Raw genomic sequence first — 72,089 nt, 5'->3', positions numbered from 1 at the left:
GCTTAACATGCTGAGTCCCTCCAGCATTTTGTGTGTTCCTCTAAACTTTACATCTCCTATATTGCTTATAGCATGGGAAATATGCAAATGTATTATTCTAATTTAATTCAGTAGCTACCTAAATGTCAATAAATTCAATGGCAAAATTGGTCCCTTAAAATCCTTCCACCAAACTATTGCCTTCCAGGAAAGGGCTGTGCAATATCTTACTTCATATTTTTGCTCAGGGACCTCCCCATTAAAAACTCCCGAGTCTGTGTTGCAGTGGGGATTATCTACATCTACCACTTGAACTGTGAATGAGGCCTCCTGCCAGTGGTGGGACCACAGCACTGCCAGATACACCTTCTACTTCCCTACTCCAACCCGATCCACATCTCAAATGGATACTTTGGACTGCTATTTAACTATGTTAATAATGCAAAACCTTAAATATAGTTAATGGTTGAGTTTGATTTAAAGTGAGAACTGAATTACAATTATTTCTGTCCTTTGTGATTTTATTCTTGGAATACGAAAGCTACAGCTAATTAATTATCCATTCCAAGCTTCCATTAAGAATGAGCTGACCCATGTGCATTTAAGTGTTGTAGAGACTTTCTCAGTGCTGCTAAGGATGTTATAGAATATAAGACATAGAACAGGACGTAGACCAGTAGAGCACAGTCCCTTCAGCCCATAATGGCTGTGTTGAGCGTAGAACATAGAAAAGTACAAGCTCTTCAGTTCATGAGGTTGTGCTGACCGTTTAACCAAATCTAAGACCAATCTAACCCTTCTTTCCTATACAGCCCTCCACTTATTTTTTTATCACCCATCTGCCTATCTAGTGTTCTACTAGTGACAGGACTGGGAGACACAATCAAGATTTTGTAGTGTTTCATGAGAACATCTACTGAAAGTCCACACCATGGCCAGAATAAACCATTAGTGGAGTAAATGGGTGTCACAGCTCAAGGCTTGTAGAAGTAAATTTAAAGCCTAACCTGAACCAGCTCTGACCACAGCCATTCCCACCTTGACCAAAGCTTGATGACATAGCATCATTAAGACCTGACCAAATTCAATCCTCATTTTAACTGTTACCATGCAATTCATACGTTGGTAATATTAAATAAATCATATTGGATTGGATAAAATACTGAGTGGCGAGACATCGTCTGAATCCAATTGTTTCATTTGGATATACACTAAACCTGGAGTTAAGCAGGATGGGGTGGAAGGGGGAGAATCTCATTGAAATCTACAAATATGAAAGGCCTGGATAGAGTGGACTGAAGAGGATGTTTCCATTAGTCGGAGGGTCAAGGTTCTAAGTAAAAGGGTGTCTCTTCAGAACTGAGATAACAAGGAATTTTCTTCAGACATAGTGCGGTGAGCCTGTGGAATTCGCTGTAACAGAAGGTCATGGAGGCTATCATTGGGTACTTAAAGCAGAGACTGATAGGTTCTTAATTGTTAACGGGATTAAGAGTTAGGGAAGAAGGAAGAATGGGTTTCAGAAAAAAATATCAGCCATTATTGAATGATAGGAGAAGACTGAACAAACCAAATTACCTATTCCTGCTCCAGTATGTTATGACCTAAACCTATCCCAACATCCCTTTGTCAGGAAGCCAGGTGCCAAGTTTCATCCTGGTACTGGGATCCTGATCAAGTGAACTGATTTAGACTGCAAGTTTGAAAATTAACAAAAGTACAGGATACAAAAAACCAACCTGAAATGTGAATTGCGTTTTTCCTTCCACTGATGCTGCCTGACCACTTGAGTGTTTTGTGTATTGTGTTGCTTTCATTTACAGCCAGCCGGATCACTGAGTATTGTAACAGCAATTGTCGTTAGGGGAAGCCAAGAGTTGTTTTCTTCTAACATCGCCTCAGCTAAGTCTTACGTATGGTTCTGACTCAATGGTAAGCTGGTGCCAGATTACTGAAGTTAAGTCTCTGTCCCTATTTCATCGTCTTACCTAAGCATTTTTAAACAGGACAGTGTCTTACAGAATGCCATTCCATTTATACTTCACAATCTAATTGACTCTTCCCTTAGGTATTCTCCTGGTCCTGCAGAAATTGCTACAGAAAATAAAGGAAGCCCTCTGAGCCTGGTAAGACCTATTTCAGGCAGTTGTTGTTAGACCATACAAATATTTTGTGATTAATAATTGAAACGAAATAAGTTGTGATTTTTCTGTGCAGTGAATGAGAAGCTATCAGCACTATTTGACAGCTCATGTGATGAGTTATTACCAGTTTACCAGGATACAAAGGACGATGATATGAAATGAGAAAATGTTGGAAGGACTCAACAGGTCAGGCGGCTAGTGTAGAAAGAGAAACAGGGCTAACATTTCAGGTCAAATCGAACTTCTTCAGAAAGGTTCAATCTGAACTTTCTGCCAATGATACCTGACCTGACTGTTTACAATAATTTCTGCTTTTATTTCAGGATTCCAGAATGTGTTTTCATAATCTTTATAAAGATAACAGAAGCTATATTTAAATATACTAAGTCCTTGTTATTCACAAGAGCTCGGGGTAAACACCTCTAAAGGGAGTTAAAATTGAAGGTTCAAGATTCGAGATTGTTTATCGTCATTCTTCACTATATGCTTAAAGGACAAAACGATTGTTGCTAAGGATCCGATGCAGCATAAAAAACACTTTAGGCATGAAGAACGCAGTAAATGTAAATATAAAAGCAACTATTATATACACTGAGTGATTTATGTTCATAAACCAGTGCAAGGTGATGTGCATGTCGTGATGATGAGGAATGCTGAGGAGAGTTAATGGGTGGCGGTGTTGGTCAGCCTGACGGTTTGGTGGAAGTAACTGTGTTTGAGTCCAGTGGTCCTGGCTTAAACTCTTTCCTGATAGGAGTGGGACAGTCTGGAAGTGGGATTCTTTATAATATTGCTGGCCTTTTCCCAGCACCGTTCTGTATTTATGACCTTGGTGGTGGGTAGGTAGGTGCCAGTGATGGATGTCTCAAAGTTGTTGATGATGAGCCCCACCACTCTCATGTCATTGGTGAACTTGACAATGTAATTCCTAGGGTGCGGTCGTATGTGAGCCGACTATATAGAAGCGCGCTCAGCATGCAGCCAAGGGTTGTGGGTGCCCTGTGTTGAGGATGATGGAGACGGAGGAGCAGTTGTGCATCCTGACTCTCTGAGGTCTGTTGGTTAGCAAGTCCAACACCCAGTTACACAGTGGTGTACTCACATTCAGGAGCAGTAGTTTGTTCACCAAGGTCTGTGGGACAGTGGTGTTGAATGCCGAACTGAAATCCAGGAACAGCATTCTGACATACACACACAGTAGCCACTTTATTAGGTACACCTGTACACCCGCTTGTTAATGCAAATATCTACTCCACCAATCAAATGGTAGCAAATCCATGTATAAAAGCACGCAGATATTGATAAGGCATTCAGTTGTTGTTCTGACCAAACATGAGAACGCAGATTAAGTGTGATCCAAGAGACATTGACTGTGGAATGATTGTTGATTCCAGAAAAGGTGGTTTGAGAATCTCAGAAACTGCTGATCTCCAGGAATTTTCATGCACAACAGTCTCTAAAATTTACAGAGAGTGGTGAGAAAAACAAACAAAAAAAATCCAGTGAGCGGTAGTTCTGTGGGTGAAAACACCTTGTTAATGAAAGAGGTCAGAGGAGAATGGCCAAACTGAGTCAAGCTGAGAGGGCACGCGAATCCTGGCAAATGGGGCCAGCCATGCCTCTCTGAGGGAACAACCTCAATTCTACCCAGAACTGTGGAGGGTATGGGGGTCTGGCCTCATTCAGGCTGGGTGCTCCTGCACCATTGGACAGTGCTCTGGCTGCTGGGGAGGACTGGTCCTGATCCTATTACGGTGGGTGTTGAGAGAGGGAGAGTACGGGTAAGTGGAGGACTTCTGGCTGCACCACCAGCCAATGTGTGCGCGTTGGACCCAGGCCTCGGGAGACCACATGGGGCACAGTCCCACATGATGTGACTGTCTTGCGGAGATGCCCACCGTACCGTTCCGCGATGCACCAACGCGTTTCTTGTATGTGCTGCACTCTTTGAGTTTCCTATGGGGCTGATGCTGAGGTTCTGGCTGCACTTTAGTCCCGCTCTCCTCATCTATGGGCACTCAGTTCAGAGGGGGGCGGAGTGTGAGGAGGATCTCCTGGTGGGCTTGCTCCTGGGCCTGGCCAAGAGGGCCATTCATGGGTCGAGGCAGCGGAAAATGGAAGGCGCTGCCTACTGCCTGCTCCTTTTCCGAGCATACGTTTGTGCCCGGCTGTCCTTGGAGAGGGAGCAAGCAGTTGCAATGGGTACAGTGAGGGACTTCCGGGAGCCGTGGGCCCCCTGGGGGTACTGACTGTTTTAAAGACGGTTCTAACCATATTTTAATTTGAGTATACTTCCTGTCTTCTAAATATTGAAACTCTGTACCTTGTGTATATGTGATGCAAATAAACTTTAATAGTTTTGTTAAAAAAAAGCTGAAAGGAGGGTGACTGTAACTCAAACAACCATACATTACAACAGTGGTGTGCAGAAGAGCATTTCTGAATACACAACAGTCGAAGTGGTTGGACTACAGCAACAGGAGACCACAAACATACACTCAGAAGACACTTTATCAGGTACAGAAGATATCGAATAATGTGGCCCCAGAGTGTAAAAGTCCTTGTTTTCTATGTGTTGGAGCCAGTGCAAGAGGTACACCGCAGCATCTGCTGTTGAGTGGATCTGTCAGTAAACATAGGTGACGCAGTGTCTTGAAAAGTCAAGTACCCATTTCCCTCGACCGATGCTGCTTGGCCTTCTGAGTTCCTTCAGCAGCCTGCTCTGGATTCCAGTACCCGCAGTGCTATCTGTCTCCAAATTCAGAACTTTCAGAAGCAAATCAGATTGCTATTTGAAGTTGAGAAACCTTGGAGAAGAATGGAAAGTGTGACCAATTTGCAACCTTAGCATTGAATAATTTCGCCCACTACTGTTTGAAGCACATTTATTATCAAAGCATGTATATGTAATACAACCTTGAGATTCTTCCCTAACAGGCAGCTACGAAACAAAGAAAACCAAAAGAATCGATATAAAAGAAAAGAAGACCGTCGAACTCCCAATGTGCAGAGAGAAAAAAAAACACATCCTGCAGATAAACGCAAGCAAATAGCATTCTGATCTGGTCCACAAAGACAGCCCCATAGATCAGCATAGTTCAGCACTGAGTCCTTGATCTATAACATTACTGGCATGATCAGATTTATCCATTGTGGATAAGTAACTTACATTATGACACTGCCCCGTAGTATTCTGCATTGTCACTCCTGATTATTCTGTCTTCTAGATACTGAACACATGATTCAGTGACATTAAAAATAATAAACAATGACACTTGATCAATTATACATATTTACTGGCTTCTAATCCTGTATGAAGATGATCCCACTGCATTTTCTATTCTCCATTTTTTTCCAGTTTTGTTGACTTTGAAACTCGAGTGACAACTGTATTTATAAATAATTGAACCTTAAATATACAAGATGAGATAATTAGATGAGTCACTACATAGCATCAGCTCTCATACACTGAAATGGTTATTTTTAGATCCTTTAATCTGTTCAGAGTGTTTGCTGCATTTCAGGACTCTTAAGTGGTCACTAGTAATATATATACTGAAAAGTTCACACATCTACTGGTAACCCCATGTCTTAGTTTGGAAACGACATCATCCAGCAACAAATCTACTGCAAAATCTATTGGACTTACAGGATGAAGTCATGTATACTTGAAGTATTTGCTGTGGTTCTTGGTTGGTATTATCCTTTCTGGCTTAGAAGGGTTTACATTCAAATCTCAGTCCAGAGCCTCTGTTGATGTCCCCAAGCTCCACGGCAGCAAGAAAGTGTTACATTGTTGGAGGTGCCCTCTTTCAGATGATTAACGAAATGTGTCCTGAAATAGATCATAAGGACCCATAAGCACTACTTTTGAGCTCCTTTCTAGAACGACAGTAAGGAAATTCTTTATTGTCAAGGGCTTTCAGTCTTTGGACACCTTAACCCAGAGACCGAAGGTGGAAAAGTCGTGTTCAAGACTGAGAAAAACACATCTTTGATTTATGGGTGGGATATTCTATAGTTATGGGAACTGGCAAGGAAATGTGTAAGTCAAGATTAGAGGAGCCATAATTTTATGGAATGATGGAGTAGGATCAGTTCTTTCCCTCCTTTCCTTTGATTTTATCAAAGTAGATGTATGTTACCGTATAGAACCCTGAGATTCATTGTCTTACCGGTATACTCGATAAATCCATAGAATAATACAGTAACTGTAGCAAATTCAATGGAAGACCACACCGACTTGGGCATTCCACCAGTGTGTAAAAGAAAACAATCTGTGCAAACACAAAAAGAAATAAATAGTAATAATAAATAAATAAGCAATAAATATCGAGAACATGAGATGAAGAGTCCTTCAAAGAGAGTCCATAAATTGTGGGAACATTTCAGTAATGGGGCAAGTGAAGTTGAGTGAAGTTATCCCCCCTGGTTCAAGAGCCTGATGGTCGAAGGGTGATAACTGTTCCTGAACTTGGTAGTGTGAGTTCTGAGGTTCCTGTACCTTCTTCCTCATGGCAACAGCGAGAAGAAGGCATGTCCTGTGTGGTGGGGGTCCCTGATGATGGATGCTGCTTTATGGTGACAGTATTTTGTGTAGATATGCTCTGTGGTGGAGAGGATTTCAACCATGATGGACTGGGCAGTATCCACTACTTTTTGTAGGATTTTTCTTTCAAGGGCATTGGTGTTTCCATACCAGGCTGTGTTGTTGCCAGTCAATTAGGTCACATTTTGCCCCATGCTGAGATAATAACTGAACCTCTTCACCATGTCTGTATGCTTTTATGTATTGAGCTGCTGCCATGTGATTGGCTAACTCAACATGAGCAGCTGTACAGGTGTAGTAAGTAATGTGGCCACTGAGTTTAAGTGTCTCAGCAAGAAAATACATTGACTTCTATTCTGAATGAATCTCTAAAAAGCTTGTCTTGCATATCATTCATACAGATTAATTCATTACACTTTGCATTGAGGTACAGTGGTGCTAGAAAATTTGTGAGCCCTGTTCAATTTTCTCTATTTCTCTATTTCTGCATAAGTATGACTGAAAATGAGAACAGATCTGCACATAAGTCCTAGAACTAGATAAAGAGAACCCAATTAAATAAATAACAGAAAACATAAGATTTGTTAAAATATTTATTGAGAAAAATTATCCTATATTATATGTATGTGCTGGAAAGAGTATGTGAACCTCTGGGGTAATGCTTTCTACAAAAGCTATTTGGAGTCAGGTGTTCCAATCAATGAGATGAGATTGAAGGTGTGGGTTTTAGAGGTGCCCTACCCTATAAAAAGGACACACAAAATCAGGTTACTGACAAAGCCTGCTGTTCTCAAGAAAGATCTATTTATATCCACTATGCCTCGATCAATTGTAAGAATTGTAGAGCTGCATGAAGCTGGAAAAGGCTACAAAAGCTTTTCCAAAGACCTAAGGGTTCATAAGTCCACAGTAAGAGAAATTGAGAATAAATGGAGGAAACTCAGTACTGTTGCTACTCTCCCTAAGAGTGGGCATCCTGCAAAGATCACACCAAGAGCTCAATGTTCAATGCTGAAGGAGGTGAAAAAGAATCTAAGGGTAACAGCAAAAGACCTGCAGAAATCTCTAGAACTTCCTAAAATTTCTGTTCATGTGTCCACTATAAGAAAAACACTGAACAAGAATGGTGTTCACGGAAGGACAACATGGAGGAATCCGCTGCTCTCCAATAAAACATTACTGCATGTCTCCAGTTTGCTAATGACCACCTAGATGGTTTAGAACACTTCTGGGACAATGTTCTGTGGACAGATGAGACAAAAGTTGAACTTTTTGGCAGAAATGCTCATTGCTATGTTTGGAGGAAAAGGGACACTTCAGACCAACACCAAAATCTCATCCCAACTATGAAGCATGGTGGAAGGAGCATCATGGTTTGGGGCTGCTTTCCTGTCTCAAGTCCTGGACAGCTTACAATCGTTGAGGAAACAATAAATTCAAATTGTATCAAGGTATTTTATAGGAGAGTGTCAGGATAGCAGTCCATCACCTGAAGCTTAATAGAAGTTGGATAATACAACAAGATAATGATCTGAAAGGCAAGAGTAAATCAACAACAGAACAGTTTAAAAAGGAGAAAATTTGGGATTTGGAATGGCCGACTCAAAGTCCTGACCTTAGTCCTGTAGAAATGTTGTAGAAGGACCTGAAGTAAGCAGTTCATGCAAGGAAACCCATAAACATCCCAGAGCTGAAGCAGTTTTGTAAGGCGGAATGGCCTAAAATTCCCCCAAGCCGACATGCAGGACTGCTCAGCAGTTACCGGAAACATTTGGTTGAAGTTATTACTGTACAAGGGGGTCACACCAATTACTGAAAGCAAAGGTTCACATACTTTTTCCAACAAATACATGTAATACTGGATAGTTTTTCTCAATAAATAAATGAACCAGTATAAAGATTTTTTGTGTTATTTATTTAATTAGGTTCTCTTTATCTAGTTTGAGGACACGTGAAGATGTGATCACATTTTAGATCATATTTATGTAGAAATAGAGAAAATTCTACAGGGTTCACAACTTTCTGCACTACTGTAGTACAAGCTAAAACAATAACAGAATGCAGAATGAACTGTAATGGCTACAAAATGTGTAGTGTGGGTAAACAATAAGGTGCAAGGTTATACTGAAGTGAATGTGAAGTCAAGAATCCATCAATTGTTCCAAGGAACCATAGAATAGTCTTATAATAGCAGAGTAGAAGCTGTCTTTGAGCCTGGTGCTACATGCTTTAGGATTTTGTTTCTTCTGCCCAATGGAATAGGGAAGAAGTGAGAGTGTCCAGGGCAGGTGTGGTCTTTGATTATGCTGGGCCTTACCAGGCAGCGAGAAGTATAAACAGAAGCTATGGAGGGGAGGCTGGTGTCTATGAAATGCTGAGCAGTGTCCACAACTCTCTGCAGTTTCTTGAAGTCACAGAGAGAGCAGTCACCATACCAAGCCTTTATACATCCAGATATGATGCTTTCTATGGATATACGAACCAAAAAGTTATTGGATTTTTGAGACAAATGAAGACTTGATAAATAGCCAAATGGGACTAGCTTTGATAGGCACCTTTGTCGACATGGATGAGTTGGTTTGAAGGGCCTGTTCAATTTTGTGTGATTCTGTCTGCATCGCCTATCCTTATTCAGTGGAGGAAATCAGCTACTCTCATCTGGTGTGGACCAGAGGTGTGATTCCAGACCCACAGCAGCATTGATGCTTCTGAAATGACCCAGCAAGCAACTCAGTTCAGGAGCATTTATGGACTTAGGGATGGGTAATAATTGCTTATCTTTCCAGTACTGCTAATTAGGTGCCTTCAAAGATTAAAGGAAAGTTTGCAAGAAATTGAAAATAGAATCCGAAATTTTTGGAAATACTCGACAGGTTAAGCTGCATTTATGAGAAGAGAAGGAGAGTTAGCAGACCTGAAGTGTATAGCAGTGCATGCAATATCACGTATCCCATGAGGCCTTAGGAGGATACTCTGTTGCTTAGGAAGGGATGGTGGAAACAACAGAACAAAGGTACACAGTGAAGGAAGCTCATTCAGTCAACACCTGATCAGTCTGAACTGAGATGATGGCTAGGTCGGCTTTACAGTTAATTGAAAGAGAGATTCAGATTCAGATTTATTTATTACGTGAAAACCAAAACATACAATGAAATGATTCAATTGTATTAGCGACTAACACACATGAGGATATGCTGGGGGCAGCCCACAGGTGTCAGCACCCACTCCGGCACCAACAGAGCATGCCAACGTGCTCGACAGAACAGCACAAAACAGAACATAGCAAGCAACAAAACAGCAAAAGCAAAAATAACAGCCAGAAAAAGAGAAGGCAATCAGATTGGAGTGCATGGAAGTTGACATCTTCTAGAAAAGAACACCTGGCAGAATACAAATTTCAAACAAACTTTTTGATCATCTAGGAAACAAATGGTTAAAATAATGTAGTCGAGTGGTACCAAAAGCAATTTGAACAAGTTAAGGAGACATGCTGGGGTGGATAGGGATCAGAATTAGTGATGTTTAAATGCAATAAAGAATGAAGCAATGTTGAAGAAATGTTTTTAAAAAGGGGCCTTAGGGGGTGACCCACAGCAATAATTCTAGAGACAAAGAACTGGTTAAGTCCTTGAGTCAGAGACTCGGAGAAGAACTCGCCAAGGTCAAATCCCACTCAGGTTCACTGTGAGTGGGTAAAATCCGAATAAAGATACTGGATTTCTGAAGTTGTAAGAGTAACCAAAATAGTTTGAAACTAAAGAATTAGCTATTTGTTTAAAACTACTTGGTGAATCTTTGTGCTGTGTAAAGAAATCACAATTAATAAAGAAGTATACTCATTAGACAAAGCCATTGTGTGGTGTGTTTTATAGCATAATCTATTGGAATGGTAAAAATAATGTCAATCCTATTTCCCTTTCCACAGATGCATTTTGACCTGATGAGTATTTCCAGAAACTTATGTTTTTATTTTAAATAAATGCCTCTCTCCTTTTATAGACATGTGTTTTTGCAGCATTCTCTTTAACCCAAGGGTCCTCAAACTCTTTATTCCATGGATCAATACCATTAAGGAAGAGGTCTGTGGACCCCAAGTTTGGAGTCCTGTTTTAATCCATTATTTACTGTTCCATGTTCTAATTACAGTTTTACAGTTTGGGTTATTCAATGAATAAAGCCAATACATTCTATATTCTTTATGTAAAGGAGTTTATCCAGGTTTATACTGGTAGTTGTCATACTGTATGTTGATCCATTCTCATTTTGGATTCCTTAGGATCAGAGATATTTTCTCCAAATCTACCTCAGCAATCCATTTTATTACCCTAAGATTTCACCATGGCTTCCCCTTGGCTTTCTCAACTTTTTCTGTTTTCTGGGTTTGATACCAGAAGGGCAGTTAACTTGCATTCAAACAATTCTATCTAGATTCTTCTTGGCTTGATATGACAACTGCTCTTCCCAATACTTCAAGAAACTCTAGAGAGTGGTAGACACTGCTCAGAGCATCACGAAAAGCAATCTTCACTCCATGGACTCTGTCTACACTTCTCAGTGTCTCAAATAATTAGTGCCTTTATAATTATCATGGAAAAGGATAGAATCAAAGTGGACAGGAACATTTTTAATTGGGGAAAGGCAAATTATGAGGCTATAAGTCTAGAACTTGCGGGTGTGAATTGGGATGATGTTTTTGCAGGGAAATGTACTATGGACATGTGGTCGATGTTTAGACATCTCTTGCGGGATGTTAGGGATAAATTTGTCCCGGTGAGGAAGATAAAGAATGGTAGGGTGAAGGAACCATGGGTGACAAGTGAGGTGGAAAATCTAGTCAGGAGGAAGAAGGCAGCATACATGAGGTTTAGGAAGCAAGGATCAGATGGGTCTATTGAGGAATATAGGGAAGCAAGAAAGGAGCTTAAGAAGGGTCTGAGAAGAGCAAGAAGGGGGCATGAGAAGGCCTTGGCAAGTCGGGTAAAGGAAAACACCAAGGCATTCTTCAATTATGTGAAGAAAAAAAGGATGACAGGAGTGAAGGTAGGACCAATTAGAGATAAAGGTGGGAAGATGTTCCTGGAGGCTGTGGAAGTGAGCGAGGTCCTCAATGAATACTTCTCTTCGGTATTCACCAATGAGAGGGAACTTGATGATGGTGAGGACAATATGAGTGAGGTTGATGCTCTGGAGCATGCTGATATTAAGGGAGAGGAGGTGTTGGAGTTGTTAAAATACATTAGAACAGATAAGTCCCCGGGGCCTGACGGAATATTCCCCAGGCTGCTCCACGAGGCGAGAGAAGAGATTGCTGAACCTCTGGCTAGGATCTTTATGTCCTCGTTGTCCACAGGAATGGTACCGGAGGATTGGAGGGAGGCAAATGTTGTTCCCTTGTTCAAAAAAGGTAGTAGGGATAGTCCGGGTAATCATAGACCAGTGAGCCTTACGTCTGTGCTGGGAAAGCTGTTGGAAAAGATTCTTAGAGATAGGATCTATAGGCATTTAGAGAATCATGGTCTGATCAGGGACAGTCAGCATGGCTTTGTGAAGGGCAGATTGTGTCTAACAAGCCTGATAGAGTTCTTTGAGGAGGTGACCAGGCATATAGATGAGGGTAGTGCAGTGGATGTGATCTATATGGATTTTAGTAAGGCATTTGACAAGGTTCCACACAGTAGTCTTATTCAGAAAGTTAGAAGGCATGGGATCCAGGGAAGTTTGGCCAGGTGGATTCAGATTTGGCTTGCCTGCAGAAGGCAGAGGGTGGTGGTGGAGGGAGTACATTCAGATTGGAGGATTGTGACTAGTGGTGTCCCACAAGGATCTGTTCTGGGACCTCTACTTTTCGTGATTTTTATTAACAACCTGGATGCGGGGGTAGAAGGGTGGGTTGGCAAGTTTGCAGACGACTCAAAGATTGGTGGTGTTGTAGATAGTGTAGAGGATTGTCAAAGATTGCAGAGAGACATTGATAGGATGCAGAAGAGGGCTGAGAAGTGGCAGATGGAGTTCAACCCGGAGAAGTGTGAGGTGGTACACTTTGGAAGGACAAACTCCAAGGCAGAGTACAAAGTAAATGGCAGGATACTTGATAGTGTGGAGGAGCAGAGGGATCTCGGGGTACATGTCCACAGATCCCTGAAAGTTGCCTCACAGGTGGATAGGGTAGTTAAGAAAGCTTATGGGGTGTTAGCTTTCATAAGTTGAGGGATAGAGTTTAAGAGTCGCGATGTAATGATGCAGCTCTATAAAACTCTGGTTAGGCCACACTTGGAGTATTGTGTCCAGTTCTTGTCACCTCACTATAGGAAGGATGTGGAAGCATTCGAAAGGGTACAGAGGAGATTTACCAGGATGCTGCCTGGTTTAGAAAGTATGCATTATGATCAGAGATTAAGGGAGCTAGGGCTTTACTCTTTGGAGAGAAGAAGGATGAGAGGAGACATGATAGAGGTGTACAAGATAATAAGAGGAATAGATAGAGTGTACAGCCAGCGCCTCTTCCCCAGGGCACCACTGCTCAATACAAGAGGACATGGCTTTAAGGTAAGGGGTGGGAAGTCCAAGGGGGATATTAGAGGAAGGTTTTTTACTCAGAGAGTGGTTGGTGCGTGGAATGCACTGCCTGAGTCAGTGGTGGAGGCAGATACACTAGTGAAGTTTAAGAGACTACTAGACAGGTATATGGAGGAATTTAAGGTGGGGGCTTATATGGGAGGCAGGGTTTGAGGGTCGGCACAACATTGTGGGCCAAAGGGCCTGTACTGTGCTGTACTATTCTATGTTCTATGTTATATGTTCTAATAAGAGCCAATGTAATCAAAGATCTCACCCTCCTTGAACATTCTTTCTTCTCCCCCTCCCACTCATTGAGCAGAAGTTACAAAAACCTGAAAGTACTGTTACGTACCCCGTAACTGGGTTGCCAAACCAGCAGAAATGGATCACTCAGTTGGAGTCTGGATTACTAGAACTAAGAAAGTTTTATTAAAGAAACAAGCAACACAGTAATCGAAAGGATAATAAATGCAACAGTTCAGCAATGATAAACACACATGTGCACAGAATTAAGATAACAGGATCAATCAAGCTCTATCGTTGTCTAGGGGTAAATGACCAATTTCAAAGTGACACAAAGTCCAGTTCAATTTAATTCAGTTCGCATTAATCATTGCCATGGCGATGGACAATGTGGGGGGAAGGAGAGAGAGAACGAGAACGACTGATCATTCAGAACGGCTTCCACTCACAGACCTGCGATATTGCTCACAAGCAGCTTTCGGGCGGGTCCGTTGTGATGTCACCTGAGGTCACCGACTGTGACCCCTCCTCCAGATGCGTTCGATCCTCTGCAGTGAACCCGGCACCCAAGCGAGGGTGGACACACACCGGGTTCCCGCTGATCGTACCTTTCCACCCTGTGCGTTTATGGCCCGATACTTCCCACCGACTTGTGAGAGGCACACCACTTCCAGGGTCTCGTTACCTCGGGTGTCGTGTGTGTCCTGCCTTAGCGAACCTGTCCCTTTTTATCCCCCTGCTGTGGTATCGCCTGTCCATCACTTCAAACAGTTCAGGGTTCAAAGGGGGAGCCGATCTTGACAATACCCAGACTGATGGCTCCTTCATTAACATCTCCAAATGCTGCTTCATTGTTCCTTATCTCTCCCTCCCCTGAGGACAGGTGGCAGACCAACTGCTGATCACACAGGACAGCTAACATCTATGTGTATTCTTGTCACAGTACATACCACCATTTTCTATCCCATTATTATAACACTATTTAATAGACATTTTGTATGATAGGATGTCTCTTGACCTCACAACCTACCTCCTCGTGGCCTTGCACCTTAGTGTCTGCCAGCACTGTACTTTCTTTGTTACCATAACACCATATTTACATTTCTGTTATTGCATTTCCCTTGTACTACCTCATTGTACCGATGTGATGAAATGATCTGTATAGATGGCATATAGTTTTTTACTTTACCTCAATAGGTGTAAAATAGGAACATAATTGCCAATTACGAAACAGTCCCAATCACCTCTTCAACACCTTCTCACAAACCCTTGACTTCTACCTTAAGGGAACAAGGACAAAGGTGCATGAGAATGTAGCAGTCTGAAAGTTCCTATCCAAATTTAGAACTATATTAACTATTCCTCAATCATTTAAATCCTAGAATGTCCTCCACAGTTGCACTGCAGGAATACCTTCATCAGTAAGACAGCAGCAGTTCAATGGCACCACCTTGCCATCATCCTTGCCTTCCCACATCCCATTTATGAGCAATTAAAAGCAATATCAAGCCCTGTTCTGCAAACCTATTTCATTCATCCACCTATCAGATTTAATCATGAACATTGAAATAATTCCCTTCATTTCGCTTGTATGAAACAACAGCGATCAAAGGCTTTTCTCTTTGGAGCGAAGTGACTTGATAGAGGTGTACAAGAGCTGCTTAGGTAGAATGGATAGCCAGAATCTTTTTCCCCATGGCTGGAAATGGCTAACATGATTTCAATGTATTCGGAGGAAAGTATGGAGGGGATCTCAGAGGTAAGTTCTTCACACAGAGAGTGTTGGGTGCATAGCACGCTCTGCCAGGGTGGTGGTAAAGGCAGATACATTAGGAGCATTTATGAAGCTTTTAGACAGGCACATGGATGATAGAAAACTGTAGGGCTATGCAGGAGGGAATGGTTAAATTGATCTTAGAGTAGGTTAAAAGTTTGGCACAACATTGTGGGCACAAGAGCCTGTACTGTGCTGTAACATTCTATGATTAGTATTCTGTGACCTGTGTTCTATTTTCTACATTCCATATTCAACATTTGACAACAGGTACCCTTTTATCCCACAGTTTCCTTTTCTCATTTTTGCCAATGTTGTTAATTACAGAGTTTAGTCCAAAGGTTTCAGATCATGTCCATGTAACCTCAAACTTACATCAGCTTTCAACTCATGGATATATTTCCAGTTTGACTTCATTAACTCCCCTGAAGAATTTTTCTGGTCTGGCTGGAAGTGTTTCTCATCCCGGACTTTAATATCGACTTTGATCTGTTCAATATTTTTTCAAGTCACTGAAAAATTTTAAGTGCAGAAGCATTTCGAATCTGGAACTCTGTTTATATTGCATGACAGTTACAAATGTTAGTTTCTATTGTTTCTGTCAGTTATCTGAAACGAGTGCAGTGATTCAGTTCCAGGCTATCTGAATCCTGGCACTTAGTTTTCTAACTATAATTTAAAAATAGGCCAATCCTATCATTGATTCAAAGAATTCCCATTAGTTGTTCATTTCTTTTACTGAGCTGAAATACGATTTCCAAATCATCTATAGGTTTCTATTAGCCGGGTAAGATGTAGTAAAATATAGAAGAAACACAAACATGCCTTGGCTTGAATTTAAAAGAGTCTCAAGTAGTGATATTGAGTTTTTAGAAAATAAGACTCTTATTGACCAGTTCAAAGGCACCATCTGTCGGAATATTAATAACCATTTTTATGTTTTCATTGTTAACTTTGAACTAAAGGCCACTTTAACTCTACTTTCAGTTTCATGATCAAATGCAGTCAGAATATACAAGTTGGAAATTATTTTGCTATCTTTGCCCTGCCCTCAGCACTGCATATTAAAAAAAAATGCGGGGAACACTAAACAAGTCAAGTGGAAAGAAAAATAGAGTTAGTGCTCAAGGTTGAAGGCGGAATTGGGGTCGAAGAAAATAGTTTTGTTTTTCTTATAGCGAGGGCAAAGAGGGAAAGTGTTGGGAAGAGGTCTGGTGACGAGCAATTGATGAAGTCAGGTTGGGGTTAGCTTATTGTCATATGTGCCGTGCTGCAATGAAATGCTTGATTGCATAAAGCTCACAGAGTAAACAGTCTGTCTGGTAGTAATAAACACAACAGTAAATGAGCACAAAAGAACGGAATGGTGCTTAGTGGCGCAAACCGCAGACGTGAAGAAAAGAAATGCAAAAGTGACAATGATGGAAGAGGAAGAATTCTCTCCAATGAAAAGGGGATGTGAAAGAAGTGATTGGCTGATAACAGTAGGGGAGAAGCTGTTCTTCAGTCTGTTCGCCGGGCTTTCAATCTCCTGTACCTTCTCATAGAGCGTGGGAGAGAGAAAGGGAACGGCCAGAGTGGCAGGTCATCTGACTGGTAGATTGATGAAGGCTGTTAGAGAGCGAGGGTAAACAATCAGCAGAATATGTAAAAACTGTGAAGGGTGGGTCAGAAGTGTGAGAAATACCAAACAAGCCAGACCATGTTAGTGGAGAGAGAAAAAATCAGTTAATATAGGTTGCTGAAGAGAACATAGAAGGGTAGTTCTCAGCCTGAAACATTGACTGTTTTTCCCTCTCCACAGATGATGCCTGGCTGCTGAGTTCCTCCAGCATTTTGTGTGTGTTGCTTAGGATTTATGCACATTTGAAAATACATGGCCTACTTAAATGATAATCAAAAGTCAAAGTAAATTTATTACCTAAGTACATACAGTATATGTTAGCACTTACTACCGTGACAATAATTTTCTGCTGATGTTTACAGGAATATACAGAAATACTATAGAACTTATGAAAAACTCTACAAAAACACTGACTGACAAAAGAACCAGTGTGCAAAAGAAGACAAATAGTGAAAATAAGAAAATAAGTAATACTGAGAACATGAGTTGAAAGTGAGTCTGTAGATTGTGGAGTCAGTTCAGGGTTGTGGTGAGTGATGTTATCCATGCTGGTTCAGGAGCCTGATGGTTGTAAAGTCTTTGCATGGCTTTGTGCAGGACAAGTCATGCCTGACAACTTTGATTCAGTGCTTTATGGAGGCAACAAAGAAGATTGAAGAAAGTAAGTCTCTGGACGTAATCAAAATGGATGTTGGTAGGCCATTTGATAAGTCCCTTGTAGTTGGTTGATAAAGATGCAAGAGATCCACAGTGAACTGCAAGTCTGCTTTCAGAACTGGCTTGCCCATAGAAGGCAGAGAGTAGGAGAAGTGTTCTTATATAGATAAAGCCAGTGATCTGCCATTATTCCACTTGATGTGGTGTCCGGAAGTCTGCAGTGTGTCCAGATGGAAAGGAGGTCTTGTTTCTCAAGCCTACCATGAGCCTTATTTGCACGTCTGTATAAAAGAAATTAATTTAAATTGACATCAAATGAAACCTCAGGGCATTCCATAAAGCAGTCATCTAATCCGTCTTCAGTTTCTGCAGTGGAGGGGAGACCACTTTATGAGCACATAATGCTGTAAACTAGTTTGGAATAAATGCCTGTGGACCACAGATAGCTGTTTGTTGCATCTGCTCCAGTCACATGGAAACGTACTGTAAGGAAGGGAAGTGGTTAGTGGAAATGGAAGAGCAGACCAAAGAGTTATCAAGGGAAGACCAATCAACTTCCCAGCTCTTTACTTCACCCCTCCTCCTCCCAGTTTCACCTATCACCCCTCTCCCCACCTTTTAAATCTACTCATTTTCTTTTTCTCCAGTCCTGCTGAAGGGCTCAACCCACAATGTCAACTGTACTCTTTTCCATAGATTCTGCCTGGCCTGCTGAGTTCCTCCAGCATTTTGTGAGGGGATAGAGTGACTGCTTACATTGGTGATAGCTGTGAGGAAGGGTTAATGTGTCTGGTTCTATAACTCCATTGAAAGTGTAGAAATTGTGAAGAGCGATCTGTTCAATGGGGCTTGCTAAAGTGAAAGGTGAGGACTAAGGGACTTCCATTGTTACTTTGCCTGTGGGGAAAGAGAATGAGGACAGAGGTGATTGAAAGAGATAAGCTGCACTCAAGAACCCTGTCAAAGATGGTAGAAGCTATGGTCCAGGGCATTGGAAATCCTTCCAGAGACACCTGCATGAAAAATCTCATCATCAGAAGTGATCAAACAGAGTGCTTGAATCTATAGGCAGTTGGTGGGAAAATGAGAGAATAAAACAGGATTAGCATAATCAATAGTGAGCGCACACTTGGTGACAGAATAGCCTGACTACCTGGAAACAATGGCTTAATGATGCTGCTAATGTCAAATGTCCCCCTCACTTCATTTCCTTCCATCAGTTGTTCAGAGTATTTTCACACTGCTGGAATAAATTAGGAGAAAAAAAATACATGTCAAACTGATTTTCAGATGGTGACAATCTTGCAGAGAGTTATCTCCCATCCTTTTAATTAGGAATGAAGCAAGCAGTCAAGTTTTCTGTCACTTAATTTAATATTGATCACAAATAGACATGCTGGTCCGACTGGAATGAGTATCCAGTGCTACTATTAAACCCAGCCAGAGTAGATAAAGCACCCTGAGAGAAACTTAATCCAACAAACTCAGCTGCAATCTCAATCTCAGGATATTATCTCGACAATCATATGATAATTTACCATTGTAAATTTACCTGAAGTTTCCCCTGCCACATGTCAAAATTAAGGATCAGAAAATTCCATGTATCCATGCATTTTGGAACATGAAACTTCATGTTTCCAAACCTAATGACATTGCTACATTAGACACAGTGACCACTTTGTTAGGTGCATCTGTGCAACTGCTTGTTAATGCAAATATCTAATCAGCCAATCATGTGGCAGCAGTTCAATGCACAAAAGCATGCAGACATGGTCAAGAGGCTTAAGTGCTGTTCAGCCCAAATATCCAAATGGGGGAGAAATCTGATCCAAGTGACTTTGATACTGACATGATTGTTGCTGCCAGACAGGGTGGTCTGAGTATCTCAGAAAATGATGGTCTTCTGGGATTTTCACACACAATAGTCCTTACAGTTTGTAGAGAATGATGCAGGAAGCAACAAGAACATTCAGTAGGCCTGTGGTGAAAATGCCTTGCTAGTGAGAGAGGTCAGAGGAGGATGGCCAGACTGGTTCAAGCTGACCAAAAAGCAACAGTAGCTCAGATAACTACGCATTCCAGCAGTGGCATGCAGAAGATCATCTCTGAATGAACAACACATCAAACCTTAAAGTGGATAGGCTGCAACAGCAGAAGACCATAAATGTACATTCACTGGCCTCTGTATTAGGTATCGGAGGTACTTAATAAAGTGGTAACAGAGTATATAAAAAGGATATATAATGCAGACAACAGAATTAATAACTTAAATAACTAATAGCTATTAATAGTTTAAAAGTATTGTGTATATTGATAAGATATTTAAACAAAATGTACTGCCATGAATCTTTCTCCATTGTAATTCAACTCAATGCTAACTACTAAATCATCAGAGAAGATTGCTGGTTTCTGATGTATGACAGTATTAGGAATTTTTGAGTAAGTATTTAATGGTTTTAACAACCTTGACTATGGTGGCACACTACATGATTCACTGACCTCATCCAATTAGTAAATAAATCACGCATGTCACAATTAAAAGGTTACTTGTATTTCTACACTGGCCTTCCCAACATCCCAAACCTCTTAGGAACACAAGACATCTAATTAGCCCCTCAGCTGTTTGGCTGTTCAATAAGATTGTTATTGATCACCTACCTTAACTCCAGTTTCCCATATTAATCCCATATCCCTCAGTACCCTTAATATCAAACAATCTATCTGTCTTTATTTCAAATATATTTATTGACAGCTCCCACAACCATCCACAGATTTCCAAAGATTTACAGGTGAAGTGAAGAGATTCCTTCGCTCCTCGGTCCTGAATGGCTGGCTCCTTATACTGACTCTGTTAAACCAAGACAGAGTGATCCAGAAAGTGGAATTATTGCAAAGTAGTGTAGCAGTTTATGCAATGCTTGACAGAGCTAGCAACTGAAAGAACATGGCTCAATTCCCACTGTTGTCCGGTAAGAAGTTTGCAGGTTCTCCCCGTGACCACATACACTTCTTCCAGTTTCCCCTCTTATTCCAAAAACAGACAGATTAGGGTTAGTAAATTGTGGGTGTGCTATGTTTGTGACAGAAACTGGCTACCCCTCAGTGCATTCTCTGTCTGTGTTGGCTGTTGATGTAAGCAACTCCATTTACTGTAAGTTTTGATGTACTTGAGATAAATAAAACTAATCTTATCTTACCTGCATGGACACTGTCAAGAATGGTGAGTTTTAATGGTGAATTTTCTATATTTCTATTAAGATTCTGAACACTAGTCCAGGATGGCAAACCATTTTGAGAGCATGTTCCTAAATTGGTAATAATCTTCTAAAAAGTTCATAACCAGCCATGGTAATTTTAGGCAGGGATTATCATTGAGTCTTGATGCTTGTTTCCATGTATTCATAGTTTTATTATTAGTAAAACTATATCAGAGACAGAATGAAATAAATGAAGCATCTTACTAAAGCAACACACATCAAAGTTGCTGGTGAACGCAGCAGGCCAGGCAGCATCTCTAGGAAGAGGTACAGTCGACGTGAAGGGTCTCGGCCCGTAACGTCTACTGTACCTCTTCCTAGAGATGCTGCCTGGCCTGCTGCGTTCACCAGCAACTTTGATGTGTGTTGTTTGAATTTCCAGCATCTGCAGAATTCCTTGTGTTTAAGCATCTTACTACACCTGTTCAAAAATTATTAATACTAATCTATGGAAAGACAATTGAAAAACAACATCATTTCTAAATAGTACTATTATTGTAACCATTTACTATGCAAATACTGATGTGTACACCAGGTCTGAGAGAGTTTCAAAATGTAGCATCCAATGGCATGTGTTGACACAACCATCTAGGTGGCACCACGCTGGCTTGAGATGTTTCCTGTGGATATATATGTCATTGCTCTTGGGTTGTAAAAAAGGCATTCACTGCTTTATTTAGCAGTTAAGATAATTGTTATGTTTCTTTTCATTATGGGTGAGATTTAAAGAATTCAGGAGCGGCACTGCATGCTGTGTGTCAACAACATTTTTGCTCGCGCCATTGTGGGCAAGTGTGACATAGGTTCTCCACCCCTACTAGTCCCAGTCTGCTAAGTTCCTCCGACACACTTGCCATTCTAAGAACCAGTCTTGTGAGCTTTCACTTCACTCCCTATATCAGCAGCCCTACATCCATCTTGAGGTAAGAGAGACTAGACTTCTCAACAATGCTTTAAAAATGCAGTCACAACAGGGCCCTGAAAGGCTGCCTGACCTGCTGCGTTCACCAGCAACTTTTATGTGTGTTGCCCTGAGTTAGGAGCACCAGGTTTCTGGGAGTGAGCATAATGAACGAACTCATCTGGTCCCTCAGCACCACCTCATCACCTCTTTAGCCAAGCAAACACACCAACGTCTCCACCTCCAGAGGAGATTGAAGCATAGCAGACCTGCCCCACTACTCCCATTTTAACCAAATTTTACAGGAGACCATTTAGAATGTCCTGACCAGCTGGTATGGGGAATTGCCAGGTATCTGAATGCAAGACCCAACAAAGGACTGTGAGGACTGCTCAGAGGATCCACCCACCTGAGATACTTACTGGAGAGCTGCGTACACAGGTCCCTTAGAATTGTCAATGATCCTTCTTATCTGTCAACCAATCACTTTGACCCCTACCATCGGGCAGGAGATACCTTTGCATTAGGACAAGGACTGTTAGGATGGGAAACAGCTTCTTCCCCCAAGCAGGAGACTACTGAACTCCCTGTCATCACCCAGGTTTCAACACGAATGAAGCGCCAGTAGTATTATACTGTTTACTTTTTAACTTGTGTTGTAAATGCACCTTATTATTTGTTAATTTGTTTGTGGTAATATAACTTTCTGTGTTGTATGTGTTATATTTACTGTGAAGTGCAACTTTGTCCGGAGGAACATTGTTTCATTTGGCGATGTACATGTGTATGATTGAATGACGATAAGCTTGTACTTGAACTATAATTGGGACAAAATGTCTCATCTTTTGTGCTCAGATCTAGCAATAAAAGGCAACAAGCTGCTTGCTTTCCTAATTGCTTGAGTACCTACAAGCTAATTTTACTGATTCCTTTGTAGGGCTACCCATTTTGCCCTTAATGCCAATCATTCTCTCATTATTTAACTAATGCCTTGAATTTCCACTATTTCCTGCAAAGTGGTTAACTGCATGATTCAATATTATATTGCACCTTCCATATCTTTTTCCATTGCTTTATCTATTTATGGTTTCTTGAACCTATCCTACATCTTTCATATAGCCCACACTGCTACCCATATAGTATTTATATTGCCAGAAATCCAGGATGTACTTGATGTTTTCAAAGTTGAAAAATTCCAAAATAGATTTTTTATCAAAGTACGTACAGATCACCATATACTACCCAGAGATGCATTCTCTTATGGGGATTCACAATAGAACAAATAAATGCAATAGAAACAATGAAAAACTACACACAAAGACTGACAAACAACCTACGTGCAAAAGAAGACAAACTATGCAAATACAAAAAAAACAATTAAAATAAATAACTAAATAAATGATACTAAAAACATGAGTTGTAAAGTCCTTGAAAGTGAGTCTATAGTTGTGGAATCAGTTCAGTATTGAGGTGAGTGAAGTTATCCATGCTGGTCCGGAACTGATGGTTTCAGGGTAATAACTGTTCCTGAACCTGGTGGAGCAGGACCTAAGGCTTCTGTACCTCCTGCCTGATGGTAGTAGTGAGAAGAGAGCATGGCCTGGGTGGTGGGATCCCTGATGACGAGTGCTGCTTTATTGTGGCAACACTTCTTATAAATGTACTCAGTGATGGTAAAGGTTTTTCCATTTTTCTCAATGACCTTGGTGATGTAGATTATGACTGCTGAGGGCACAGCATGGATTCCTTGAAGCTTGCATTGGTCTTACCACTCTAAAACAAATGATGAACTGCATATTTCTAATATCTCTTTTCTGACTTTTATTAAATCCTCAATCTCTTCAGTATACTCCTCTCAAAGTCATGTGTCCCAATTTTGGTTAATAAATGTTTGAGTGATAATTGATAATTTCTTCCTTGAGGGTTGATAAGTTAAAGATTTTCAAAGCTTGGCTTTATTTGTCACAAGTACATCGAAACATATGGTGAAATGCACTGTTTGCATCAGCAACCAACATAGTTTGCGGATATGCTGGAGGCAGCCTGCAACTGTGGTTATGCTTACAGTACCAGCATAGTATGCTCATAACAAACTAACCCTAATCTGTACATCTTTGGAATGTGAGAGAAAACCAGAGCACCCTGAGGAAACCCACTCAGTCACAGGGAGAATGTATAAACTCCTTACATACGGTGGCTGGAATTGAACCTTGATTGCTGATCTCCAATGCATTGTAAAGCATTACCTAACCGCTATGCTACCACGCCTTTGTTAATTAACTAATCGTAAATTTCTCCTAGTGTGTAGGTGAGTGGTAGAATTGGGGGAAAGAGGTTGTTGATAACTGTGGAGTGAATAAAAGAGGTTGTTGATAACTGTGGAGTGAATAAAATGGGGTAGTGTCAGATTTGAGTAAATGGGTGTTTGAAAGGTTGGTGTGGACTTGGTGAGCTGTTTCCATGTTGAATCTTTCAATGACTCTTTGACCACATCAATAGCCTAAAATTCCACATATGCCACACCAACTAAGATTCTTTCAATTATAAGCTCAAAAAACATTTTTGTCAAACATAGCCTCCCTATTATTGTTTGGCAAGTGATCTGATGCAAGTTAATTAATAGTAGATTCCAGACATTTTCATGTCACTGATGTCAGGCTAACTGGATTGTAGCTCTAATCTATAGGAACAATTCCAAAATCAATTGAATTGTGGATCCTGAATCTCCAACAGCCACGTCTTTCAACCCACCCATGGATCCAGGTGATCAAGTCCCTGGAATTTGTTACTTTTCAACCTCACCAACTTCTCCAATACTAATTTTTACTCATGCTAATTTCTTTGAACTCCTGATTCATTCCAGAGCAGTAATTCTTTATTTCCAACAAACCTTTTTGCATCCTAAAGACAGACCAAATTAGCACTGACATGTCCCAGTATAATTTCACCTGTCTCAGTCATAAGAGATCCACATTAACTTTTATTAATCTTTTTTTTTATTTACACGTCCTTGAATGTTTTGCATTTTTCTGTTTCGTTTTTTCTATTTACAATTATGCTTCCTGGTAGATTGCTCTCTTATCCTGCTTCCCTTTTCTTTGTCAATGCCTTGAACCTCCTTTGCTAAATTCTAACCTTTTAGATTCTACCACACCCACAGAGCAAGAGAAATTTGCAGTGACAGGTTAACTGACCAACCCATGCACCTTTGGTATGTAGAAAGAAACCTGAGCACCCAAAGGCAACCCATGTGCTTACAGGGAAAACGTACAGACTTCACACAGTCAGTGCCGGGGCTAGGATTAAGCGAGATTTCTTTTGTTTGTTTGTTTGTTTATCCACCTATCTATAGATAAGGAGGAGAAGATGGCGGCAGTGCGCGGCCTTTCCGGTGATGAATGTCTGTTATCTGTCAAGTAGGGGACCATGCACAATCCTGATTTGATGGAGACAGACGTGAGAGTACGGAGGAACATCTGGAGAAACTTCTGAAATGCCCGCTTCGCTGCCGCTGCTACTGTGTGGTAACAGGAATCTCTGGAGCAGAAGGCCCCGAATCCTCGGCTTTGCTTGTTTCAGTGGCCGGGGCTAAGTCGAAGGCGCTCGGCAGAGGATAGCACTCGGGAGGCTGTATCGGAGGGGCTGGTTGGAGGCTCGAAGTTTTTGGACAGATGGACTCTGTGTCTGATGCTTCCAAGGCATCGGCAAGTTGACGGTGCCTGGAAGTTTATGGCAGGGAGTTTCTCCCTTTTGCTGCCTCTATCAGGGACTGGGGAGTCGATCAACTAGGGGACTTTTGAGACTTTTTTTACCATGCCCATGGTTTGTTCTTCATCAAATTATGGTATTGCTTTGCACTGCTGTAACTATATGTTATAATTATGTGGTTCTGTCAGTGTTAGTCTTTGGTTTGCCCTGTTTTCTGTGATGTCACTCCAGAGGAACATTGTATCATTTCTTAATGCATGTATGCATTTCTAAATGACAATAAAAGAGGACTGAGTGTTCTCATAATCTAATACAATCTAATATCTATCTATCTAACCCTTTATCTATCTATCTATTTATCGACTGAGATACATATTAGGACGTTCCAGCCCTTCAAGCTGTGCTGCCCAACAACCCCCAATTTAACCCTAGCCTAATCACAGAACAATTTACAATGACCAACTAACCTACTAATTGGTACATCTTTGGACTGAGGGAGGAAACTGTAGTACCCGGAGGAAATCCATGTGCTCATGGGAAGAACGTACAAGCTTCTTACAGACAGGGGTGGGAATCTCTGTTTCACTGGCTGAGCCACTGTGTTGCCCTTTTATTGCCTTTAAGTCTTTTCCTATAATCGGACACTTCATTTGCCTTCTCTGATAGCCACTGTTAGAATATCTTACCTGCTGCTTCTGTTTGACTTGAAGAGATACATAAATTATTTATGAGGCTTTTGTATGTTAGCTATTGCTTGTTTGCCACCATACATTTCCCAATCTACCATAGACGATTCATTGAATATAGAACAAAGAATATAGAATGTTACAGCACAGTACAGGCCCTCTGGTCCACTATAATGTGCTAGCCTTTAAACCTACTCTATGATCAATCTAACCCTTCCCTCTTACATTTTCCTCCATTTTCCTATCATCTATTCATCTGTCTAAAGTTTCTGAATGCCCTAATGTATCTGTGCCTATCACCACCCATGGACGGTGTTCCATGCACCCCCCTCCCACTCTCTATGTAAAAGAACTTACCTCTGACATCCCCCTATACTTTATTCCAATCATCTTTAAGTTATGCTCCCTTTTATTAACCATTTCCACCTTAGGAAAATGTATCTAGCTGTCCACTCTATCTATGCCTCTATAAGGTCACGTCTCATCTTCCTTCACTCCAGGAGAAAAACCCTAGCTTGCACAACCTACCTTCAAAAGACATACTCTCTAGTCCACGCTATCCCATGTTTTCATACATCTCTCATGCTTTCATACTTTACCTCATTCAGATTTAAGACCAGGGTTTTAGATTCAACTCAGTTTCAGTTTTTTATAATAAAATTCTATCACATTGTAATCACTATTTCCAAAAAACCCTTAACTCTCAAATCATCATTTCACCCTCTCCTATTAACACACTATAACTAAAATAGCCACTGTCCCAATAGGTTATCGAATATGCTTATAATGGAACCCAATTCACTCCATGTATTTGTCCTCTTGACTAATACCAACATGTTTGTCTTATAACAGGGAAGAAGGACATTCAACCCACTCAGCATATGCCAGTAGAACAGTTATGTTAATCTCTTTCCCCTTTCATTTTTTCTCTGTAATTGTAGGATTAAATATAGACTACAAAAGGCTGAAATTTGCCTGGGAGAAAGATGAGGTGGTATTCCTCAATCTATTGGACCTCATTGTAACAGTGCAGGAGGCCACGGACTGATAGGTCGGATATGTTGGTGCTGGAATATTTGCTGACACATACTTGGCTGTTTTGGTAGTTATCACAAGTGACTTATTTCACTATATGTTTTAATGTACGCATAACAAATAAATTTGAATCTTGAATCTTGAGTGGGATTGAGAACTGAAGTGAATTGTTGAACAGATTGCACACACCCCAGAATGCAAACGAAGTGCCCTTGGCACTCAGGGAGAATTTATTGATGCCCTCATTACACATTGTGCCAATGTCAAAGGGGTTAAGTTCCAACTATACTCTTCTCGAAAATTGACTTGAGAACTTAGTTGTACCTTTCTATGTTTTTCATGAACTGCTGCTTACACTTTGCTCTTAACTCGTGATTCCGTGTAATGAAAAACTGAAATAATGTGTGTATGTATTTCTTTTTTATACTGATTGATTTTTGCTTTCTATTCAATGAGCTGCATATGGGAGCTAATGGTAATGGGCTCGGAAAATGTATACATCAAGGTTGTTACCAGAATAGAATTTTAACATTTCATCTTTGCACTTGATAAAAACAATTAAAGTCACATGGAACATTGATGATTAGTTAAAAGTAGCACTGATTCCATTATCACCTACTAAGCTTATTCTTATTCTCCTCATAAATCAATATCCATATAGCCTGCACTCCCACTGTTAATGTAGTTACTATCTTCCTACCTTTGAAATCTTCTCTAGGAAGCCAATTGTGTTTGGAAGGATGGCGAGAAGCACAACTCTTAGCCAACAGGGTGATAGTTTCAAAGTTCAAAGTTCAAAATAAATTTATATCGAAGTACATATATGTCACAATATACTACCCTGAGATTCATTTTCTTGCTGGCGTTTGCAGTAGGACAGAGAACTATAATAGAATCAATGAAAAACTACACACACAAAGACTGACAAACAACCAATATGCAAAAGAACACCATCTGTACAAATACATATATATATATATATATATATATATATATATATGTATGTATATAAACAATGAATAGACAAGTAGAAAAATAATACTGAGAACATGAGTTGTAGTCTCTTTGAAAGAGAGTCCATAGGTTGTTGAATTTAGTTCAGTGCTGAGGTGAGTAACATTATCCACTCTGGTTCAGGAGCCTGATAGTTAAATGGTAATAATTGTTTCTGAACCTGTGGGTGTGGGTCCTGTGGCTCCTATGCCTCCTTCTCAATGGCAGCAGTGAGAATAGATTGGATGTCGGTTGTCCTTGATGATGGATGCTGCTTTCTTTACCTCTTTACCTACTGTATATTCCTTTCCCTTAGAGAACAGTATGTCAAGTGGAAGAAGATTTGCATTCTGATTGTCAGCCAGGGCATAGAGTCTCCTTCCAGGGTTGTAATGATCGATAGAAGGTTGAATGACGGATTTACATGACAGGAATACATCAGTTTTCGTTCTGTTGGATTTTCAACATTACTTCATCAAGTCTGTCTAGTGTGGGTTCAAGTCTTTTATTTCCAAGCCAGAAATAAAACTTAGAAAAAGGTACAGTACTGCACATAAACAGGAACAATGTTATGCTGAATTAATTAAACTAGTAATTAAATGCCTCACTAAACTAATCTCTTCTGTCTACACAACGCATTCTTCAATTGTCTGCACATTCATGTGCCTATCTAAGAGTCTCTTGAATGCTTTTATTGAATTCGTTTCGGCCACAATCCCTGGCAGTGCATTCCAGCATCCAAAATTCCCTGTGTAAAACAAAATTTGCCCCATACATCTCCTTTGCACTTACCCCTTCTCACCTTAAATGCATGCTCTTAAATATTTTGACCCTGGGAGAAAAGATACTGGCTGTCTATGCTGTCAGTGCCCCTCATAATCTTATAAACCTCAATCAGGTCTCTCCTCAGGCTCTGGTACTCCACTAAATCAAATGATTGCTGGACATTTTAAAGCTCTAATAATCTCTCAGTGATGCTTATTCAACTAGACAACATACACTGTATAATTTAAGAGTTGCTTGAGATGGTTCTGAGATCACCTAATGCCCAAGCAATGAGCACAGTGCAGGAATTAATGAAACTCAGGACAAAGGCAGGCAAATGCAGGTAGCAAGCTCCCACACATACCAATGTGATGTTGACCATGTGCTTTGTTTAACAATGGAAGCATGAAGGGTAAGTGAAGAAGATGTGAAAGATGTGCTGGCCTTTGAGAAGGTTTGGAGGAGGTTCACAAGAATGATCTCGGGTATGAAAGCCTGAACCTATGAGGAGCATTTCATGTCTCTGGGCCTATAGTCAGTGGAGTTTAGAAGAATGGTTCTCATTGAATCTTACCAGATATTGGAAGACCATGATGGAGTGGATGTGGAGAAGATGTTTCTATTAGTAGGAGAATCTAGGATCTGAGGGCATAGAAACATACATAGAAACATAGAAAACAGGTGCAGGAGTAGGCCATTCGGCCCTTCGAGCCTGCACCGCCATTTATTATGATCATGGCTGATCATCCAACTCAGAACCCCGCCCCAGCCTTCCCTCCATACCCCCTGACCCCCGTAGCCACAAGAGCCATATCTAACTCCCTCTTAAATATAGCCAATGAACTGGCCTCAACTGTTTCCTGTGGCAGAGAATTCCACAGATTCACCACTCTCTGTGTGAAGACGTTTTTCCTAATCTCGGTCCTAAAAGGCTTCCCCTCTATCCTCAAACTGTGGCCCCTCGTTCTGGACTTCCCCAACATCGGGAACAATCTTCCTGCATCTAGCCTGTCCAATCCCTTTAGGACCTTATACGTTTCAATCAGATCCCCCCTCAATCTTCTAAATTCCAACGAGTACAAGCCCAGTTCATCCAGTCTTTCTTCATATGAAAATCCTGCCATCCCAGGAATCAATCTGGTGAACCTTCTTTGTACTCCCTCTATGGCAAAGATGTCTTTCCTCAGATTAGGGGACCAAAACTGCACACAATACTCCAGGTGTGGTCTCACCAAGGCCTTGTACAACTGCAGTAGTACCTCCCTGCTCCTGTACTCGAATCCTCTCGCTATAAATGCCAGCATACCATTCGCCTTTTTCACTGCCTGCTGTACCTGCATGCCCACTTTCAATGACTGGTGTATAATGACACCCAGGTCTCGTTGCACCTCCCCTTTTCCTAATCAGCCACCATTCAGATAATAATCTGTTTTCCTGTTTTTGCCACCAACGTGGATAACTTCACATTTAGCCACATTAAATTGCATCTGCCATGAATTTGCCCACTCACCCAACCTATCCAAGTCACCCTGCATCCTCTTAGCATCCTCCTCACAGCTAACACTGCCACCCAGCTTCGTGTCATCCGCAAACTTGGAGATGCTGCATTTAATTCCCTCATCTAAGTTATTAATATATATTGTAAACAACTGGGGTCCCAGCACTGAGCCTTGCGGTACCCCACTAGTCACCGCCTGCCATTCTGAAAAGGTCCCGTTTATTCCTTTGCTTCCTGTCTGCTAACCAATTCTCCACCCACACCAATACCTTACCCCCAATACCGTGTGCTTTAAGTTTGCACACTAATCTCCTGTGTGGGATCTTGTCAAAAGCCTTTTGAAAATCCAAATATACCACATCCACTGGTTCTCCCCTATCCACTCTACTAGTTACATCCTCAAAAAATTCTATGAGATTCGTCAGACATGATTTTCCTTTCACAAATCCATGCTGACTTTGTCCGATGATTTCACTGCTTTCCAAATGTGCTGTTATCACATCCTTGATAACTGACTCCAGCAGTTTCCCCACCACCGACGTTAGGCTAACCGGTCTATAATTCCCCGGTTTCTCTCTCCCTCCTTTTTTAAAAAGTGGAGTTACATTAGCCACCCTCCAATCCTCAGGAACTAGTCCAGAATCTAAGGAGTTTTGAAAAATTATCACTAATGCATCCACTATTTCTTGGGTTACTTCCTTAAGCACTCTAGGATGCAGACCATCTGGCCCTGGGGATTTATCTGCCTTCAATCCCTTCAATTTACCTAACAGCACTTCCCTACTAACATGTATTTTGCTCAGTTCCTCCATCTCACTGGACCCTCTGTCCCCTACTAATTCTGGAAGATTATTTATGTCCTCCTTAGTGAAGACAGAACCAAAGTAATTATTCAATTGGTCTGCCATGTCCTTGCTCCCCATAATCAATTCACCTGTTTCTGTCTGCAGGGGACCTACATTTGTCTTTACCAGTCTTTTCCTTTTTACATATCTATAAAAGCTTTTACAGTCCATTTTTATGTTCCTTGCCAGTTTTCTCTCATAATCTTTTTTCCCCTTCCTAATTAAGCCCTTTGTCCTCCTCTGCTGAACTCTGAATTTCTCCCAGTCCTCAGGTGAGCCACCTTTTCTGGCTAATTTGTATGCTTCTTCTTTGAAATTGATACTATCCCTAATTTCTCTTGTCAGCCACGGGTGCACTACCTTCCTTGATTTATTCTTTTGCCAAACTGGGATGAACAATTGTCGTAGTTCATCCATGCAACCTTTAAAAGCTTGCCATTGCATATCCACCGTCAATCCTTTAAGTGTCATTTGCCAGTCTATCTTAGCTAATTCACGTCTCATACCTTCAAAGTTACCCCTCTTTAAGTTCAGAACCTTTGTTTCTGAATTAACTATGTCACTCTCCATCTTAATGAAGAATTCCACCATATTATGGTCACTCTTACCCAAGGGGCCTCTCACGACAAGATCGCTAATTAACCCTTCCTCATTGCTCAAAATCCAGTCCAGAATAGCCTGCTCTCTGGTTGGTTCCTCGACATGTTGGTTCAAAAAACCATCCCGCATACATTCCAAGAAATCCTCTTCCTCAGCACCTTTACCAATTTGGTTTACCCAATCCTAATGTAGATTGAAGTCACCCATTATAACTGCTGTTCCTTTATTGCACTCATTTCTAATTTCCTGTTTAATACCATCTCCGACCTCACTACTACTGTTAGGTGGCCTGTACACAACTCCCACCAGCGTCTTCTGCCCCTTAGTGTTATGCAGCTCTACCCATATCGATTCCACATCTTCCCGGTTTATGTCCTTCCTTTCTATTGCGTTAATCTCTTTTTTAACCAGCAACGCCACCCCACCTCCCCTTCCTTCATGTCTATCCCTCCTGAATATTGAATATCCCTGAACGTTGAGCTCCCATCCCTGGTCACCCTGGAGCCATGTCTCTGTGATCCCAACTATATCATAATCATTAATAACAATCTGCACTTTCAATTCATCCACCTTATTATGAATGCTCCTTGCATTGACACACAAAGCCTTCAGGCTCTCTTTTACAACTCTCTTAGCCCTTATACAATTATGTTGAAAAGTGGCCCTTTTTAATGCTTGCCCTGGATTTGTCAGCCTGCCGCTTTTACTTTTCTCCTTAGTACTTTTTGCTTCTACCCTCACTTTACACCCCTCTGTCTCTCTGCACTGGTTCCCATTCCCCTGTTGTGAACTAACCTCCTCATGCCTAGCCTCTTTAATTTGATTCCCACCCCCCAACCATTCTAGTTTAAAGTCACCTCAGTAGCCCCCGCTAATCTCCCTGCCAGGATATTGGTCCCCCTAGGATTCAAGTGTAACCCGTCCTTTTTGTACAGGTCACGCCTGCACCAAAAGAGGTCCCAATTATCCAAAAACTTGAATCCCTGCCCCCTGCTCCAATCCCTCAGCCACGCATTTATCTTCCACCTCATCGCATTCCTACTCTCACTGTCGCGTGGCACAGGCAGTAATCCCGAGATTACTACCTTTGCGGTCCTTTTTCTCAACTCCCTTCCTAGCTCCCTATATTCTCCTTTCAGGTCCTCATCCCTTTTCCTACCTATGTCATTGGTACCTATATGTACCACGACCTCTGGCTCCTTACCCTCCCACTTCAGGATATCTTGGACACGATCAGAAATATCCTGGACCCTGGCACCAGGGACGCAAACTACCATCCGGGTCTCTGGACTGCGTCCACAGAATCGCCTATCTGACCCCCTTACTATCGAGTCCCCTATCACAACTGCCCTCCTCTTCCTTGCCCTACCCTTCTGAGCTACAGGGCCAGACTCTGTGCCGGAGGCACGACCACTGTCGCTTCCCCCGGGTAAGCTGTCCCCCCCAACAGTACTCAAACAGGAGTACCTGTTGTTAAGGGGCACAGTCACCGGGGTACTCTCTATTACCTGAGTTTTCCCCTTCCCCCTCCTAACCGTGACCCACTTGTCTGCCTCCCGTGGCCCCGGCGTGACCACCTGCCTGCAACTCCTCTCTATCAACTCCTCACTCTCCCTGACCAGACGAAGGTCATCGAGCTGCAGCTCCAGTTCCGTAACACGGTCCCTTAGGAGCTGCATCTCGATGCACTTGGCGCAGATGTAGACATCCGGGAGGCTTGGAGACTCCAGGGCCTCCCACATCCGACACCGAGAACAGCAAACTGCCCTCACACTCATACTGCCCCTCTCCTCAAATAACAACAGAAAATGAATGCCAAACCTTCCTCGCCTCGCCCGTTTCCGCCTAAGCCCGTTGAGCCGAAGCCCTTAAGTCTTCACTCTGCTCCCGGCTCACTCCGCAGCCCGCAAACTACGCTGCCCGCTCTATGAGGCTTTGTTCCTTTTAAATCTGCTGCACTGCACAGCCCGACGTCACACGCCTGCGCAGTCCTGCCTCTTCAGAACGCCGTTGGAGAAAAAAAAATAACGAAAATTTCAAAAACGCCTCAGATGTCCCTTTAAAACTGAGATAAGGAGGTATTTCTTCAACCAGATGGTGGTGAATCTGTGGAATGTATTGCTACAGAGGGTTGTGGATGCCACCATAGGGTATTTAAGCAAAACAGATTATTGATCGGTAAGGAGGCTAAAGGTTATGGGGAGAATGTGGCTAAATAGGGCTGGAAAAAAATCAGATATGATTGCACTTGTTAGACCAAATGGCATAGTTATATGCACCAGAATATGTGGATTCCAGATTGGCCTCTACAGATAGCTAAGACCCACCATTAGACACACCTTAGCAGAACATCATACTCGATTCAAGTGATTGCATTACTACTACACCTCTATACCTTACGGTTTTATGGAGAAACATTGTTAAGAACACTGAGGCTATGTTTCTTATTTGAATAATTGCCCTAAAACCTTTTATAGCTACTTGAGGATAAATAGTCCCTGAGATTAACATGGGGACGCAAGAGATCGCAGATGCTCAAATCTGGAGCAACAAACAATCTGCTGGAGGAATTCAAAGAATCAAACAACATCTACGGAGGGAAACCGACAGTCAACTTTTCAAGTAAGCCCCTTCTTCTGACAAAAAAGTGAACTGTCCATTTGTTTCCATAGATAATGCCCGACCTGCTGAGTTCCTCCAGCGTTTTGTATCTTACCCCTGAGATTAATATCACAGCCAAAAGGTGATACCTCCACCAGGGATCACCCTCGCAGCCCTACAACAGGTTTTCAATGGAGAGTTTTGTGCTCAGTTCTCTTGAGTGGCACTTGAATAGACAGTCTTCAGATTCAGTGCCAGAAGGGAATTCACTGAAACACAGCTGACATTACAAAAACAATTTATTTAGTAACAGTTCATTTAGCTTCCTGAAAGAAAAGGTCTGGGATCATTTATTCAGCATTACAAGGTTAGGGAACTTTATCAATGTTTGGAAAATTAGTAACAACACTACAGCCAGTCTTCTGTTGTGTGGGCAGAGGCAGATAACTCAGGAGTTCACTGGAAATATGCTAGGTGCAAAGAAAACTCAAATAAAAGAATGAATAAGACCCCTGCTGGGCAACTTATGCCTGTCCCAGCTGATGTGGGTTATCATTAGACATAGGAAGTTGGGCAATGTATGCTGAATGTCAGCCAGGATGTGAATATTTCTTCCTGCTCCACTGTTTGTAATAATGTTTGACATCAGCACATTTAGTCTAACATGGGCTAATAATGATGTCCTTAAAGATTAAAGAGAGGTTTTTATTTGTCACATGTACATTGAAAGATACGGCAAAATGCATTGCCTCAGTCAAATCAAGTCAGCAAAGATTGTTCTGGGCAGCCAACAAGTGTCTCTTCGCTTCCAGCGCCAACATAACATGCGTGCAACTCACTAACCCTAACCCTACATCTTTGGAATGTGGGAGGAAACCGGAGCACCTGGAGGAAACCCATGTGGTCACGAGGAGAACTTGCAAACTTACAGGCAGTGGGGGGAAATTGAAGCCCGACCGGAGATTGCTGACACAGCAGCAGTGTTGCACTAACCACTACGTCCTTTTAAAGACTGCTAGCATAACCAAAGTTTTTTAAATAGTTGATGGATTTTGAAAATACATCGCTGTTGGAACAGATGGCTTGGCTTTGAATGAAGATTTCAAGATTGATGTATTAATTTTAGTACTAATCTTGGGTTAAATGTCACCAGATTCATTAAATACAACTGTATAGATCTTATCTTGAAGTTGGACTGCCCAATTAAACTAAACTCTATTGCTAATCAGACAGTCCAATAACTATTTGTTCAATATTGCAGAGGGCATTCACCAAGATCCTGGTGAAATCATTGGCTAAGACGATTACCCTCAATAGGCTGTAGGAGGGGCTTTAGGCAGCCATCTAAGATGTATTTACAACAGCATTATTATATATAATTTAATGGTGGGAGTAAAAAGAAATAAAAGAGGACTGGCCTTTGACTATGTTGACCACAGCCTTATTATTAAACTTTGGTATGTATGGGGATCGATATCCATTCAATCCTAAAAACAAAAAATTCTGCAGGTGCCAGAAATTCAGAATAGCCCACTCAAAATGATGGGCTTCAGCCTAAAATATTGACTGATTATTTCTCTCCATGTATACAGTATTTGGGAGACCAGTGGGATAGATTTGCCAGCTGTTGTGAGACTTCAGGCACTAATTTGGCCACGTGAGAAATCAGTTCGAGGCCACAATTCCAACTTGCAAACTGTCTGGGTTACAAACAGTTGATAGGAACGAAACCCTGCTGTAATGTGAGGCAGAACTGTAAACTGTCTGGGTTATGAACAGTTACAGGAACAGAATGCTGCTGTAACGTGGGACAGATCTGTAAACTGTCTGGGTTATGAACAGTTACAGGAACAGAATGCTGCTGTAACGTGGGACAGATCTGTAAACTGTCTGGGTTATGAACAGTTCGCAGGAATAGAACCTTGCTGTGATGTGGGGAGCATCTGTAAACTGTCTGGGTTATGAACAGTTCGCAGGAACAGAATGCTGCTGTAACGTGGGACAGATCTGTAAACTGTCTGGGTTACGAACAGTTCCAGGAAAAGGGGGGGATGGGGCCTACTTTCTCTTAGAGATTACTATTTTGCAGCACAGTTGAGAGCTGTGATATGCTGGTGCAATCCATCATATGAGGCTCAATGGAAAAATATTAAGGACAGGATACTTTCCATCCCCATACAGGCAATTTGGCTGATAACAACCAAAAAAGTTACATAAATACTATTGATAATCCATGGGTGAAATGGACTCTTAAAGTATGGAAAACTATTATAAAAGAATATAAACTAGAGAGAGACATTGCAATTCTTAAATGGTGTGTATATGACTCGGATTTTACGCCGCACAAACTCAGACATTCCACCTCTCCAGGAACTTCCGGGAGTCTCCCGCATATTAATAGTGGCTCCTTGATGCCCGCAAATTATATACAATATCACGGAAGTCAATTTTTTGAGAGCGTGTGAGAGAAAAGCAAGAGAGAGCGTGAGAGTGACCACGAGAGAGAGAGAGAGAGAGAGAGAGCGCGAGCCAGAGCGCGCCATTGCAGAGTGTTCCAAAAAATATATAAAACGTACGTCACCCCAGACTACACTGAAGTGTACCCCTGCCAAATAGGGGTCAAAATAATGACAGTGTTGCTCGCTGCACTGTTTGCAACAGTGACTTTTCTATTGCCCATGGTGGGTTAAGACTGTAAAAGACATGTTGAGGTGAGTTTAACATGTGTCATTCATTCATTAGCATAGCTAACGTTATTTAAACTAGCTGGCCAGCTGCTAAGGAGCTACTCTATTGCAGACATCCCACCTCTCCCGGAAGTCTCCTGCAAATTGATGGTGCTACCTCCCTGAAATGAGTTTTTGCAGGGTGGGATGTCTGCAAACTGGATGCTAGATTTAAGGACTGGACAGGTAAAGGAATAACAGCTATTTGCAATATAATGAAAGAAGGAACACTGTTCCGGTTTGCTGGAGAAATTGTGGAAATCAAAATGCAAACCATTATCATATTTCCTGGGAATGCCCCATTATCAAAGACTATTGGAGTGGGATACACAATGCGCTAAAAGAGATCTTTAAATGTGAAATACCCTTAGAAATTAAGACCATATATTTTGGGTATATACCTCAAGAATGGTTGAAAAGAGATAAATATTTAATGAATAAGCTGCTGGTGGCTGGTAAAAAGACCCTTACCAGGAAATGGTTATCACAGGAGAGCCCAACTTTAAATGTATGGATGGAAATTACAATGGACATTTTCAAAATGGAGATGATAACAGCATCTGTTAATCGTAAGTTGGAACAATTTGATTCATACTGGGAAAAATGGTTTAACTACCTAACACCTTATGGACCTGATATTATTTTCACAAGTCAATGAACATGTTGTAAAAAAAACACTCCCTTCTTTGTACATAGTTTTCTTCTTTTGATTGTTCTTTCTTTCCTCTCCTTTCTATAAGTGTATAACTCAGATAAATATTATGTGGAGATTTGTGACATATATGACTATATGATATATGTGTACAGTATCTGAAATACATCTTATAGAAAGTTTTGTTTGATGATGAACTTCAATAAAAAATAAATTACAAAAAAAATGACAGTTCCAGGAACGGAACCCTACTGTAATGTAGGGAGGATCTGAAAACTGTCTGGGTTATGGACAGTTCACAGGAACAGAACCCTGCTGCAATGTGGGGAGGATCTGTAAATTGTCTGGGCTATGGACAGTTCACAGGAACAGAACCCTGCTGCGACGTGGGGATGATCTGTAAACTGTCTGGTTTACGAACAGTTCGCAGGAACTGAACCCTGTGGTGACGTAGGGAGGATCTGAAAAACTCTCTGGGTTATGGACAGTTCACAGGAACAGAACCCTGCTGTGACATCAGAGGATCTGTAAACTGTCTGGGTTATGAATGGTTACAGGAACAGAACCCTGCTGTAACGTGGGGAGGATCTGTAAACTGTCTGGGTTATGAATGGTTACAGGAACAGAACCCTGCTGTAACGTGGGGAGGATCTGTAAACTGTCTGGGTTACAAGCAGTTTGCAGGAACAGAACCTTGCTGTGACGTGGGGAGGATCTGTAAGCTGTCTGGGTTATGAACAGTTCCAGGAACAGAACCCTGCTGTAACGTGGGAGTATCTGTAAACTGTCTGCGTTATGAATAGTTCGCAGGAACAGAACCCTGCTGTGACATGGGGAGGATCTGTAAACTGTGTGGGTTATGAACAGTTCGCAGGAACGCAACCCTGCTGTAACGTGGGCCGGATCTGTAAACTGTCTTGGTTATGAACATTTTCAGGAACAGAATGTCATAGTCCGGTCCGTAAAGTCCGTATTCTGGTTCATGGTCTGATCCATTGATCCTTGTTCCGGGTTTTCCTGTTTTCTCCCTTGTTTTGTTGAGTGCCTCAATTGAGACACCTGATTCTCATTTTGAGCTGGCTACATAAATAGCTCCTGGGTTCAGCTTCATGTGCTGGACTGTCCCCTTCCCTTCCTTCTTTCTGAAGCCTCACCTGCAACCTTTGCCTGAAGCCTAGCCTGCAGTCTTTGCCTACAGCCTAGCCTAAAACCTTCACCTACATCCTTGCTTGTAATGCCATCGGGTTCAACCGCCAGAGCAAGACTGGGACCTCGCTGTGTCAAGATAAGGAACAGTCCGTCGTTGTTTGGAAGTGTCTCTTTGTGACCTCGCCTTCGCTAGGTAGGTCTGGCTGTTTGCCACTACCTTGAGTTGGGAACTGTCTCTGTATCCTCGCCTTCCCTAGGTAGGTCTGGCCATTTGCTACTACCTTGTGTTGGGAACTGTCTCTTTGTGTCCTTGCCTCCACTGTGTAGGTCTGGCCATTTGCCACTATCCTGAGTGGAGAATTGTCTCTTCGTGTTCAGTGTACTGTGTATAGAAAGAGCCCCAGCTCTTTGTCCTGTTCCCAAGGAGGGGTCCTGGCTTTGTGTTCCATGTTCCTGTGTTCAAGACGAAGGCTCTGTGTTTCCTGTCTCCCAGAGAGGAAGGCTCCGTGTTTCCTGTCTCCCAAGACCAAGTCAAGGCTTTGTATTCTGGTCCTGTCCATGTGTCTCGTCCAACCCTGTGCTGGAGTTCCCTCGTCCTGTACAGGAGTTTCATGTCCTGTCCTGTAGCCATGTATTGTCCTAGCCTAATTCTGGATTCCGGTTCCGAGTCAAGACCCAGGTTCCTAGTCCTAACCAAGACTCAGGTTCCGGGTCCCGGTCCAAGCTCTAGTTCTGGAGTCCTGTGTCCCTAGTCCAGGCTCCTTGTTCCTAGTTCCTTGTCTGGGTTCTGTGTTTCTTGTCCATGTCCTAGCCCAGCCCTGCATCTTAGACTCATCCAGGGCCTGTGTCAATGTCCAGCGTCCTTTTTTCCCCACTTCCCTTGCTTTCTTGACACACCGAGTCCAGTTCCTAGAACCTCACTGTCTGTGTCTTACATTTGGGTCTGCCACCAATGCACCCTTATGGCAGAACAATCCAGCCAATCATAGACCCATTGACACAGACACTGTCGTTTTACTCTCGCCATCCTGGGTTCTCTCCTATTGAATGCCCCCCCACCCACCCACCCATGTAGTCTGTAGTCTGTAGTCTGGGGAAGCCTTTTGAGTTGCCAGGAGTCTCCATAGAGGGGGAGATACTGTCATGGTCCAGTCCCTGAATTCCGCATTCCAGTTCACCGTCCGGTCCATCGATCCTTGTTCCGGCTCTTCCTGTTTTCTCACTTGTTCTGTTGAGTGCCCCAAATGAGGCACCTGATTCTCATTTTGGGCTGGCTACATAAATATCTCCTGGGTTCAGCTTCATGTGTTGGACTGTTCTCTTCCCTTCCCCTTACTTCTGAAGCCTCGCCTGCAATACCGTCAGGTTCAACTGCCAGAGCAAGACCGGGGCCTTGCTGTGTCAAGATAAGGAACAGTCTGTCATTGTTTGGAACTGTCTCTTTGTGTACTCACCTTCACAAGGTAGGTCCGGCCATTTGCCACTACATTCAGTTGGGAACTGTTTCTGTGTCCTCACCTTCGCTTGGTAGCTCCAGCCGTTTGATGCTACCCTGAGTGGAGAACTGTTTCTTTGTGTTCAGTATACTGTGTATAGAAAGAGCCCTGGCCCTTGGTCCTGTTCCAAGGAGGGGGTCCTGGCTCTGTGTGCTGTGTACAAGTCCTGACCCTACGTCCTGCTCCCAAGTAGGGGTCCCGGCTCTGGGTTCCATGTTCCTTTGCCCATGACCAAGGCTCTGTGTTTCCCGAGTTCCATGACCAAGGCTCCGTGTTTCCTGAGTTCCAAGGCTCCGAGGTTCCTGTCTCCCAAGACCAAGTCAAGGCTTTGTGTTCTTGTCCTGTCCATGTGTCTCACCCAGCCCAGAAATATCTCGCCCAGCCCTGTGCTGGAGTTCCCTCGTCCTGTCCTGTAGCCACATCTTGTCCTAGCCTAAACCCGGATTCTGGTTCCGAGTCAAGACCCAGGTTCCTATTTCTAACCAAGACCCAGGTTCCGGGTCCTTGTCCAGGGTCTAGTCCCGGAGTTCTGTATCCCTACTCCAGGCTCCTTGTTCCTAGTTCCTTGATATGTGCTTCTTGTCCACATCCTAGCCCAGCCCTGCATCCTAGTCCCGTCCAGGGCCTGCGTCAATGACCAGCGTCCTTTTTTTCCCACGTCCCTTGCTTACTTGACACAGAGTCCTGTTCCTAGTACTTCAGTGACTGTGTCTTGCATTTAGGTCTGCCACCAATGCCTCCCTTATGACACAGAACCCTGCTGTGATGTTGGGTAGATCTGTAAACTGACTGGGTTATGGTTCCAGGAACAGAACCCTGCTGTAACATGGGGAGGATCTGTAAACTGTCTGGGTTACGAACAATTCCAGGAACAGAACCCTGCTGTGATGTGGGGAGGATATGTAGACTGTCTGGGTTATGAACAGCTCCAGGAAGAGAAACCTGCTGTAATGTAGGGAGGATCTGTAAACTGTCTGGTTTTGAACAGCTCCAGGAACAGAACCCTGCTGTAATGTGGGGAGAATCTGTAAACAGTCTAGGTTACGAACAGTTCACAGGAACAGAACCCTGTTGTGAAGTTGGGCGGATCTGTAAACTGTCTTGGTTATGGTTAAACCGTGTGGGTTATTAATAGTTCCAGGAACAGAACCCTGCTGTTACCTAAGGAGGATCTGTAAACTGTCTGGGTTGTGAACAGTTCGCAGGAATAGAACCCTGCTGTGAAGTTGGGCTGATCTGTAAACTGTCTGGGTTGTGAACAGTTCCTGGAACAGAACCCTGCTGTGACGTGTGGAGGATCTGTAAACTGTCTGGGTTACGAACAGTTCCAGGAACGGAACCCTGCTGTAACGTGGACAGGATCTGTACCTTTGCAACTTTTTCTGGCAACAGTAGATCGCAGACCAGTTAGAGCCCTATGCAGAAAAGTATGAACCACATTTTCCTATTTATTTTATTCTGGATACTTATGGCATGTTTGTGAGCACAGGAATATTACCTTCCTATTCCTCTTTTGCTCTATCTAACTAGTTGTTTATTGTTATTTATAATAATTTTTATGTGCTGTACTGTGCTGTTACCACAAAATAACAACTCTAACGACATTTATCAATGATGATAAACCTGATCTTGATTATGATTGTCAGTAGGGGATGGGTGCAATTTTACTTGGGCATGGGTGATTTCTATTGCTCCACCCTGGCCTATACTACTTCTCCATTTTGTTTTACGGTGGTTGGCACCCAGCTTCTCGGTGCATTATGTGGGCTTTGTGAGTAGTTCTCCCAAGTGTATGCCCAAGAAGTTGATGGAGGTGTATAGGACTAATAAGAGGCATAGATAGAGTGGCCAGCCATTGTCTTTATCCCAGGGAATAAATGGCTAATTGAAGAGGGCATAATTGTAAGAGGATTGTAGGAAAGTAATGGGGGGGGGATGACAAAAGTAGGTTTTTCACACAGTGAGTGATCAGTGGTAGTAGAAGCAGCTACACTGATGAGGTTTAAGAGACTCTTAGATAGGTACATGGATAAAAGCAAAATGGAAATGTGGGACAGAATTATCAGTATGATCTTGGAGTAGGTTAAAAGGGCAGCATTGTGCTGTACTATGCTGTGCTCTATTAACCTCAAGACTCTAGTTCAGTTGGAGTTTGGCAGGTATGACATTGTGGACATCACTGTGTCATGGCTGAAAGAAGATTATGGTCGGGGAGCTAAACCTCCAAGGATACAAATCATATTGAAAAGACAGGCAAGTAGTCAGAAAGGGTGTGGATCTATTGGAGAAAACAAACTCAAATCATTTGAAAGAAGTGGCATGGAATCGGAAGATGTAGAATCGTTGTGGGTAGAATCTTGAGATACGGATCAATAAAGCCATGAGTTTTTATACAGAGTCAGGAAATAAGACTTGTATGCTGTAAATAAATAAAAATTAATAGGAATATGTTAAACTTTATTAATCCTGGGAAGGTAAGTTATGCCAATGCGTTAAATTACAACATTATGAAGGCAAGATTAAAGCTGATTCAGTAATTGGAGAGCTACATTATAAAGCATAGGTAAATCTCTGGCTTATTCTTCTTTTGTCTTAAATAAAGCTTTGCTGAATGTTCTTGTCAAGAAGGATAATATCATTTGAAGTGGTGTAAGGAGACTTTTAGATCTACCAGGTTGCTTCAATGATAAAAACACTTTATTTGAAGATGTGGGTGTGATTCTCGGACTTCCTAAATGGTTGGGCTGATCCCTTTGTCTTTTACTTAATCGGGGTGCAGTTTTAAAGGAATATGTCTTAGGGGCACATCCAAAGTTGAGGAGGATCAGGATTATTCAGTTGATAACTGGCTTGAGGAAGCAGCTGGATAATTCTCCAGTCAACCAAATTTTGTTAGCATACTATAAGTGACTGAGATCGACTGTAGGCACTTATATATTTGTAACTAACCTCCACTGGCCTCATTTGTCGGGGAGAGTACCCTGCATTTATAGGAAAAAGTTTCTGTAGATTTTTCCTCATACTTCATTTTTCCTTTCATCTTCGCCAGCTGTTAGTTGTGAGCCACATTCTTCCCGCTCATTGGCAGTTGTGGTTTTGTGAATAAAGAATGCTACCAATAGTATGTAAGATCAGATTCATCCAATCAATGTTTGACAATGCAAGAGTAGAAGAACCCCATTTGAACAGAAGCTTGCTATTGGTTAGTTTGGAATGAATATATTATTATTGTCACATGTGCGAGGATTCAGTGAAAAGCTTTTCTTGTGCACTGTTCATACAGATAAAAAAAAATGCTCAGTGCATTTTGATAGAACAAGGTTAAACAACACCAATGCAGAATAAAATATAAAAACTGTAGAGAAAGTGCAGTGCAGGTAAATGATAAGGTACAAGTTCATAATGAAGTAGGCTGTGAGGTCAAGAAAGACCAACTTATCACATTAGGGTACTATCTAATAGTCAATACAATGGGACAGAAGGTGTCCTTGAGCTTGGTGGTATGTGCTTTCAGGATTTTGTTCCTTCTGCATGTTGGGAGAGGAGAGAAGAGAGAATGTTCAAGGTGGGGGGAGTCTTTGATTATGCAGGCTGTGAGAAGTCTAGACAGAGCCCATGGAAGAGACGATGGTGTCTGTGATGTGTTGAGCTCTGCTGCAGAGGAAAGAATAGTGAGGGCTAATAACTAGTAAATATTGATGTGGATTGTGGTAATAGGGAACCACAGACAAAAGTAGGCATGGAGTGCAGCACTGACTACACCCAAGTTTCAGGAACTTCACTCATTACATTTTGTCCTACACTCATTGTTGTAATTGGAAATTGGATTTACTGTTAAACCGATGATAATCAGGACCTAATCTGTTCCTTAATTTAGTCTTCCTGTAGCCACCATTCTGTCATCAAAATGTCATTTTACAGGTAATCTCATCAACTGAAAATGTAAAAGGTCAACCAAATTCATACTCTGGAAATGTAGATCAGCTTGGGCTGATCTCCTGGTGTGCATCAGTTTTTAATAAATCTCCTGTTATTTCAAACACAAACTCTGTGTGACTTTTCAGTTTGTTCCTACAGCTGTGTCCACAGCTCTGCAGTTTCTTGCAGAAAGGTGCAGAATGGTTACCATACCAAGCCATTATGCATCTAGATAGAATGTTTTCTGTGGTGCATCGATTAAAATCTGGTGAGATCTAAGGGGACATACAAATTTCCGCAGCCTCCCGGGGAAGTAGAGACATTGGTGAGCTCTCTTGATTGCGGCATCTATGAGATTGAAACTGGACAGGCTATTGGTGATGTTCACTCCTAGAAATGTGAATCTCCCAAACCTGTTAATCTCCACACCATTGAGGTAGACAAGAGTACAAGCACTGCTCCCCCTCCTGAAGTCAATGAGCATCTCATTCATTTGGCTGACATTGACTAAAAGCTTGGAATTCATGGGAGACAGTCAGATCTCAAGGAAATAGATTGCAGCCGATAGGAATTTTTACATTTACACGCAATCCTGATTAGAATGACCGATCATCTTTTAAGACCATATGATCATAAAACTTAGTAACAGAAGTAGGCAATTTGGCCCATCGAGTCTGCTCTGCCATTCCATCATGGCTGATTTCTTAACCCTCTCAACCCCATTTCCTGCCTGCTCCCCATAACCTTTGACATCCTGACTAATCAGGAACCTAACAGCCTCTGCTTTAAATAAACACAAGGACTTGTCCTCCACAGATTCATCACCTTCTGACTACAGAAATTCCTCATCTCTGTTCTGAAAGAACGTCCTTGTATTCTGAGTTTGTTCCTCCTAGTCCTATAAGAAATCTCTTGGTTAGTTTTATGCTGCTGACTTTAATAAACCATTTTACAGTAGTGGATTTATCTTTCAGTTTTTGGCTGGTAGTTGAATCTGCTTCAGAGCTAGAATAAATGTTGCAAAGATATGTGATAGATAAAGTAAAGTAATTGAAAGCTGTGGGCCCACAATGGGCCATGTTTCCCAGAGCACTGGAGTCAGCAGATGAACAGAGGCAAGGAAGATAAATGTCTTTTCCTCACAACTATCAATCAGGAGGAATTGAAGTGATGTCCCCTTTTTCCCCCTTTCCACCCCGAAAGCTAAACTTCTGAATTAGCTTCCCTTTTAATTGTCTCCAGACCCCTCCCCGGGATCCAATGTTGACCCATAATTCCATCCACAAACCTCCTGTGGGGTGATGCAGAAGACAGCAACTTGTGTGCAACAGACAAGTGGCTGGAGGAAATCAGTTTGTTACTTTTTGCTCATTGCTTGTTTGCCTATCTCTATCATGTGCAGTTTACCATTGATTCTATTGTGTTTCATTGTATTTACTGTGAATGCTTGTGAAACAAAAGAATCTCAGGGTAACAGATGGAGACATACACTGTATATACTCTGATAATAAATTTACTTTGAAGCTGTAGCCCACCCATGAAGGAATTGTCATAGATATTCACTTTTAAGAGTCCTTTTTGCCAAGCTCAGTTTTCTAACAGAGCAGCTGACTCTTCCGGCGATCAGAGTTGTTTTTGAGTAAGTTAAACTCCCAACCTAAATTCTTTGTTCAGCTTCTTGTGGCAAGCAAGAACCAGTCTTCAGTTATTAATGTACAAATGTAGATTGCAAGCAATAATCAGTCTGAGGTTAAAAGGACCAGTTTGCAAACAAACTGTACTGTCTCTAGAGCACAGACTGCTGGCCCACAGTATGCGGCTAGCTGTTCAAGAGATATATTGTAAGACAATGAGGTCCACTTTGGCGTAATTAAACAATGCATTCACTTAGCCTAATGAATGTAACTGAAAAATATCACGTGTGTGAAGTTACAAAGTAGCAGAACAACTATATAAATGTTAGGGAGCAGTCGGGCTTGTTAGGAATGGTCAAGGAATGGTAAGAGGAATAACAGAAAGACAGGGTGACTAGAATCCATTGTTCTGCCCTCGATTTCTGCAACGGATAAACAAATTGTATAGTATGTCTTTTCAGCTTATAGGAATTGTATTTGTATTTTAGAGATACTTTGTGTTCTAGAAATCATTTGTAATTTGGAAACCTTTCATAAGATAGAAATCTTCTGTGAGTTTTAACATATTTTAAGAATTTTATCTACATTTAAATGTATAACACTAAAAAATAATGAACTGTTTTAAACTTCTTCACAAGCTGAAATTTTCTCCTCCTTGGTAGGATGGGGGAACCACCACTCAAATAGTGGGTACCAGCAGCTAAACTCGCTGTGGAGGATAAAGAGGGAAGTGATCTAGCTTTTGAACAGTAGGTGGCAACAGTATAAACTCCCTTCAGTGAGGGGACTCGTGGCTATCTACGAGGGGTGATTGATAAGTTTGTGGCCTAAGGTAGAAGGAGTCAATTTTAGAAAACCTAGCACATTTATTTTTCAACATAGTCCCCTCCTACATGTATACACTTAGTCCAGCAGTCGTGGAGCATACGGATCCCTTCTTTGTAGAAGTGGTCCACAGCAGGGGTGATTGATAGGTTTGTGGCCTAAGGTATAAGGAGATGAGTTATTAACTTCAAACTTTCTGTATTATAACTCAAAAAGTTGAACTGCACGTGCATTTAACGAGAGCGTCTTGGACCTCCAGGTGGCTCACAGCAGGGGTGATTGATAAGTTCGTGGCCTAAGGTAGAAGGAGATGAGTTATACAGCACTTGTTACATGCACGTGCAGTTCAACTCTTTCAGATGAAATGCAGAAAGTTTGAAGTTAATAACGCATTTCCTTCTACCTTAGGCCACAAACTTATCAATCACCCTTGCTGTGGACCACTTTCTGGAGGTCCGAGATGCCCACTTCTACAAAGAAGGGATCCATATGCTCCACGGCCGCTGGACTAAGTGTGTAAATGTCGGGAAAATAAATGTGTTAGGTTTTCTAAAATTGATTCCTTCTACCTTAAGCCTCGAATGTATCAATCACTCCTCGTATATTGGATGGGACTTCGGACCTTTAGAACTTTGCAGAGAGCAAACCCAATACCATCACAGAATATGATGGGCAGTCCTGATGAGGGGTCTCATCCCGAAACATTGACTGTTTACTCTTTTCCATATATGCTGCCTGTCCTGAGTTCCTCCAGCATTTTGGTGTATTACTTTGATTTCCAGCATCAGCAGATTTTCTTTCGTTCATCACATGCTGTTCCTCTAGTTGGTGTTTAACTGCACTCTGGCGGTGGAGGAGGCCGAAGACAGACAGGTCGATATGGGGAAGGGGTTTAAAATAGCTGGCAACTGGGAGCTCCAGAAAGTCATGGTGGATGGAGGACAGATGGTTAGCAAAGAAGTCACCCATTTTGCACCTGGTCACACCAGGACGCTACACCTGGATGCAATAAATCAGGCTCTAAGAACTTTATATTCAGTTTAGAATGGTGATATTAGACATTTTAATTAATTCACCAAAACTAACATTGTTAAAAGAAGAACAGTTAAAGTGTCAAGAAATCAGAAAACTCCTTGGTTAAAACTGGTTGCTAATTGATCTGTTGTGTGACATAAAACACACAACAAGCAACAAGAAGTTGTTTAATCATGGAAACGAACGGAGACTTTGCCCTTGATATAGAGAACTTCTTTGGACTGGAGTTGAGTGGTGCCAAGGACAATAACAGAGAAGATAATCTAACATTAGGTCCTTGCACTAGTTTGTTTTCTCTAGAGAACATTTTGTTTCCTGGATTGATTGAACAGACTTTGTCTTCAAACTGTACTCATGGCAGAGTGGTGTCAAGGACTATTGAAAAACTCTTACATTTGCTGTTGCTAGGAATAGCAGAACAGGATGTGAGAACTGGACTTGTGTAAATTGTGTAATCTGTTTATCCTTGTTATGAATGCTGAAATAAAACAATTTTCTTGAACATATTGATGGATGACAGCCATACTGTTTGAAATAATGTTTGGCAATACTAGCTTGCTCTTCTCCTATTTCCCCATTTGCTAAATACAGCCTTCTCCTTCACCTCTACAATCCAAGAAAGCCAGGTAGGCTCTCAAAGTGACTGCCTTTCTAACAGGTACAACTTCCATCTTCCCTATATCTTGGAGCTTCCCAATTACCTATGCCTGTGATTTATTGACACCACCAAGCAATGAGGTGGAGGTAAGATTGGGTTTATGACTCATACCAAATGGCATAGAAAATGTCAAGCAGTTTCTCAGAATGAAGTCCATTTAAGGAGCAGAGAAAACTATAGCAACTTCTCCCAATGAAAGCAGGATAATATCTCCGGAAAAGTGAATGGCTTCATAAAAATTCTACAAATTAAAACAATCTAATTTGCTTGTGATTATTGTGGTTGATAGGGATGAGTATAGCTAATCATTTCTACTCTGTCCACTGTAACATCGATATGACATAACTGCTACTAATGTTTTCTTTCCTCTGTACCCCTCCTGCCTTTTTTTATGAAGACTCTAAACACACCTGACAACGGATGTAAACCCTTGAAATGAAATCTCCTCTTCTGCATGGAAATGTCTTGAAGCTGCCAGATAAAATCTATTAGAATTATCTGAACCAAAGACAACTTCAAACATAGCTCTTCAGTACATTTCATCACCATGCCAACTGTGATAAAGGAGAAGAAATCGGACTGACCATAATTTCTTCCTAATCTGACATACAACAGGCTTTTGTGTTACTTGATTATAATTGCTAGCTATTGCTTGCTGGCAATTTCCATTCAGACCTCTGAACAAATTGAGCTGAATTAGAATGAATGAGGCTCAAATGGTACTAGTTGAAACAGATGGTTCTCAAGTAGGCAAAGCCAACATCCACTTTCAGGTCCATTGATTTCATGGAATGAAACTGGACTGAGATCAAAAATGAAAGGAGAGAAATATGGTTAAAAGCATATGGTATCCTCAGGTGGTCCAAACACTAGGTGACTTCGGTGCATCTGGTCCATTTCTTCACAACACTGCTTCAAGTTTAATGTCGATAAAAACACTTCAGGCAGAATCTGTAGAAAGCAAAATAGGGTTAATATCACAGTTTAAAGATAGATACTTCATCAGAATGGGCAGAGAAAGAAAACAACTCAGTGTTAAATTGCTGAGAGTACTGGGGCAGGATGGAGAAGAGTGGGGACTGGGGTCTCAGTGACTGTTGGGGAGAGTGGGAACTGGGGTCTCAATGAGTGTCAGAGAGAGAGTGGGGACTGAGTCTCAGTGTATGTCAGAGTAGGGACTGTGGTCTCAGTGAGTGTCGAGAGAGTAGAGACTGAGTCTCAGTGAGTGTTGGGGAGAGTGGGGACTGGGGTCTTAGTGAGTGTCGGGGAGAGTGGGGACTGGGGTCTCAGTGAGTGGCGGGGACAGTGGGGACTGGGGTCTCACTGAGAGTCAGGGAGAGTGGAGACTGCAGTCTCAGTGAGTCTGGGGAACAGTTCGAAGAGAGAAAAAGAACATCTCCTATGTTGAGTGGATGGTATTAGCACAGTAATAAAGCTTATTGTGCCGTGGTCTCATAGCTCCAGTGACAAAGATTCAAACCTGATCTTCAAAGCTGTCTGTTTTGGGTTTCCATTTTCTCTTCTTCCTGGCGCTCTGTTTCTTTTCCACTTCCCTTAAATGTGTGGATTTATAGGTTACTTGCCTACTTTAAATTGTCTCTATGTGCAATGCACCTCTGACGTCATTTCATAGAAACATAGAAACATAGAAAATAGGTGCAAAAGTAGGCCATTCGGCCCTTCGAGCCTGCACCACCATTTTTTATGATCATGGCTGATCATCCAACTCAGAACCCCGCCCCAGCCTTCCCTCCATACCCCCTGACCCCCGTAGCCACAAGGGCCATATCTAACTCCCTCTTAAATATAGCCAATGAACTGGCCTCAACAGTTTCCTGTGGCAGAGAATTCCACAGATTCACCACTCTCTGTGTGAAGAAGTTTTTCCTAATCTCGGTCCTAAAAGGCTTCCCCTCTATCCTCAAACTGTGACCCCTCGTTCTGGACTTCCCCAACATCGGGAACAATCTTCCTGCATCTAGCCTGTCCAATCCCTTTAGGATCTTGTATGTTTCAATCAGATCCCCCCTCAATCTTCTAAATTCCAACGAGTACAAGCCCAGTTCATCCAGTCTTTCTTCATATGAAAATCCTGCCATCCCAGGAATCAGTCTGGTGAACCTTCTTTGTACTCCCTCTATGGCAAAGATGTCTTTCCTCAGATTAGGGGACCAAAACTGCACACAATACTCCAGGTGTGGTCTCACCAAGGCAGAGAGGGCTGGAAGGGAACTGTTTAAAAGCCAGTGCCGCGAAGTTTGAACAAACGAGTCTCGAGTGCAACTTACAGACTGCGTGTTGTTATTTCTAACTCTGTGTGTAGTACATCACTACATTGGTGACCCCGACGGTCCAAACGGGATTTGGACCAAAGATGATCGACTCTTCATCTGCTCACGCGGTTTCGCTAAAACTGCTAACTTTCTGGATGCTGCGACCACGCGTGTGGTTTGACCAAGCAGAAGCCCAGTTCCAGATTTGGCAGATATCTTCGGATTCCACACGTTACAATTACGTGTGAGCTCCCTTGACCAGGAGACAGCCGCACGGGTTGTGGATTTCGTACAGTCACACCCCCAAAGAAGGCAAATATGCAGCATTCAAAGCGCTGCTCATAGAGACCTTTGGCCTCTCACGGCGTGAGCGAGGTGCCCGCTTGCAGCACCTGGACGGTTTGGGAGACAGATGCTGTCAGCATTAATGAACAAGATGCTGGCCCTGGCTGAAGGACACAAGCCCTGCCTCATGTTTGAGCAGGTGTTCCTAGAGCAACTGCCTGAGGATATACATCTGCTGCTGGCCAACACAGATTTCAGTGACCCCCAGGAAGGTAGTAGCCCAGGCAGACATGCTGTGGAAAGCCAAGAAGGAGAGCGGGGTGTCCGTCGGACAGATTACCAAGTACGCGCCCAACAGCAGGCCAGACCAGGCCCGGCAAAGGAGCGCACACAACCCAGAGGCAAGAGTGAGGAGGCCAATGAACAGTGGTGTTTCTACCACCAGCGGTGGGGCACAGAAGCCCACCATTGTCGCCCGCCCTGCAAGTTCCTGGGAAACGCCAGGGCCAGCCGCCACTAATGGCTACGGTGGCTGGCCACCAGGACAGCCTCTTGTATGTCTGGGACAAACAGTCGGGACGCTGCTTCTTGGTCGACACCGGAGCAGAGATCAGCGTCTTACCCCCGACGGGGTATGACACCCACAACAGGGTGACAGGACCCACCCTGAGGACTGCAAATGGCAGCACGATTCAGACCTATGGCACCCGTACAGTGCAGCTACAGTTTGGCGCCAGCCGGTTCACGTGGGACTTCACACTGGCCGCCGTGGCCCAACCACTCCTGGGGACGGACTTCTTGTGAGCCCACATCCTGCTGGTCGACTTGCAAGGGAAAAGACTGGTCCATGCCAAGACTTTCCAGACGTTCTCCCTGGGTGAAGCCAAGTTGCCGGCCCCACACCTGGACTCCATCACACTGTCTGACAACGAATTCTCCAGAATCCTGGTGGACTTTCCATCAGTTCTGGCACAGCAGTTCACGGCAGCCATGTCCAGACATGGAGTACAGCACCACATTCCGACCCAGGGACCACCCCGCCATGCCTGCAAACGAAGGCTCCCCCTGGACAAGCACCGCCTGGTGAAGGAGGAGTTCAAGAGGATGGAGGAATTGGGGATCGTACGGCGGTCCAACAGCCCATGGGCCTCCCCTTTGCACATGGTGCCCAAAGCAGCCGGGGGCTGGAGACCATGCGGCGACTACCACGGACTGAATGAGGCTACAACTCCAGACCGCTAACCCATGTCGCACATATAGGACTTTGCAGCAAACCTGCATGGGGCAAGCATCTTTTCCAAAGTAGGCCTCGTCCAGGTGTACCATCAAATCCCGGTACCCTGAAGACATCCCCAAAACAGCACTCATCACCCCGTTTGGCCTGCTGGAATTCCTCCGAATGCCGTTCGGCCTGAAGAATGCTGCACAGACGTTCCAGCGACTAATGGATGCCGTGGGACGTGACCTGGACTTTGCGTTCATCTATTTGGACAACATCCTCATAGCCAGCAGTAGTCGTCAGGAGCATCTGTCACACCGCCGCCAGCTCTACTCCCACCTGAGTGACTTTGGCCTCACGATCAACCCGGCCAAATGTCAGTTCGGACTTGACACCATCGACTTCCTGGGCCACAGGACTACCAAAGACAGGACAACACCTCTGCCCACCAAGGTAGACGCAATCTGCCACTTCGCCCAGCTCAACACAGTCAAAGGCCTGCAGGAGTTCGTTGGTATGGTGAACTTCTACCACCACTTCCTCCCCTCAGCAGCCCGTATCATGCGCCTTTTGTTCACCCTGATTCCGGGTAAAAGTCAAGGACTTTACTTGGGACGAAGAGGCTGCGGCCGCTTTCGTTAAAGCCAAAGAAGCCTTGGTAGTCGCCGTGATGCTGGTGCACCCCAGAACGGACATTCCAACTGCCCTCACAGTGGACGCATCCAACACGGCAATTGGTGGGGTGCTGGAGCAACTCACTGAGGGGCACTGGCAACCCCTGGTGTTCTTCAGCAGGCACCTACGGCCACCCGAACTCAAGTACAGTGCCTTCGACTGGGAGCTGTTGGCACTATATCTGGCAATCCAGCATTTCAGGTGGTACTTAGAAGGCAGGCCCTTCACGGCGTTCACAGACCACAAACCATTGACCTTTGCATTCACAAAGGTGTCCGATCCCTGGTCGGCCCGCCAGCAGCAACATCTGTCCTACATTTCGGAGTACACGACGGACTTCCAGCATGTCCCGGGAAAGGACAATATCATGGTGGACACACTCTCCAGATCAGCTATCCAGGCCCTGTCCCAGGGGGTGGACTACGCAGCACTGGCAGAGGCGCAGCAGGCAGACGACGAGATGCCCAGCTACAGGACCACAGTCTCGGGTTTGCAGCTGCAAGACTTCCTTGTAGGCCCAGGTGAGAGGACCCTCCTGTGTGACGTGGCTACTGGCCAACCTCGCTCTATCGTCCCGGCAGCCTGGCGGCAGCGAGTTTTCAACTCCATGCACGGCTTGGCACACTCATCTATCAGGACAACCTTCCAGTTGGTCTCCAGCAAGTTCGTGTGGCACGGACTTCGCAAACAGGTCAGCGAATGGGCCAAAATGTGCATGCAGTGCCAGACAGCCAAGGTGCAGCAGTTCGAACCCACCCGCCAGAGGTTCGACCACATTCATGTGGATATCATGGGGCCCCTGCCAGTGTCGCGAGGAGCGCGGTACCTCCTAACTATGGTAGACCGGTTCACCAGATGGCCAGAGACGTCCCGCTCACCGACACCACCACCGATTCCTGTGCCCGAGCGCTGATTGCAACCTGGGTAGCACACTTCAGGATACTGGCCCACATTACCTCCGACAGAGGCGCCCAGTTGACCTCCAGCCTGTGGTCGGCTGTGGCCAGCCTGTTGGGAACACAATTACACCACACAACTGCCTACCACCCACAGTCGAGCAGACTAGTGGAACACTTCCACCGTCACTTAAAGTCGGCTCTCATGTCCCGCCTGAAAGGGCCTAACTGGGTGGACGAGCTTCCCTGGATCCTGCTTGGAATCGCCCAAGGAGGATCTGCACACCTCGTCGGCTGAGCTGGTGTACGGCGCACCCCTGGTCGTCCCAGGAGAGTTCATACCAGCCCCAAGGGGGCAAGAGGAAGAACCCACAGCAGTCCTGGACAGACTACACAAAAGGCTCAGCATCCTGGCCCCTGTACCGACTCACAGCACGGACAGATCCCGACCTGCGTACCCAAAGACCTGCAGAACTGTAAGTTTGTATTCGTACGAAGGGGCGCACACCGGACACTGCTACAGCAGCCGTACAAGGGGCCATTCAAGGTGATCAGTAACAACGGGTCCACGTACGTTTTGGACATTGGGGGGAAAGAGGAGGTTTTCACGGTGGACCAACTCAAACCGGCCCATGTGGACTTGGTGCAGCCAGTCGAGGTTCAGGCACTGCGGCGCAGAGGCAGACCGCCCAAACAGAGACTGATCCAGACTGTGGACATTGGGGGTGTGTCGCCGGTTCTGGGGGGGGGGCGGGGTGCGGTTATGTGGCCACCCACTTTCTACGCAAGTGAATCGGCTCACAAAATAGCCCACGTGCAGGGAGAGACTTTTGTAATGCACCTCTGACGTCATCTCTGCCTGGAGAGGGCTGGAAGGGAACCGCTTAAAAGCCAGTGCAGCGAAGTTTGAATAAACGAGTCTCAGGTGCGACTTACAGACTGCGTGTCGTTATTTCTAGCTCTGTGTGTAGCACATCGCTACACCTAGTTATATATGAGTGGTAGAACCACTGGAGGAGGGGAGTGGTGTTGCAAAATGATGGCCACCCATTTCAGTTCAACTTCCCATTCCCATACCGATATATCTGCGCATGGCTACAATAAGGTCAAGCTCAAGATGGAGGAGAAACACCTCATATTCTGTCTCTGTAGCCTCCAACTTAATCTTATTAACAGCAATTTCTCTTAACGTGTAAATTCCTCCCTTCTCCCTTTCTCTTTTCCCCATTCCCTTTTTCTAATTCCCCATTCTGGTTACTCTCTCAACTCTTATCTTCTCTTTCGCCCTCATGACCTGCCCATCAACTCCTTCTGGTTCCCCTACTTCTCCTTATTCCATGGTCTACTGTCCTCTCCTATCAGATGCTTTCTTGTTCATTTCTTTACCTCTTCCACCTATTGCCTCCCATCTTCTTACATCACATCTCCCTCACACACCCATCTTCACCCTCACCTGGTCTCACCTATCACCTGCTAACTTTTGTTCCTTTCCCTCCCCTCACCTTCTTATTCTGGCTTGGCATCTGCCCCCTTAACTTCCAGTGCTGATAATGGACTTGACCCAAAATATCAACTGTTTCTTTCCCTCCGTAGGTGCTGGCTGACCTGCTGAGCTCCTCCAACATGGCAGAGCCTTATAAATTCTCAGCATTATATCCTTGCTTTTAAATATTCTTGTCCTTTCAAAATTAGTGCTAACATTGCATTTGTCTTCCTCACTGCTGCCTCAACCTGAAAATTAACCTTTAGGAAATCGTGCACGAGGACTCCCAAGTCCCTTTGCACCTCTGATTTTTGAATTTTCTCCACATTTAGGAAATAGTGTATGCTTTTATTCCTTCTACCAAAGTGCATGACTATACACTTCACCACATTCTATTCCATCTGCCACTTCTTTACCCATTTTCCTCGTAGGTCTAAGTCCTTCTGCAGACTCCCTGCTTCCTCAATACCACCTGCCCCTCCAACTATCTTCGTATCACCCACAAACTTGGTCACAAAGCCATCAATTTCATCATCCAAATCATAGATAGACAAGGTAAAAAGAAGTAGTCCCAACATCAACCCCTGTGGAATATCACTAGTCACCAGTAGACAACCAGAAAAGACCCTCTTTATTCCTACTCTTTGCCTCCTGCCAACCAACCAATGCTCTATCCATGCAAGTATCTTTCCTGTAATGCCATATGTTCTAGTGTTCAGAAGGTTAATGCAAATTCTATCCCATTCATCTCTTTCCCAGTCATGATGAAGGGTCTTCAAACTTCCCATGAGGCTGCCTGGTCTGCTGAGTGCTCCTAGTGTCACCCATTTTGTTTTAGCATCTTCAGTGTTGCGAACTCCTCATTGAATAATTCCCTTTGCAGTTATTGGATGGGTGCAGAGGATCAAACAACAATAGGAACAACAGCAACAAAACCTGCATTTGTGCAACCCTTAGTAAAATGCCTGTCACAAGACGGTTGAAAATCAAAATGTGATCCTGGGTCACTTAAGGAACTATTGAAGAGGTAAGCAAGTTTGCTTGTGGTAGAAGATTTGAAGGGGGATATTAAAGGAGGACAGAGAGTAAGAGACACAAGGCGGTTTAAGGAGAGAAATTGCAGGTCTTGGAATTGAAGACATGACTGCCAGTGATGAAGCAATTTAAATTTGGAATAGTCAAGCGGCTTTGATTGGAGGCGCAGCATGGCTTAAGATTTTTGCAGAGATGACAGACTTCATGAGCAGCAAGGCTACAGAGGTATTAGAAATCAGACTGAGAATTTTATAATTTTAATATTAAAATCATTCTGTCAACTTTTGAAGATTTACACCACGTGCCCAATTACTTGATCCTGTTTCCCAAGATGTATGCTGAGAATATTTTGGGGTTAATCAGGGGGAATCTACTTCTGATTCTCTGTTCATTAATACAACTCACCAGAAAATGAGTGTAACTTCTCAACTAATCCCCGAGGCATTGTTTGGAAACAAATTCCTTAATGATCATGCCACACAAGAAATAAGATTGTTTCATAAGGATATTTTTAATAGAATGTAGTAGTGGTAATATAAGTATGTTCAACATTAATTTCCCATAGGCGTTAATATTTCTGCCTATCAATTATTCTTGAACTGTTGCAATGCAGTCTACGTTCATAAACCCACCTCCGCATGCAGCAGAGGATTATCATTCACTGGTTTGTTAGATATATGAGTTAGGGGGATAATGTTGACTGGAACATAGGGTATAGCTCTTAAGTTCTTTTAACTGGATCCATGGAATATTTTACACCAAAGCAATTTGGAAAATTGCCACAATTTAAAGACTCATTTTAAAGCCAGCACCTCTGGCAATTTGGCACTCCCTCAGTTCTCCAGTTCAGAGCCAGCTTACAGCTTTGTGGCAAAGTCACTGAAATAAAACTTTGATCAATGCAGGAGAGCTGGCACTGAGAATCTTAACATGTTCAAAAATCTTTGGGGCACATTGATGTGTCCTTGGTACAAATCTTTGGACTGAAAATACAGCACTTAATTTTTGCACTGTATTAAATTATTGTTGTTGGAAGAACATTGAAAATATCAGCCAGCAATTCTTCTAATTGTGATCTTATTTCTATTCAGTTTCTTTAGCACTCATGGTGTAATATTACTTGGTTGTAAAATTATGCTCAGTAATCACTATGGAAAAGATCTACACAAAATGATGGAAATGGCAATTTCTCATACAATACTGAAGGAGATCAATTTGGCCCATTATCTATAAATTCATGCAGGACATAGATAAGGTGAGAGAACACAGTTTTTTTCCTTGTATTGGAGATCAAGAATTAGAGGACATAGGTTTACAGTGAGAGGGGAGAGATTTAATAGGAACCTGAAGGGTGACTATTTCACCCACAAGGTGGTCTTTATATGTTTTGAACTGCCAGAGGAAGTGGTTGAGGCAGAAACATAACCAATATATAAAGGGCACATGAACAGATACTTGGACGGAAAATGTTTAGAGCAGAAGTTCATCTCCTAGGGTTCACGGACCCCTTGCTTAACGGTATTGGTCAATGACATAAAAAAGATTGGGAATCCCTGGTTTAGAAGGATACGGGCCAAATGCAGACAAAGGAGCTAGCTTAGATGGGAATATTGGTCAGCATGGACCAATTCTGCTGAGTAGCCTGTTGACCTCATGAACATATGAGCCTTTGCTGATTCACGGAGCAATTCCATTCCCCACTAATTTTCTCTGTACCTGATGTATTGTTCATCATTCTATTGTATTTCTTTTCCCATGTAAATGCCTGCAGAAAAATTAGTCTCAAGGCAGTACATACTAACATATACATACTCTGATAATAAATTTATTTTGAACTTTAAACTGGACGTCCGAATTGAAGCTGGGTCACTGGCGTTATGATTCAGCAGTTGATTATAACATATAGTTACAACAGTGCAACAATACCATAATTTGATGAAGAACAGGCCATGGCAACAGTAAAAAAAGTTCAAAGTCTCTCGAATGTCCCACATCTCACGCAGAGGGGAGAAGGAAGAAAACTCTCCCTGCCATGCCCGACCACAGTCCGACTCTGAGTCGTCCGAAAACTTCGAGCTCTGATCAGCCCAACAACACCGAGTACCGAGCACCATCTCTATCCGAACGCTTCGACCTCGGCCTCGGTCGCCAGCAGCAGGCAAAGCCGGGGATTTTGGGGCCTTCCCTCTAGAGATTCTTGATCGCACAGTAGCGCAGCAGTGAACTAGGCATTTCAGAAATTTCTCCAGATGTTCCTCTGTGCTTCTCACGTCTGTCTTCATCAAATCAGAATTGTCCACGGCCCCTATTTAACAGATACGATATCATTTCACCGGAGAACTACGCGTTGTCATTGCAGAACAAATTATCAACAGCATCTCTGGTTTGTGTGCATGTGCTGGATATGAGATTGACCCAATTTGGGAAACCATGACAGTCTTTAATATTCATAGGGATATGATTATACTACCAGGAAACAGGACCCCGACCCCTCGGAGCTCGACTTCTCAGGCGTTCTGTAGGCCGAAGACCCATCTACCTCTGACTCTGACCCCGACCGGAACCACGGCCTCCCGGACATGGGCACCAGCCCCTGGCGGGTCATAGACTCACTCGCCTCCGACTCCGACCTCAGTCTGAGGCCCTGCAGGCTACAGGCTCCGCCACCCCCAGCTCTAGATCCAGCTCAGACCGAGGTCCTGACCCTCTCCAGACCGGGACCGCTCTTACTGCCACTGAGTCCTCCCGCCCGTCCTATTCTCCAACCACCCTCTTTCCTCCCCGAGACTCCCAACCTTCCCTCTACCCTCATCGCTCTTCCATTCCTGTGATCCCTCATCCACCCCTAATTCCGCTCTCCCTGAATATCCCAACCCCCCTCTCCCTCCTGAGATCTCCCACTCTTTACCCTCCTCTGACCCCAGCCCCAACCCTTGTCGTGTCTTCATCATCCCCTCTGACCTTCCCCTCTCTGAGGCAGAACATTCTGTCCTTATCAAGGGCCTCACTTTTGTCCCCCTCTGTCCACACCTCAGTGAGTTCCGTGCCCGCCATGATGCTGAACTCTTCTTCCCTTGCCTACGTCTCCGAGCCTACTTCTTTGGCAAGGATTCCCTTCTCCCTACTGATGACCCCTTCTCCCATCTTCAACTCTCCTCCTCCTCCTGGACACCCCGCCCGGGCCTTCTACCTGCACTCAATCTTTTCATCTCCAACTGTTGACAACACATCAACCATCTCAACTTCACCACTCCTCTCTCCCGTTTCAACCTCACTCCCTCTGAACGCACTGCCCTCCACTTTTTCCGCACTAATCCCAACCTCACCATCAAACCCGCTGACAAAGGTGGTGCCGTATTAGTCTGGTGGACGGACCTCCACCTCACGGAAGTCAAACGGCAGCTCTCTGACACCTCCTCTTACTTGCTCCTGGAACAGGACCTCACCAAGAAACATCAAACCATTGTCTCCCGTACCATCACCACCCTCATCAACTCTGGAGACCTTCCATCCTCAGCCGCTAAACTCATAATTCCCACACCCCGTACCACTTGGTTTTACCTCCCCACCCCCAAGATCCACAAGACTGACTGTCCCGGTAGATCCATAGCTTCTACCTGCTCCTGTCCCACCGAACTTGTATCTGCCTACCTGGACTCCATTTTGTCACCCATAGTTCAGTCCCTCCCCACCTACATCCGGGATACATCCCATGCCCTCCACCTCTTCAATAACTTCCAATTCCCTGATCCCAACCGCTATATTTTTACTATGGATGTCCAATCCTTGTACATCTCCATTCCCCATCAAGAAGGCCTCAAATCCCTCCACTACTTTCTGGGCAATAGACCTCACCAGTTCCCCACCACCACTACCCTCCTCCGGTTGGTGAAACTGGTACTCACACTTAATAACTTCTCTTTTGGCTCTTCCCACTTTCTTCAGACCGAGGGTGTAGCTATGGGCACTCTCATGGGCCCTAGCTATGCCTGCCTCTTCATTGGTTATGTGGAACAGTCTGTGCTCCAAACCAATTCTGGTACTGGTCCCCAATTTTTCCTTCGCTACATTGACGACTACATTGGTGCTGCTTCCTGCATCCATGCTGAGCTTGTCAATTTCATCGACTTTACTTCAAACTTCCACCCAGCCCTCAAATTCACTTGGTCTACCTCAGACTCTTCTCTCCCCTTTCTCGATGTCTCGGTCTCCATCTTTGGAGACAGACTGTCCACTGACATCTCCTACAAGCCCACTGACTCTCATAACTACCTCGACTATACCTCTTCCCACCCTGCCACATGCAAAAATGCTATTCTCTATTCCCAGTTCCTCTGTCTCCACCGCATCTACTCCCAGGATGAGGCTTTCTGTTCCAGGACATCTCAAATGTCCTCTTTCTTTAAGGATCATGGTTTCCCCTCTGCCTTCATCAATGATGCCCTCACCCGCATCTCCTCCATTTCCCGCACTTCGACCCTCACTCCATCCTCCCACCACCACAAACAGTCCTTCCAGGTGAGGCAACACTTCACTTGTGAGTCTTTTGGGGTCATCTATTGCATCCGGTGCTCCCGCTGTGGCCCTCTCAACATCGGTGAAACCCGATGCAGATTGGGGGACCGCTTCGTCGTGCACCTCCGCTCCGTCTGCCAAAACAGACAGGATCTCCCGGTTGCCACCCACTTCATCTCTGCTTCCCATTCCCATTCGGATATGTCCATACATGGCCTCCTCTACTGCCATGATGAGGCTAAACTCAGGTTGGAGGAGCAACACCTCATATACCATCTAGGTAGTCTCCAGCCCCTTGGTATGAACATAGAATTCTCCAACATCCTAATTCCCTCCCCCACTCTTCCCTATCCCTATTTCACTCCGCCCCCTCCCCCAGCTGCCTATCATCTCCCTCATGGTTCTGCCTCCTTCTACTACCCATTGTGTTTTCTCCTATTCCTTCTTCACCTTTCCTGCCTATCACCTCCCTGCTTCCCCTCCCCCACCCCTTTATCTTTTCCCTCACTGGTTTTTCATCTGGAACCTACCAGCCTTCTCCTTCCCACCATCCCCCCACCTTCTTTATAGGGCCTCCGTCCCTTCCCTCTTCAGTCCTGACGATGGGTTCCAGCCCGAAAGGTTGACTGACCTTTTCCACGGATGCTGCCCGACCTGCTGAGTTCCTCCAGCGTGTTGTGAGCGTTGCAGGAAAATAAATTTTCAATGAGGTGCATGAGGTGCAAGTTCTTGCTCTACTTTACATTCACTGAGACATCAGCCATGTGCTCTCCTATACTCAATGGGATCCAAGTCTCCACTCTCCCCTCACTCACTGAGACCACAGATGCCAATCTATCCTTCAATCACTGAGACCCCAGACCCCACTCTCTCCTACACCCACTGAGACCCCAGACCCCACTCACTCCTACACCCACTGACCCCAGACCTCACTCTCTCCTACTCCCACTGGGACCCCAGTCCCCACTCTCAACTACACCCACTGAGACCCCAGACCCCACTCACTCCTACACCCACTGAGACGCCAGACCCCACTCTCTCTGACACCCACTGACCCCAGACCCCACTCTCTCTGACACCCACTGACCCCAGACCCCACTCTCAACTACACCCACTGAGACCCCAGACCCCACTCACTCCTACACCCACTGACCCCAGACCTCACTCTCTCCTACTCCCACTGGGACCCCAGTCCCCACTCTCAACTACACCCACTGAGACCCCAGACCCCACTCACTCCTACACCCACTGAGACGCCAGACCCCACTCTCTCTGACACCCACTGACCCCAGACCCCACTCTCTCTGACACCCACTGACCCCAGACCCCACTCTCAACTACACCCACTGAGACCCCAGACCCCACTCTCTCTGACACCCACTGACCCCAGACCCCACTCTCTCTGACACCCACTGAGACCCCAGACCCCACTCTCAACTACACCCACTGAGACCCCAGACCCCACTCTCTCCTACACCCACTGAGACCCCAGACCCCACTCTCTCCGACACCCACTGAGACCTCAGACCCCACTCTCTCCTACACCCACTGACTCCAGACCCCACTCTCCCTACAATCACTGAGACCACAGTCTTTGCTCTCTCCTGCACTCACTGAGACCCCAGACCCCACTCTCATCTACACTCACTGGGGCCCAAGTTCCTTCACTCTCTTTAAACTTAAAGGATCCAAAATTTACTATAATACAATTTTTAAAAATGAAATAGATTGTGTTGTTTTATTTACATACAATTATCTTGAAAACCCACTGGTAAATTTGGTTACTGTTGTCACTTGTACCAAGATCTAGTGCTAGTCGTTGTTTCTCATGCCATTCACACAGTTCATTTCATCACATTACTGTATGATTGGAGTTTTATTGGTGGTGAGATTGCATAGCAATAGGAGTCAGTAATGCAGTCCCTCTGAGCTGTTCCATCAACTAGTTCCATCAGGGCTAATCTCCTTTTGCTGCATGGCCAAAATATTGCAGGCACTGGGCATCAGAAATCAAACGGAAAATGTCAGAAAACTGAAGAATCTGTAGGAATTGAAAAAAGAATTAATGTTTCAGGCAATGACCTTCCATCAGACCTAAAAGTTAGAGGTGTAACAAACTTAAAGAAACAGAAACAGATGGAAAGGAGATCTCATGTGATAGAGTTGAGAGCCAAAGAAGGTTAATAAATACCAAAGGCAATACAATTGGATGGAATATTTAAGGGGAATCTGAGGGGAAGTTTCTTCATTCAGAGGGAGGTGCAAGTGTGGAGCAAGCTGTCAGTGGAAGTGGTGGGTGTGAGATCAGTTGTAATATTTAATAGAAATTGGATAGGTATACAGCATCGCAGAAGAGAGCGACCATTTGAACGCAGGGGCCTTCTCTCGGGATCAGTGAGCGAGCGAGAGAGAGACCGTCACACACAGTCACCTTCCTCTGGCAGCAGCTAGTGAAACGGCTTGTAGATGGCGCTGAACATTCGCTCACCTTCTGCACTCACCTCAGCGTTTTCAATCTTCCTCACACCTTAATCGGCGAGAAATGAAGTCGATCATGGGCTCGCGCCCCATCTCTAAACTTCTTGGACCCAAGAGCGCTTGCCTCCCAGAATCTTCTCAGAGGCAGCAAAGAGGGAGATCGCTCAATCGACTTGAAAACAGGCCATCAAACGGCAGATAACAGGCTTCAACAGTACCAGAGCCACATTAAAAAGAAAAAGAAGATGTAAAAGAAGTGTACGAAAGAGTTTTGTGGAGAATGTCTCCTGGGATAGCATTGTTCGCTGGTGCCATCTTCCTCCATTGATTCAGCAGAAGAGGTTTAACAGGAAGCTGCCTAGATTGGAGTATATCAGCTATAAGGAGAGCCGGGATGAATGTGTTGCAGGCTTAGGGAGAACTATGAGACTCCTAGATAGGGTAGATAGCCAGAATCTTTTCCTGAAATATTAAAATACTAGAGGACATAGCTGTATGGTGATAGCAGGAATATTTAAAGGGACTGGATGAGGCAAGTAGTTTCATACAAAGAGTGATAGGGTGCCTGTAACATGTTGCCAGGGGTGGCAATGGAAGCAGTTACAATTGTAAATTCCAAAAGGCCTTTAGGTAAGCACAAGAGTATGTATGGAATGGAAAGATATGGATTGTGTGCAGGCAGAAGAGATTAGCTTAATTTGGTATCATGCTTGGCACAACATTGTAAGCCAAAGGCCCTGTTTCACTGCTGTACTATTCTATGTTTAATGTACCTCATACCCCAAAATACATTGATTCTCCATCAGAAAGAGCTAATATTGTTACAGAACTAACACACATTCATCGCTCTCCATCTTCCATTTCACTACAGCCCCCCGCCCAACCCCAGGACATCATAAATAACTCACAGCCAATGAAAACACTCAAGTATTACAGGGAAATATGGCAGGCAAATTATGCACATAAATATCTCACAAAACAACAACAGAGTATAGACAGAAGGCAGTCAGTAAATCTTCATGCCGCCCAAAAATTGGTGTTGGTTCACAAGGATACAGTGTGTGTTTCCATGAATGAAAGGGTTAACATATTAGGAACATTTGATAACTTTGGGCCTCTACTCTGGATCTTACTGAAACCTACCAAATGCTGAAAGCCCTGGATAGAGTGGACATAGAGAGGGTGTTTCATGCAAGTGGAGAGTCTAGGACTGGAGAACATCACCTTAGTATAGAGATGAGGAGGAATTTACTTAGTCAGAGGGTGGTGAATCTATGGAATTCATCGTCATAGAAGGCAGTGGAGGCCAAGTCATTGGGTATATTTAAAGTGGACAGTAATAGGTTCTTGATTAGCAAGGGTGTCAAAGGTTGAAGGGAGAAGACAGCAGAATAGGGTTAAGAGGGAATAATAAATCAGCCAAGATCAAATGGCAGAGCAAAATCAATGGGCTGAATGGCCAACTTCTACTCCAATATCTTATGGTCCTCTGGTCTGCAGTCACTGTGGTTACTGGTTTAATCCTGCAATGAATAATAACGTCTTCAGTATTGCAAATGTCCTTCAGCACTGCACTGCACTTCAGTCATGCCCAGAATGTTACTCAAACTGCCAAAATTCTACCCCAGCTGATTGACTAATTCCAGGAATGAAAGGGTTATCATATGAGGAACATTTGATAGCTTAGGGTCTGTACTTGCTGGAATTTAGAAGGATGAGGGGGTTCTCACTGAAACCTTTCAAATGTTGAAAGGCCTAGACAGAATAGATATGGAAAAGATATTTTCCATGGTGGGGTAGGTCTTGGACAAGAGGGCACAGCCTCAGGATAGAGGAGCGTCCATTTAAAACAAAGTCGGGAAGAAATTTCTTCAGCTAGAGAGTTGGGAAATTTGTGGAATTTATTATCACAGGCAGCTGTGGAGGCGAGGTCATTGGGTATATTTAAGGCAGAGCTTGATTGGTTCTTAATTGGACGCAGAATCAAATGTCATGGGGAAATGGCTCGGGAGTCGGGCTGAGGAGGGGAGAAAGGATCAGCCACGATTGAATTGAATGGCGGAGCAAACTCAATGGGCCAAATGGCCTAATTCTGCTCCTATGTCTTATGGTCTTATGGTTTATGGTCTAAACTAATTTACTGCAAAACTGCTACTAAATACGGAGGGCAGAGCTTAGTCAAGGTGGCACTAAACAGCAACTCCTTTGCTGGCATCTTTGGACACAGCTCTATTTCCATCTTTAATATCTCTATTCTTCTTTTTCAGGGTTTTTTTGAAGACCCTGACCTGGAGTTAAACGCTGACTTCTGTGGGAATGGGACCCGCTCTCGGGGTTTCATGACTGGCTGTTATCTGACATGCCAAGGGCCTGGCCTAAGTGCTCGGCTCACCTTTGGAGGCCTAGGATCTCGGGGGTCTGGAGATGGGTGGATCGAAGGTCGGCGTCCCAACTGACCGGTGTGTCGTGGGAGCTGGAAGATCTTTGGCTGTGTGCCCAGAGACCTGATGATCTTCAGGCACAGAGCTCAGAAAAAGCGACACAACAGACTTTCAACATCATAATCCAGTGAGTTGTTTGTTATGTCTCCCCTCTCGCTGTGAAATGGAGACATCTCTTTCTCCCTTATTAGGGAGAATACCAGATGAACGAGTAGTCTTTGGAGTACTGCAAGTCTGTGTCTTTGCTGTTGCTTTTGCTGTACGCTTAAGTGCTTGGAGGTGGGTGTCGTGCTTTTTTTTTGCTGGTGGGGGAGGGGGGATTATTGCTTGCTGCCGCTTACATGCGGGAGGGAGGGGAGCTGGGGCGGGGGGACTTTGGGGTTCTAATATTTAACTGTCATTCATTCTTCAGGGCACTCCTCTGTTCCTCTGTTTTCATGGATGGTTGCGAAGAAAAAGCATTCCAGGATGTATATTGTATACATTTTTCTGCCATTAAATGCACCTCTGAAACCTTTGACATCTTTGAAATACAACTAACCTTCTCTGACACTCATGAGAACAAGGAACCATATCTAGGCACCTTTCACAATTGCTGAAACTTCATGAATTTTAATTTCCTAAGTGCTTGCTTATGCCATGATTATTCTAAACACTGGCGCTCTGTGAGGTCACTCGACTCCCTGTACATAATGTCTATGTGGCCAGATTCTGCCTAACTCCTTCGACAAGTTTGTAGATGATACCACCGTAGTGAGCAATATCTCAAATAATGATGAGTTGGAGTACAGGAAGGAGACAGAAAACTTAGTGACATGGTGTCATGACAACAATCTTTCCCTCAATATCAGTAAAACAAAACAGCTAGTCATTGACTTTAGGAAGTGGGATAGTGCACATGCTCCTGTCTTTGTCAATGGTGCTGAGGTTGAGAGCTTCAAGTTCTTAGGAGTGACATCACCAAAATCCTGTCCTGGTCCAAACTTGTAGACATCACATAAGCTCACCAGCCCCCCTACTTCCTCAGGAGGCTAATGAAATTTGGTACATCCCTGTCAAACTTACCAATTCTTACTGATACACCATAGAAAGCGCCCCATCAGATTGATATGGGATCTACTCTACACGTGATCTCAAGAAACTACAGAGAGTTGTGGACACTGCTCAGCACATTATGGAAACCAGATTGCCCTCTATGATCTCTATGTATGGAGTACTTCCCACAGCTTCAGTACTCTGAAGGCCTCACCTTTTCTGAACATTCTCTCTTCTCCCTTCTTCCATCAGCCTGAAAACACATACCACCACAGTTAAAGACAATTTCTAGTTTCAATTTCTTTTGTAAAACTACTAAATATTTCCCTATCTTTTAAATACTCCCAAAGGCACGTGATTAAAATAGCCTCTTGCAACAAACTCCGGCTCCTCAACTTCTTGTGTGGCTTAGCTACTAAGCCTGGTGGAACTGTTTCTACAGACAGGAGAAGGGGCAAATGTAGGCTGCTGGCTCCAGTCGCTATGGACAGATGGGGTTCATCAGCCTTCGTTGGCAGCTCATCTAGGAGAAGGAAAACTCTGATCTCGAACCTCCGCTGCCATGAGGAAGGCTTCAGGAGAAAATCTCAAGGAAAGGTGCAGAGCTGGGGTCCCTAAGGCAGTCCTACGTTGAGTTCAACATTGACTGGAAACTCCTGTGATGCCGCTTGTGCCAAACTGTATTGGTCTCTGCCGTTCTTTTAGGTTAATCAGTTGCATGGAGAGAGGTAGCCTGCTGCAGGGATAACAGCTTACTCTTTATATTCTACTGCCCTGGCTTGCATATGAAGCTAGAACACAACATCCATAGTTGATCCTGACCAACAGAGAACCTCAAGGCAGTATTTGAGGCAAATACTGCCCAGGTGTTTAAGAAGTTCTTAGACAAGCACATGAATGTGAGAGAATAGAGGGATCTAGACATTGTGTATAGAGAAAGGATTAATTTAGTAAGGCATTTGATTATTAGTTTAATTAGTTTCACACAATATCGTGAGCTGAAGGTCCTATCATTGCTGTAATATGTTCTATGTTAACAGTGTAGCAATCCATCAGAACTGCACTGTAATGTCAGCCAAGCCTGAAGCACCAGCCAGTTGGGTATCACACCAGCATAAAGCAGAACTGTGACTGAATGCAATTAAAATTTCTCTTGAAACGTGTGAGAATAGAGAGCCAACTATAGGCAGTCCTGACAATTACTGATTTTTCACACACTCAGTCTATCAGTTTTGTGCAGGGATAAATGGCTTTGTTGTAAATATAGCCAAGAGAAAAAACAGGTGGGTGGTTCTAATCCTTCCCACCAGCGAAAACCAGGCAAGCTATTAATTGCTGGAAAGCAGCCAAGAACGTATTTTGATAACTGGGAGTTCTCCAATATCTACCAGAGCCTGGTAAATAATGGAAGGAGCTGGGCCTCTGGTGAATTGGGTTTGAACTTTGGGTCAGTGAAGGAACAAGAGACTTTTAACCCAAGGTGTGTGGTAAAGTGATATTGTTTAATTGAAGAGTAACACATGCAAAATGCTGGAGGAATTCAACAGGTCAGGAAGCATCTATGGAGGGGAATAAACAGTCAACATTTCAGGCTGAGACCATTCATCAAGATAGCATTTAATTAAAACCTTCATTATTTAAATAACCAGCTTAAAATACGTGACAGAGTGGTTTGTCTCCCTGCTAAAAGTTGCCTTTAGACTAACAGACCAGGAATGAATTCCGATATTCCTTGAAAAAACTGAGTTAGATTTGATTTATACTTTAAGGTGCTTTCAACCATAGTGTTGTGCACTGCTAAGTGCCCCTCTCACCCTTCTACAAGGATCAAAACCTTGTTGTGGAGAGGTTTGTGAATTATTGAGATGCTGAGAGCTCCTGAAGGGTTAGCCATGGTGGGAAGGTCAAGGGGGAGGCTCCAGACGAAGAGTGAACCAACCAACACCTCAATGGAAGATGATGACACATCACCACAGCAGTGAGGGTGGAGGAAGGCTCCAACAGAGAAAGGTCCCCAGTCACCTTTTGTCAGGTTTCGTCTCGGCCCGAAACGTCGACTGTGCCTCTTCCTAGAGATGCTGCCTGGCCTGCTGCGTTCACCAGCAACTTTGATGTGTGTTGCTTGAATTTCCAGCATCTGCAGATTTCCTCGTGTCCCCAGTCATCTTGGAGGCCATACCACTGGACCCTGAGCCCGATCTGTCAAGGACTGAGTGGGTGCTGCCCATGCATCAGCTTCCCAATGTTCAATAAAGTCACACACAGGCATTCTCCATGAAGGGTATAACTCTTCGGGAAAACATAATTCTCCAATTTGAGTGATTGCGTTACTACTACTCCTCTTACCCTACCACATTACCATAGAACACGATATATTTATTCACATTACCTTCTGTACAAAGCATTGCCTCAGTGCTAAAATTAAAATATGCTTACCAACTTTTTTTAACAGCTTTTATGACGTTGGCAGTTTTAACATGTATTTGCAAATCTCTGAGACTTCATAAACAATTGTATGAATACTTGAACAGGCGGCTTATCATCTGTGTGTACTTCAAAGTGGAGCTATTGTTGCTGTGTCAGGGGTGGCTGTGGGACTGATACATCCCCTCAATTGATTAAATAGCCAAGCAGCTTGAAGCTTGATGCTGGGAAGGATATTTGACAAGGTCTTCATCAGTCCGTGAATGTGGGCTACTGATTCCTGCTTAACACCACCTCCCTCTGTAAGATGATGTAAGTCTTTATAATTATTTATAGATTCAGGATTGTAGGGGATGCATTCTTCATCATTATATTGCTCTTTCTGCATCTCTAGGGAGAAGGAAGAAGTCCCACTATATTACCCTGACTTCATGAATGGGAGAATCCCTTCATTACTGTTGATAAAAATAGAAAGCCATATTTAGAGCACGAATCACTGCTGCTACTTCCTCTACACAAAGAGATATATTGATAGCAAGCCCAGATTAGTAGGCACATCATTCAGGGTTGGCTTACAGCATGCACCAGGCATCTCAACATGAGGAGCTGTCAGTCTTTTTAACGTTTGTGTGTTCGGGTCACTTCTCGATATCCCAACCACCTCAGAGGATTTTGTTATTCAAACCAGGGGGAAAATTGCATAAAATTTCACGCAATTTCCCGGTGGCCACCCATTTCGATCCAACTTCCTTTCCCATTCTGACATGTCAGTCCACCGGCTCCTCTACTGTCACGACGAGTCCTCTTTCAGGTTAGAGGAACAACACCTTATATTCCATTTAGGTAGCCTCCAACCTGAACAGCAATTTCTCTAGCTTCTGGTAATTTATCCCCCTTCCCCATGATCTCATTTTTAGTTCCCCATTCTGTTACTCTTTTCACCCTTTCTCTTCTGCCTTGTCTATCACCCCCCTCTGGTGCCCCTCCTCCTTCACTTTCTTTCATGGTCCATTGCCCTCTACTATCAGATTCATTTTTCTTCATCCCTTGAGCTCTTCCATCTATCAATTCCCAGCTTCTTACTTCAACACTCCTCCCCCACACACCCCTCCCTTCACTTTGTCTCCTGCCAGTTTGTAATCCTTCCCCTCCACCACCTTTTTATTTTTTTCTTCTGCCCCCTTCCTTTCCAGTCCTGATAAAAATGCCTTGGCCTGAAATATCGACTGTTTATTCCCCTCCATAGATGCTGCAATGACTTGCTGAGTTGTTGCATCACTTTGCTTATGTTGCTCATGCTTTCCAGCATCTGCAGAATCTCTTGTGTTTATGAAATTGTAAAGTTTCCCACCTCATTACTTTGTTTCCAGTCAAACTCACTGCAACCTTTGAATGCAAAATCAGTTCTAAACTGGCACTGGCAGGTGTTGCAATGCGTTAAAGTTATTGAGTCATACATCATGGAAGCACTAAGCCTATGACAACCATCAAACACCTATTTACATTAATCCTACACTGATTCCAATTTATTCTCCCCATACCCATATTCCCATCAACCTATGCCAGACTCCACCATTCACCTCTGCCAAATTATATTTCTTTTCAACTGAAGTTGTTTTGTTTATTTTCCTATTTAAAAGAGGATGTTTGCCAATGTCTGATTAAAAGTACAGGGCAAACTTACCCCTAAAATGGGCATTATCAGTGGCATTGTCATTAGTGTCAGAAATTTATTGAGCAATACAGTGTAGAAACAAACCCTCTGGCCTCACCAGACCCTGCTAACTATGTTATTCACCCAGTTAGCTCCAGTTTCGAGTTCTCATTCTATCAGTTGTGAGAATCCCATTTTAAGTTATTGAGAATTACTCTTAATAGAGATGGGAAATCATTTTCTAGTTATATTTATGTATGTTAGTGAAGTTGCTACCAACAATTTTATGACTCTTACAAAGGCTGAGAAGCAGCTGGAGTGCACACAGAAATTAGATCTGATGATTAGTTCACCCTGGAGCTGTGGCCAATGTTTTCAAGAGTGATGAGACGAGCTTCAAGCTGATGCAAAATATTACAGCAATTTGCGACGTGATTTCTGCCATGCACTTCCATTCTGGTTGAGGTGACAAAGCCAGCACAGTTGAGAGGAGGCACAGACTGAGGATGTTAACATGATCCAGAGAAATTTTAAACATTTTTACAGAACTCAGTAAACAATGCCATTTGGTCTACCTGAAATTTATTGTTCTGTGGAAGGACCTGACTGAAAAATGTACACTCAATGGCCACTTTATTAGTTATATCTGCTCATTAATGCAAATAGCTAATCAACCAATCATGTAGCAGCAACTCAATGCATAAAATCATTCAGAAATGGTCAAGGAGTTCATTTGTTGTTCATACCAAACATCTGAATGGGGAGAAAATGTAATCTAAGTAACTTTGACTGTGCAATGATTGTTGGTGCCAGATGGGGTGATTTAAGTGTATCAGAAACTGCTGATCTGTGATTTTCATGCAAAACGGTCTCTAGAGTTCATAGAGAATGATACAAAAAAACAACAGAACATCCAGTGAATGGCAGTTACGTGGGTGAAAATGCTTTGTTTGTGAGAAAGGTCAGAAGAGAATAGCCAGATTGGTTCAAGCTAACAGGAAGGTGACAGTAACTGAAAGACCACATGTTACAACAGTGATGTGCAGACAAGCATCTCTGAATGCACAAAATGTCAAACCTTCAGTGGATAGACTATAGCAATAGAAGACCGTGAACATATACCTCTTTATTAGATGCCCTGCTGCTGCACAGTATGCGGCTGGGCC

General features: G+C 43.5%; 1 long non-coding RNA gene across 1 annotated transcript; it reads left to right on the top strand.

Annotated features, from left to right (window-relative positions):
• Positions 1-38,747: 38,747 nt before the first annotated feature.
• Positions 38,748-66,305, top strand: LOC134358213 (uncharacterized). Its single transcript, XR_010020831.1, has 3 exons — positions 38,748-39,137; positions 65,637-65,937; positions 66,223-66,305. It is a non-coding gene; the product is annotated as an uncharacterized LOC134358213 (long non-coding RNA).
• Positions 66,306-72,089: the final 5,784 nt, after the last annotated feature.

This window comes from Mobula hypostoma, chromosome 18, assembly GCF_963921235.1.
Source record: "Mobula hypostoma chromosome 18, sMobHyp1.1, whole genome shotgun sequence".
Taxonomy (NCBI): Eukaryota; Metazoa; Chordata; class Chondrichthyes; order Myliobatiformes; family Myliobatidae; genus Mobula; species Mobula hypostoma.
This window is presented reverse-complemented; position numbering and strand designations above follow the sequence as displayed.